The 65,197-nt window shown below is 38.9% G+C and overlaps 1 protein-coding gene across 3 annotated transcripts; it reads right to left on the reverse strand.

The window, feature by feature from the left end:
• Positions 1-41,822: 41,822 nt before the first annotated feature.
• On the reverse strand, positions 41,823-54,907 carry LOC111902539 (uncharacterized). Of its 3 annotated transcripts, none has more exons than XM_052768258.1 (9): positions 54,757-54,907; positions 51,342-54,069; positions 50,648-51,187; positions 49,417-50,067; positions 45,161-45,865; positions 43,405-44,175; positions 43,227-43,301; positions 42,375-42,589; positions 41,823-42,198 (listed from the first exon to the last, which is right to left on the reverse strand). In XM_052768258.1, the coding sequence occupies exons 2-7, from the start codon at positions 54,039-54,041 to the stop codon at positions 43,287-43,289; spliced, it is 5,382 nt and encodes a 1,793-aa protein (XP_052624218.1). In that variant the 5' UTR covers positions 54,042-54,069; positions 54,757-54,907; the 3' UTR covers positions 41,823-42,198; positions 42,375-42,589; positions 43,227-43,286. The 3 variants fall into 3 exon arrangements, with proteins under 3 accessions (XP_052624218.1, XP_052624217.1, XP_042754891.2); XM_052768257.1 differs by having other exon boundaries at positions 43,405-44,178; XM_042898957.2 differs by lacking the exon at positions 42,375-42,589 and having other exon boundaries at positions 43,405-44,178.
• Positions 54,908-65,197: the final 10,290 nt, after the last annotated feature.

Consider the following 65,197-nt stretch of genomic DNA (forward strand, 5'->3'; position numbering starts at 1 on the left):
ACTCCAAGGAGCCAACTATTTCTCGAAAATAGGCCTAAGATCAGGGTACCATCAGCTATGAGTCCATGAGGGTGATGTTCCTAAAACAACCTTTTAGACTCGATATGGTCAGTACGAGTTCGTAGTAATGCCCTTCGGTCTAACCAACGCACCGAATGTGTTCATGGACCTGATGAATCGGGTGTGTCGTCCTTTCCTAGACAAGTTCGTCATCGTATTCATTAACGATATACTTGTCTATTCTAGAAGCGAGGAAGATCACAAACAGCACATGAGATTGGTGCTGGAAACTCTAAGGGCGGAGAAGCTTTACGCAAAGTTCTCCAAGTGCGAATTTTGGATTCGTAAAGTAACCTTCCTAGGTCACGTGGTAAGCAAGGAAGGTATACACGTGGATCCCTCCAAAATCAAAGCGATAGAGAACTGGTCGGCACCGAAGACCCCCAAAGAAATTCGTCAATTCTTGGGTCTCAGTGGCTATTATCGGAGATTTATTCAGAACTTCTCCAGAATTGCCAAACCCTTAACCACTCTAACTCAGAAAGGTGTACCTTTTTGTTGGAGTGAAAAGCAAGACTCTGCATTCCGGACTTTGAAAAAGGCCCTATGCAGCGTACCCGTCCTGTCTCTGCCCGAAGGGACGGAGGATTTCGTTGTCTACTGCAATGCATCCAATCAGGGTCTGGGTTGTGTACTCATGTAGCGAAGGAAAGTTATTGCTTATGCCTCGAGACAGCTGAAAGCACACGAAGTCAACTACACAATGCACGACCTAGAGTTGGGAGCGGTGGTTTTCGCATTGAAGATATGGAGACATTATCTCTACGGAACCAAATGCACTATATTCACTGACCATAAAATCCTGCAGCACATCTTCGATCAGAAGGAGTTAAACATGCGACAACGACGTTAGGTTGAACTACTCAGTGATTACAAGTGCAAAATACGCTACCATACCGGCAAGGCCAATGTGGTGGCTGATGCTCTTAGTCGCAAAGAGTTCACAAGTCGCAGTGCGAAAGCACCATCTATGACTATCCATTCTTACTTACTCGCACAAATAAGAGAGGCTCAGCTGGAGGCCCTAAATCCAGAGAATGTCGTGGATGAGGCATTGAGGGGAATGGATAAGAACCTAGAGATCAAGGGAGATGGAGTCTATTATTTCATGGACTGGATCTGGACCCTGAAGTTCGGAGGTTACAGAGAGGTCGTCATGAATGAAGCTCATAAGACCAGATACTCCGTTCATCCAGGCTCGGATAATATGTACCTCGATCTCAAGAAACTGTATTGGTGGCCTAACATGAAAGCAGAGATCGCTATCTTCATGGGTAAGTGTCTGACTTGCGCCAAGGTGAAGGTCGAACATCAGAAGCCCTTAGGTCTACTCCACCAACCGGAGATACCTGAAAGGAAGTGGGAGAGGATTACTATGGATTTCATCACCAAATTACCCAAATCTCCGAATGGGTACGACGCCATCTGGGTGATAGTCGATCGACTGACTAAATCTGCTTACTTCCTGCCTATCAAGGAAACCTTCAAAATGAAGAGACTTACACGAATCTACATCCAAGAGATAGTCCGACTGCACAGTGTATTTGTATCCATTATCTCCGATTGAGATAGCAGGTTCACTTCGAGATTTTGGCAGTCACTGTAGAGGGCTATTGGAACTAAGTTGGATATGAGCACAACTTACCAACCTCAAACAGATGGACAGAGTGGGAGAACCATCCAAACCTTGGAAGAGATGTTGAGAGCATGTGTTATCAATTTCGGAAAGTCGTGGGACACCCATTTACCCTTGGTTGAGTTCTCCTACAACAACAGCTACCACACCAGTATTAAGGCTGCGCCTTTCGAAGCCCTCTATGGCCGTAAGTGCAGATCCCCTTTGTGCTAGGCTAAGGTGGGTGACACGCAGCTTGCTAAAGGACAAGTCCCCGACAACACTCTCACCGGCCAATAAATCATTCGCGAAACCACATAAAAGATTATGCAAATTTGAGAACGACTAAAATCCTCACGCGATAGACAAAAGAGCTACGCCGATAAACAACGAAAACCCTTGGAATTCCAGGTTGGAGACCATGTTCTGTTGAAGGTCTCACCCTGAAAAGGCATGATACGCTTTGGAAAGTGTGGAAAGCTGAATCCAAGATACATAGGACCATTCGAGATCCTCGCCAGGATCGGTCCCGTAGCCTACAAACTCCGGTTACCTCAAGAGCTTAGTAAGATTCATCCCGTCTTCCACGTCTCGAACCATAAGAAGTGCTTATCCGACGAGACTCTTGCTATCCCTCTCGATGAGATTGAAATCAACGAGAATCTAAACTTTTTGGAAGAACCAATCGAAATCATGGATAGGGAGGTCAAACGAACAAAACAAATTCGCATCCGGATAGTGAAGGTTCGTTGGAATGCCAAGCGGGGACCTGAATTCACTTGGGAGCGCAAAGACCAGATGAACAAGAAATATCCTCATCTCTTTCCTAATTCATGATTTGTATTCTATGTTCGAATTTTGGGATGAAATTCCCTCTAACGGGGGGATGATGTGACAACCCAAAACTTTTAACCAGTGCAATCAATCGTTATATCAATATTAAACTTGATTCCGTTACCTTTTAACGTCATTTAAGGGTCCATTTAAGCGTTCTAAGCTTGAGTACAGTTGGGACTGAGATTAGGAATGAGTTAACATGTCATTTAGAAACAAAATCGGTCCATACACCCTCATGAGAGGTGTGTACGGCCGCACACATGGGTGTGCGGCCGCACACCCATCCTCCAGCTGCACACTCGCCTATATATATATATATATATATATATATATATAAGGTGACTTCTTCACTCATTCCTTTACTTTGGCTTTCTCTCACTACTTTCTCCTTCATCCAAGAACACTCTAAAGGCCTTAAAAACGTGAACCACTTCATCATTCAGCTTGTTATCTTGGTAAGACACCTGAATCTAAGCCTAAAACAAAAATAGTGTTCTTCATGTTCTTCATCCTTTGTGTAACATCCTGATTCCCAGGTATCCTATTTTGTTCTTTTATTTTTGGGAATTGTGAGGAAACTCGGCGAGTTGGCGTCTTAACTCGCCGAGTATGGTCGTGATTTCGGATGCGAGTTCGCAGCTGGACTCGGCGAGTTCATGAGTGGACTCGGCGAGTCCACGTTGTTTAATGAAACCCTAATTTCCAGGGTTTGGGACCTATTTAAAGGCCCTTAGGGCCGTCATTTGCGGCCACCAGCCCCCAGAGAGAAACCCTAAGAGATCTAGAGCGTTTGTGAGGAAGGAGAGGCCATTCTTGATCCTTTTGTGGGTGTTTTTGCAAGAAGGAGGTGACCAAGGAAAGAGGAGGCTGAAGGAGGAGCGTTTGTGGTGATTTCTGAGTTCTTAGAGATCATATTGAGGTATTTTGCTCGGACCTTTTTCAATTTTGATGTTGATTCTTAATGTTAGGGTTTTCTAACCCTTTTAGAGGATGAATAAGTGAAGCATTTGGTCCCTTCTCGAGTTTGTGTCTTGGATCTGGACCCAAAGAGGTCCAGAGACCTTATCCCTTGGAGCTTTATGAGTCATTTTGGGAGCCATGAGCTTGGGATGTCATTTTTGGGGCTAAATCACCATGTTGGACCATTTAGATGTTATATGAGTGTCAAGGTCTGAACTTTACGTGATTATCATGCTTGGGAAGGCCAGATCTATGAATGTATGGAACAGATCTAACCTCAGGAGTTGTATGGAGTTTGTGCATGGCATGAACTCGCTGAGTCCGAAGAACAGACTCGGCGAGTAATATGAAGGTTTCCCGTAAATCACTCAGTGAGTGGACTTGCCGATTTGGGGAATAACTCGGTGAGTCAGGGATAGTTAGGGGGGACTGAGTTCAAGGTGGAACTCGCCGAGTTGTTCTTGAGACTCGGCGAGTTGAGTCGGGATGGCCCCGTGATTCATGCCAGGTGGAACTCGTCGAGTCAGGGGAAGTACTCGACGTGCCAATAGAGGGACTAAGAGAGTCAGTGGACACGTGTAGACTCGCTGAGTCGCCCTAGTGCGCTCGACAAGTCGGGTCAAAGTTTGACCGTTGACCTTGTTGACTTTTAGGATTGTGTTCAGTTGTATTTATGAGAGTATTTACTTTATGTGATTAGGCGGAGGCTAGATCACATTTCTACCGAGTCAGATACTTACCGAGACACCAAGGTGAGTCTTCTCACTATACGTTACCTAGAGTGGTATATTGTGTGGACCAGAGGGTCTTATGTGTTATGTATGAGATTATGTGCTATGTGTTATATGTATGTTGTATGATGTTATTGATGGGTTTAAGCCATATGAACATTCCTATGTGCACATACAAACCCTAATGCTTGAATATAGGTTTCTCTAATTAAACATGCATTGGATCCAAGACTTCTAATGGCTAATAGAGTATAAGAACAATACAAAATCAGAGTTAGAAGCTTACCTTAATACACTTGTTTGATCTTCTTGTTCTTGGAGCTTTAGAGTCACAAATGTCACTCCTCTAATGGCTTACAAACACCAACTAGCAAGAGGATGATTTGAGAGAGAGGAGAGGGAAGAAATCGACCAGGGTTTCTTTTCTTTTTCAGAGGTGCCGATTCCCCTTACCCCAAGGGTCTATTTATACTTGTAAGGCTCCTAGGGTTTCACCCTTAAACCCTAATTGGATAACTTTTACTCAAAGCAATCCAAATCCTTTCCAAGATAAGCCCTTGGACGATTTGTGGCTTATCCCAAGCCCTAGAAATCGTCCAACCCTATCCATGAAGGATTTACAGCCCAAAGGGTAACTATCAAACAATTGACAGTTTATACCCTCTTTGTTTAATTAATCTCTTTAAGTCACCAAATTAATTCCCAATTAATTTATGACTTATATTAATCAAACAACAATATTATTATTCCATATATTATTCACATAATATATTAATAATATTTATTTTCTCATAATAAATCATCCTGTCAAGTTGCTATGGTGAAGGCAACCCAAAAGGACCATGCACAGTCGGGTCATATACTTGCCTAATATAGTTGCAGCCTTAGACACTATTCCAACAGTCTCCCACTTGGATAAGTCTAGTAACTATATGCACAAGTACAATTCGATTTGCAATCGTAGCTCTCAAAGACGCTGTCAAACTCTGATCTAATCAATCTTGTCCTTTAGATAAGGGGTCGTACAGTCCTCTGTTAGATATCATGCTGACAATTCTATGGAACAATTTGTCTAGCATTTGGTTTCTCGATCTCCGATTTATTTGACATAGAACTTAATCGAACACATCAATTCAATTATGACCGGGCCCAACACATAAGTCAAATCAAATCATCGAGCGGCCGAGATATCGCTTTTAACCTCTTAGGATAAAAGTAACAGATAAAATTCGACTTATATGCATTTACTTATTCATTAACCAACTATACACGACAATGCGTTTTATAACATCAAGTTACTGATGCGGTTTCGCATTATCAATGTACAACCAATTAACAAATAACAAACCATATATCTAGGTTTTAAGACCATATGATATTATCGTCTTGCGATCATCCTTTTTATTATATTCCATAAGGTGATTCCAGCAAGAGTGGGTTTGTTCTAATGCTCAAAACTAGTTCATAAGCACTCATGAACGTTGCAACAACCTTTGCTATGTCTAATACCATTCAAACAATCTACATACCAATTCATGACAATCTTCATTCACATCTACTTCCAAAATATGAACGATTGTGGTTTATTTGAATAATTTGATTATTCTTAATAATATTCAATTATTCTGGAAGTCAACACATGCAAAGTGAAACAACAGTTAAATGATTAACATAAGACAGTAACATTACTCATAAATAATACTCTTTTATTTAATCATCAAATGTTAATTACATTTATCTATTACACGTTTCCAATACTATCTAATCTATACTAATATCATCCTTCAGCCCAATACTCCTAGCATGCTGCAAGTGCCTAGCCCTACTCAGTCCCTTCGTAAGCAGATATGCTGAGTTATCTTCTGATGATATCCTCTTCACTACGACTTGTCCTTCTTCTACACGATGTCTAATAAAGTGATATTTTATGTCGATATGTCGAGATCTGCCATGATCCCTTGGTTCCTTGGTCAAGGCAACCGCTCCTTCATTATCACAGAAAATCTCCATGGGCTCCTTTATGGCGGGTACAACTCCAAGATCATCAATGAAGTTCTTCAACCATATTGCCTCCTTCGATGCTTCGCTCGCTGCAATGTACTCTGATTCGCATGTTGAATCAGCTACGGTTTCCTGCTTGGAACTCTTCCAAGTCACTGCTCCTCCATTAAGGGTAAAGACCCAGCCCGAATGCGAACAGTAGTTGTCTCGGTCGGTTTGAAAGCTGGCGTCACTATACCCTCGCACCTTCAAGTCATCACTCCCTCCGAGAAATAAGAACCATTCCTTCGTCCTCCGAAGGTACTTAAGGATATTCTTCACCGCAATCCAATGAGCTCTACCAGGATTCCCTTGATACCTGCTAACCATGCTCAACGCAAAGGCTACATCAGGGCGAGTACAAGTCATAGCATACATAATTGAGTCAACTGCGGAAGCATATGGTACTCGGATCATTTCTGTTTTTTCAGCTTCGGTATTCGGACTTTGAGTCTTACTCAACTTGGCGTTACTTTGTATCGGTAATTCTCCCTTCTTCGAGTTTTCCATACTAAAACGTTTTAGTACCTTATCTAAGTAAGTGTTCTGACTAAGTCCTATTAGTCTCTTACTTCTCTCTCTTACTATCCTTATTCCCAAAATATAGGAAGCTTCTCCGAGGTCTTTCATAGCGAAGCACTTCCCGAGCCAGGACTTAACTTCCTGCAGAGTCGGGATGTCGTTTCCTATGAGTAGTATGTCATCAACATACAAAACGAGAAAGCTAACTATGCTCCCACTGGCTTTGACATATACACACGATTCATCTTCGCTTTGTACAAATCCAAACTCTTTGACTTTCTCATCGAAGCAAAGATTCCATCTGCGAGACGCTTGCTTAAGTCCATAAATGGACTTCTCAAGCTTACACACTCTATTCGGATGCTTCGGATCAACAAAACCCTCTGGCTGAGCCGTGTAAACATCCTCAGACAACTTCCCGTTAAGGAAAGCGGTTTTGACATCCATTTGCCAAATCTCATAATCATAAAATGCGGCAATAGCTAGCATCACTCTAATAGATTTTATCTTCACAACTGGTGAGAATGTCTCATCATAGTCAACTCCGGGAGTTTGAGTAAAGCCCTTCGCAACCAATCGCGCCTTATATGTGTGTACGTTTCAATCCACGTCGGTCTTCTTCTTGAAGATCCATTTGCACCCAACGGTCTTACGCCCGGGTACATTATCAACCAAATTCCAAACTTGGTTGTCATACATGGATTGGATCTCGCTATCCATTGCCTCTTTCCATTTTACAGACTTCGGGCCTGCCATGGCTTCCTTGTAGCTATTAGGTTCATCAAGATTTATTAGTGTACCATCACTAATATACGTGTCCCCTTCGGTAGTAATATGAAAACCATAAAACTGGGGTTGAACTCTAACTCTTTCGGAACGTCTAAGAGGTAAGGACTGGTCAATAGGCTCAACCGGAGTTTCCTCCTCGGGTTGAGTGCCAGCAGTGGAGGTTCCTTCATCTATCAATTCTTGAATCTCTTCAAGCTCGATTTGCCTCCCACTGTCCCCTTGGCTTATGAGTTCTCGTTCTCGGAAAACTCCTCTCCTCGCAATGAAGACTACATTGTCCTTCGGTATATAGAAGAGATATTCAAAGGATCTCTACGGGTAGCCGATGAAAATACATCGCTCACTACGAGGTTCGAGTTTGTCATGAGTATCTCGTATTACGAAAGCCTCACAACCCCAAACCTTGATATGTGCCAACGAGGGAGCTTTCCCTGTCCACATCTCGTGAGGTGTTTTGGCAACCTTCTTAGTAGAGATCGGTTAAGGATATAGGCGGAAGTCTCTAAGGCATACCCCCAAAAAGAGATAGGTAGTGAAGCACGACTCATCATAGAACGAACCATGTCCAACAAGGTTCGATTATGCCTTTCTGCTACACCATTCAATTGTGGTGTCCTAGGTGGCGTCAATGGTGAAACTATTCCACACTCCTGGAGATAGTCGTGGAATTCAAGAGTTAGGTACCCTCCTCCTCGATCGGATCGAAGCATCTTGATTTTCCTGCCCAATTGATTCTCCACTTCGTTCTTGAACTCTTTGAACTTTTCAAATGTTTCTGACTTTTGCTTGATTAAGTAGATATACCCATATCTACTATAGTCATCGGTAAAATTCACATAGAAGCGGTTCCCATCCTTCGTGGTTGATCTAAACGGTCCACATACGTCGGTATGTATTAAGTCCAATAGACCCTCACCCCTTTCACACGTACTTGTGAAAGGTGACTTAGTCATCTTTCCAAGCAAACAAGACTCGCATGTGTCATCTTCCTTAAGGTCGAATGACTCCAACACTCCATCCTTTTGGAGTTTAGCTATGCGCTTCTTGTTGACATGTCCAAGATGACAATGCCACAAGGATGCTCTATCCATACTATTAGAAAAATCCATGCATAAAACATCATTTCCTAAGTTATCAATAATCATAACGGTTTCATAAATTCCATTACATGGTATAGCTTCAAAATAAAAAACACCATTTAGATAAGCCAAAATAGAACCATTCTCATTATTAAAAGAAAATCTAAAACCTTGTCTAAACAAACCATGAAATGAAATGATGTTTCTAGCCATTTTAGGCGAATAGCAATAATTTTTCAAATCTAAAGATAAACCATTCCTAAGCACTAAAGAATACACTCCAATCTTGGTCACAAGAGACGATCTTCTGTTCCCCATGATTAGATTTATTCTTCCATGCTCCACGTCTCTATTTCTTCTTAGTCCCTGCACATTAGAACAAATGTGGTAACCACAACCGGTATCAAGAACCCAAGAAATATCATGAGATGAATCGTTAGATTTAATTGTGTATATACCTGCGAAAGACGGCTTGATCTTTCCTTCCTTGATGGCTTGCAGGTACTTTGGGCAGCTTCTCTTCCAATGTCCTATCTTGTGGCAGTGGTGGTACTCTGCCTCCTTTGGGTTAGGGTAGGGTTTAGCAAGATCAACTTTGGTCCCACTAGAAGAGGCACCATCTCGGGGCTTAACCTTGCGATGGTTCTTAGACGAAGCCTTCCTCTTCTTTCCCCTTCCTTGTCCAATAGCCAACATAGGAGCAACGGGTGGATTGGGAGTTGGTGCAACAGACTTGTCCTTGAAGTTGCTTTCAGCGACCCTCAAGAGACCTTGGAGCTTGCTTAGGGTGACCTCTTCTTTGTTCATGTGGTAGGTCATCCTAAATTGATTGTAACTTGGAGGCAAAGAGTGAAGCACCATGTCGATCGCCAAGTCTTCCCCAAAGTCAACATTCAACTTGCGAAGACGGTCGACATACCTTTGCATCTTTTGCAAGTGCACGGTAAGAGACTCTCCATGACCCATCTTAGCAGAAATCATGTTATTGAAAATCTCATAATGCTCTTGTCTCGCGTTTTGGTGGTATCTCTCCAACAAGTCTTGGTGCATCTCGTACGGGTACATGTCCTCATAGGACTTTTGGAATTTGGAGTTCATAGTGGCTATCATGATGCAATGTACCTTCGTTGCATCACGCTCGTGAGTTTCAAAAGCGGTCATTTCAGCCGGAGTAGCGATTTCAGGGTTGATTTTCTCGAGCTTCTCATCGAGGACATACTCCTTGTCCTTATAGCGAGCAATCGTGCGAATGTATCTTATCCATTCGCTAAAGTTCGTCCCATCGAAAGTGACCTTTTGACAAAGGCTCATCAATGTGAATGAACTAGCAGCAGCGTTGTTTGCGTTTGACATCTACAAATAGAAAGGACAAAGATAGATTAGAATATGAATCCCTAATTATTACCCAATAAGAAAAATTAGGGATAGGATCCAACAACAATATTTACACATTAGAAAAGGGATACCGTAATCTAACATGCAAACATTTTGAAGGTAAGTGAATGACGATTCACTAATTCTCCACCATAAAACATAACTTTAAGTCTAAATGTATTGAGAATTCCTAGGTTTAGATGAGATTCATTGAAACTTTTCAATGGCATGTTTAAATCTCGATATGCCCCTCTCGTTTGTGACTGGGATACCGAGGATCACAAAGTGGGTGTCAATTACCATGCAAATTCACATGGTGCCTTCATTGTAACAATCACCTATTCGACGTGCTGGTAAACCACACACGCTCCATCGAACTATGATAAACAATGAATCACCCTTTGCCACCTTTGCTTAGAACCAATTAGTGTGCCGGTAAACCACACACGCTCCACTAACTTCTTAGCAAGGGTGCAAAGTGTAATTTCATGGGATTACATCAATTCACTTTTCCTAAAGTAATTAAGATTGGGAAATTTTGAAAAACATGTAGTTACTTTGTATTTTATATTATAATTTTAATGAAGAGATGAGGTTGCCCTATCCTACCCGTTCGGCTAACGACCCTCCACCGATCAAGCAAGCGGTAGGTGTGAGTGTACACCCATTAAGCGCCATTTTATAGGCAGCAACCTTATACCCACCTTATAGACCGGCTTCGTGAATAAGGCCTACTAACAGTAAGACTAGCATTTTAATTATATATATATATATATATATATATATATATATATATATATTAATCTTGTAATATTATATTAGTATAGGGTTGGATTTTAAACTTGTAAAATTCTAGGGTTTTAAATTTAAATTGTCTAAATTAAACTTTTAATCGCAAAACATAAATTTCAAAACTTGAGGGCAAGTTTTAAACTATTCAAAACATAGAGGATCAAATAACAAATAATCTAAATTAACAATTAATCACATAATTATCCATATTTGATTTATTTATGATTTCTTGCTAAACAATTTACCAATTTAATCAAAATAATTAATTAATTATCATATAAGGAAATTAAATATTTTATTAATTGATAAATATCTTTAATTAGATCAAGATTACAGTCATATATATCAAAAAATCGGATTAGGCTTGATCTAATATTATAAAGGCAAGTTTCCATAAGATAAATATCAAAGAATCCTGATTTTTGCTCTTCCTGACGCTCGGACTCGCCGAGTCAGGCCAACTCGCCGAGTCAATGACTCAGAATCACAAAATTCGAATTTTTGCAAGCAAGAAACAAACAATCATGCATCAATTTAATAGAAACCAATCTAGGCTCTGATACCACTGATGGGTTTAAGCCATATGAACATCCCTATGTGCACATACAAACCCTAATGCATGGATCTAGGTTTCTCTAATTAAACATGAATTGGATCCAAGACTTCTAATGGCTAATAGAGTATAAGAGCAATACAAAATCAGAGTTAGAAGCTTACCTTAATATACTTGTTTGATCTTCTTGTTCTTGGAGCTTTAGAGTCACAAATGTCACTCCTCTAATGGCTTACAAACACCAACTAGCAAGAGGATGATTTGAGAGAGAGGAGAGGGAAGAAATCGGCCAGGTTTTCTTTGCTTTTTCAGAGGTGCCGATTCCCCTTACCCCAAGGGTCTATTTATACTTGTAAGGCTCCTAGGGTTTCACCCTTAAACCCTAATTGGATAACTTTTACTCAAAGCAATCCAAATCCTTTCCAAGATAAGCCCTTGGACGATTTGTGGCTTATCCCAAGCCCTAGAAATCGTCCAACCCTATCCATGAAGGATTTACAGCCCAAAGTGTAACTATCAAACAATTGACAGTTTATACCCTCTTTGTTTAATTAATCTCTTTAAGTCACCAAATTAATTCCCAATTAATTTATGACTTATATTAATCAAACAACAATATTATTATTCCATATATTATTCACATAATATATTAATAATATTTATTTTCTCATAATAAATCATCCTGTCAAGTTGCTATGGTGAAGGCAACCCAAAAGGACCATGCACAATCGGGTCATATACTTGCCTAATATAGTTACAGACTTAGACACTATTCCAACAGTTATAGACCATACCGAAGGGTCCAACGATACAGACTGGGCTAGAGGGCCCAACGAGCTATGACCGGACCAGAGGGTCCAATGAGCTACGGGACTGGAGGGTCCCGCTGAGACACATCAACCGGAAGGTCGTATTATAGCCTCGAGTGGCGTATGTGTTGTATGCGGTATTCTGGGGAACTCACTAAGCATTTATGCTTACAGTTGTTGTGTTATGTGTTTCAGGTACCAGTGATGCGCGCGGGAAGGCGTCGGCATGATTCGTACACACACTTGTGGAGTTTATGTTTGAGATTTTGGGGAGATGTTTTGTGATGATAACATTTGATACAATATGTTTTGACATTATTTTATGAGTAAATGTATGTTTTAAAAATGAAAAATTGTTTTGAAAATTTGCATTGTTACAAGTTGGTATCAGAGCCTTGGTTTGAGGGATTCAGATGCACCTTCGGGCGTATCTGAACTCAAACTGAGGATTTAAGGAAAATTTTTGATAATGAACTAAATTTTTTGAAAAGAGTAAAAAGAGTTTTGAGACAAACAGAGCAGAGCCGTGTGTACGATCAGCCAGCGCCCGAACGGTGAATCCCCAAAAGTACCCTTACATTATGTGTTATAAGATATGTTATGTTACATTATGCATGCTAGAGTAGGATAGGTATATATATTAGGACTAGAGTGGCCTGATTTGTGATGCCTTAGCCTAGGAGATTTCTGTTGCTGAGATGCTTTGAGAGCGAGTAGATAGCAGTTAGGAGCTCATGAGAATAGAGTACTTGTAATCCAAGATCCAAGGAGGAGGACTTGGAGTGAATGCTGATGCGGTGTGGTCAGTAGTATTGGGCCCGTACTACTGAAGACACTGAATCATTGGGAATTGCAAGTAAGAATCTTCTGGACAACGAAGGAGAAATAGGGTTGCGTCATCGGGCATGTGTATGTTCGATCGAGTCTCTGATAATTTTTGTTTGTATTTCAGAGGCATCATGGTTGGAACTCGACACACACCTGAGAGCAGTGGTGTTAGCGACGAGGAGATCCGTCGATTGATTCATGAGGAGGTGGCTGCGGCCATCCGGGCTGAGATTCCTGAGATGTTTGGGGACATCAAGACCACTTTGGTTGAGACTTTTGATGAGCGGTATGCAGCGCTGACTAAGGCTGCTGCAGTTGCAGCTACTGCTGCTGTTGTTGCTGCCAGACCTCAGGGAGGTGACTCGTTGTTGTTCCAGGAGTTCAGCAACACGAAGCCACCAGAGTTCGACGGGATGCAGGGCCCGATTGCCGCTATGAGTTGGATCTCTGACATCGAGGGATGTTTCTATACATGTTCTTTTCCAAAGCACTTGAGGGTTCGGTTCGCCCTGAACCAGCTCCTCCTGGGAGAGAAGGATTGGTGGAAGTTCGTGACGACGAACTTCACTTTGGCTGAGATTTATGAGGTGACCTGGGAGAGGTTCACCGCTATGTTCAGAGAGGAGTATGTTGCCCCGGTGGAGAGGGAACGGTTGATTCAGGAGTTCTTGACCCTCAAGCAGGGTACTGATTCTGTGGCAGTCATCACCAGTAAGTTTCATGAGAGGGCGATGTTTTGCCCTGAGCAGGTGTCCTCTGAGCAGGCTCGTATGAGCCGTTATCTGAGTGTTCTGAGGAGAGATATTCGGGAGTTCATGGTGAACTCGACTTACCGTACATTTGTTGAGCTTGAAGCAAGTTCCCTGAAGAGGGAGATCGAGTTGGAGACTCAGGCCAGGGAGGAGGCCGAGTCACAGAGGGCGGATCGGCGGTCGGCTCAGTCTCAGCCGGCAGCCAAGCGGGCTAGACCCGTTGATTCGAGATCTGGGGGCGCGAAGGGCCGCACTTGCGGGTGTAACAGCCCGAAATCTCAAGTATTGTTAAAATTACATTTTGGGGTGTGTTAAAGGAGGGACTCGGCGAGTTGGAGCCAGACTCGCCGAGTAGGATCGCAGACTTGGTCGCGGGTTCACGACTGGACTCGACGAGTCCAGGTAGGGACTCGGCGAGTCTGCGCTGTTTAGCGTAAACCCTAGCCGTTCAGGTTTGGGACGTATAAATGGGGATCATTGGCCGTCATTGTTCCCTTTTAGCTACTGAGAAGAACCCTAAATCGGTTGGGGGCATCTAGAGCAAGGATTGAAGGCTATTGGGACTTTGAAGAGATTGTTGGTCAAGAAGGAGAGGAGTTGTGGCTAAAGGAACAGCAAGGGATCCGAGCCCTGAGGTTTGGGGACACAAAGAGTGCGTTTTTCAGGTAATACTTCGGATCGTTTTTGTTGATTTGATGTGTGCACGGATTTAGGGTTTATGAAACCCATTTGGTGATTAGAGGGATTATTACCTTGTTACCCAAACGTTTATAACCCAGTAATAGGATGTTAGAGGTCCAGAAGGTCCCATGCTTGTATATCCGGGACCACACATATTTCAGGAAGCAGTTTGATCGACTGCATGGCATGGACTCGCCGAGTCCAATGAACAGACTCGGCGAGTAGCTTGAAGATTGACTGGGACTCGCCGAGTTGTTCTTCAGACTCGGCGAGTGGAGTCGGGGTGGCCCCGCATTCTTCCACGAGGATCTCGTCGAGTCAAGAGGGATACTCGACGAGTAGAAAGAGGAACAACAGGGAAAGTTGGGGGGGGAACGTCTAGACTCGCCGAGTCGCCTTTGCACTCGACGAGTCCGGTCAAGTTGACCGTTGACCGTTGACCTACATGTAATTTCTTAGGGTCAGTTGTCTTGAATGATAAGTGTATTAATAAGAGATATATGATGTTATAGGGAGCTTGTAGCTCGGCGGATCAAGTGCTAGTGATTTCAGGAGTTGCTAACTTCCAGTATCCACGAGGTGAGTCTTCTCACTATACTGTACCCGGAAGGGTTGGCTGAGTGACCGGAAGGTCGGACGTGATATGTGTTATGCGTGCCACAAATGTAAGGTAGTTGCTATGCGTGCTATGTATGATTATATGGGCCGGAAGGCAATATGTTATGTGATTGGAAGGTTGGACGTGGATTATGGTATATGTGCTATATGTGGTAAGTCAAAGGTATTATGTGTTTGTGTATGTTTATGGGCCGGAAGGCGATATGTTTTGGGCCGGAAGGCAATATGTTATGTGACCGTAGGGTCGGATATGTTATGTGTTTTATGTGTTATATGTGTAAGGTTAATTGTTATGCGTGCTGTGTATGTTTATATGGGCCGGAAGGCAATATGTTATGGGCTGGAAGGCAATGTGCTATGGGCCGGAAGGCGATACGTTATGGGCCGGAAGGCGATTATCTCATGGGCCGGAAGGCATTGTGCAGTGGACCGGAAGGTCAGGGCCTGGAAAGGCGTACGTGCGTAAGGTGTATATTGGGGAACTCACTAAGCTTCGTGCTTACAGTGTTTTATGTTATGTTGTTTCAGGTTCTTTCAGTAACGCGGGATGGCATCGGCTCGATTGTACACACCGAAGAAAGAATTGTATTTTGGAGGATCCTGGTTTTCTATTCAAATGAAAATGGAACTATGTTTTGTAATTCAAATATGAATAAGATTTTAAACAAGTGTTTTAATATTAAATTGATTATTTAAATGAAAATTTTGCCTTGAAAATCACGGTGTTACAAATTGGTATCAGAGCCTTGGTTTGAGGGATTCGGATACGCCTTCGGGTAAATCTGGAATCAAACTGAGGAAGTAAGAAAAAGTTTTCAAATAAATAGTTTCTAAAAGTGAATAAGAGTTCAAAGAGAAAGCAAGAAAGAGTAGTGTGTACAATCAGCCAGAGCCAAACGGTGATTTCCCAAAATACCCTTACTTTTGTGTTATGAAATATCTATTATGCACTTTATGAGATATTATTGCATGCTAGAGACAGGCTAGGTATTTCATATCTTAGGACTAGAATGACCTGATTTGTGATGCCTTAGCCTAGGGTTTGTTGTTATATGTGCGTTATGCTTTTGAGTATGTGATGAGTGAGAGTATCCAGTTAGAACGTACGAGGGGTAGAGCTACAGAGTTCAGTGGTATTTCCGAGGATGAGCCGAGAAGGTGGAGCTATCACAGATAGGGAGTCCTATGTGTTCTTCGATGCTCGAATGCTGCTTGCTTTGTGCTTTGTGGAATTCTCGATGATGGGAGTCAGCTACTAAGTGAGTATGACGATATTCAGGAGGTAGATGGCTGGCATCATTAGGAGCTCTTCAGCAGCTGATAGCAAAGAAGTGGGAGGACGGCGGAAGGGACTAGGGAGTAAACCTAGCTAGATGAGTGCGCTGGTAGAGTGGAGGATTTCGCTGGGGAGCGAGCACGCACGATGGGATTGGTGAAAAGAGCAGGTCGATCAGCTACTTAGGAACTCTGGGATGGTCCGTGTGGAAAGTATGGGTAGATGTGGCAGGTAGTATGGGCCCGTACTACTGAAAGCAGAGGACCCATACTTGATACAGGGAGCATTCTGAAGGTCCTAAGGAACGGAATGAGGAGTGATGTTATGGTTCGAGTACCATACATCGGAGCAGATTGCGGAGTGATGTTATGGTCCGGGTACCATACATCGGAGCAGATTGAGGAGTGATGTTATGGTCCGGGTACCATACATCGGAGCAGATTGAGGATAGATGTTGTGGTTCGAGTACCATACACCGGAGCAGATTGAGAAGGGATGTCATGGGATGAGTACCATGGTTCGTAGTGGATGATGCTTGTGACTATCTTGTTATCCGGTCATGATCGATGAGGTAGAGATCGGACGCTATGGGTTTTAGGCCTGTAGACCATGATTGAGTATCGAGAGGAATTCCTCGAGGGGAAAGGCGAGTGCCTATCAGAGTATTTTGGTAAGGAGTTAAAGACAGAGGAAAATTTTGGTTGAGTAGAGCAATCAGACGATAGAGGAGAGGTCACCTTCTAGGTGGGTGGTGCCATCTATGTTCGTGTGAAAGACACGAGAGGCCTTGTGTTTCAGTTTTGGATTTGGGAGTACACCCTGCAGGTAGTTATCGATAATGATTTCCCTCAGAGCATCAGGTAGTAGGTGTGCCGCGAGGCAGTGATTTATCGTGAGCAGACAGTCAGTTGGGACTGAGGTAGTCGAGAACCACACCACACCTAATTGAGAATAGTAGGTTGTGTTATAGTGGCAGCAGTGGGGAGTTCAGTCGAGTTTTGCAGTGCAGAGAGTTTTCGTCTATGTTGGGAGTGGGTCCCTGTCCTTGGGACAATTCCGGTGTTGGAACATGGGTTGATGAGTTGAGGTGAGAGGAACGATGATTTCGCGGTGCAGTCTATGAGCCAAGGATGTTATTGAGCAGTTGGGATGCTTAGTGTTAGATTGGTATGGGATTTGGAACGATTAGAGGCAGTCGTGATGAGAAGTTCTTGGAGAGTTAATCAGAGGTTCAGAGTATAGAGGGTTGATTGATTTCCTTAAAGGGAGGAATTATCGGGCGTTGCGTAGCACTTCCTCGGAGCAGGTGTGATTTCTCTGGTGAAAAAAATAGTTGTGGGTTGGGTGTGTGCTAATTGGTGATGGTTCGAACCCTAAGTGGGGGAGAACCGGGTGCAGTATGTAAGAAAGCAAGGATTGTCAAGAGTGGTTATAAGTGAAGTATGGAGATATGCTGTGAAAAATCATGAGGCCAGAGGTGTCAGTGATCGAGGAAAAGGGTCAAAGTGAGTTCATGCGGGAAGTACTTGGGGAGGAGAACGAATGTATCCATGACAGGTGCTTGTGTCGTTGCAAGTAGATAGAGAATGATTGGGTAGGTATGCGCATCCTTGTTTGGATTTTAAGTGTCGGTAAAAAGGGATTCGGAGAATTATCAGCATATTTCGTAACGTTAGCGTTTTCTCGTATTCCAATCGAGAAATTAGATGCACCGAAGTTGTAAAGTGGGAGAAAAGTGTAGATTTAATTATGGGGATTCAGAAGGAATGTATTTTGTGTCTACATGATGCTTGGGGCAGGAGATTAGTGGTGGTGGTAGTATTCGGGGATATTCGGGTATGATATCCTTATTTTGGAGTTATTCGGGAATCCTGAATTGAATCGACGTGTGGCATATCAAGTATCTGCGGATTTAGTGGGAGTCTTCGAGTATGGGCATTCAGGGAGATTATTTGAGAGAGTGGATTTTCGCAAGATGGGCGTTTGTTATGTTGATTGCCTCTATAGTCTGTGGTGGATATTCGAGTCGCAGTACTCACTAGATGGCAAGGGAATTTCGATGTTGGAATGTTATGAGGTGGAAGAGTTTTGAGTTTGGGTAGCCCTGGTATTGAGTCTTTGGAGCTTGGATGTTGAGTCGGGGGCGAGACGGAGGTCTCCGTCTCTGTCGGGAGATGCGGGGAGATACACAAGGAATATGCGCAGCAGAAACCAGAGATTTGAGTCGGGACGACCCTCGGTTGGATTATATTTTCTCGCATGAGGGAAAGAGGATTTTGTGACTTGCGTGTCACTGGGTCGGGATAGTGGTCACGGGGAGAAAATTAGTGGGATATTTGGATCATGATATGGGTGACCGTTGGGGGCTCAGATGTGGAGCCAAAAGCTGATCTAGTACTCAGTCTTGAGGAGGAATATGGGAAAGGAGCTTATCATGATGACATCTGAGGACACTTTAGAGAGAGTAAACGATCCAGACGCTCGAAGATATGCTTCGGGCATGTGCATTAGATTTCGGAGGAAGCCGCGGTACGTATTGATCCTTGGTTGTGTTTTCCTATATCGACAACCATCATTAGTGCATTAGTATGCCGCCCTTTGAGCTGTTGCATAGGAGGTGATGTCAGACCCTCACTTGCTGAGGAGAGGTAACGTGTGGACCTGAGAGTCCTTGCGAGCAGATCTAGAGCATGTGCGATACATGGAGTAGTGGCAAGGTCGTCATGCAGATTTCCCTAGGTAAGGGAAGAGGAAGGTATGTTGGGACTAGTGCAGCATATGTATGCGATTACAAGAGGAGAACTCGCGAGAGTTGCTCTGAGAGTGAGAACGGGTCTCTCAGTCGTTCCAAAATGGATAAAGGGGGCTTTGGATCGGGGATCCGGTGATTCATGGTTTTCTAACTCTTATGGGTCGAGTGATCATTGAGATTTGGAGCAGAGTTGCATCTTGGGTAATTCCCGGTTATAGAGAGTGGTGAGCAGTACAGAGATCGTGCTTTGGTCGACAGAGCAGATTCAGCAGGTTAAACAGAGGTTAGTGATCGTCTAGAGTTGACAGGAAAGTTATGCAGACAGACGCCGTTACGAGCATGTGTTTCAGGTCGGCGACTTCGTACTTCTAACGGTCTCTCCTTGGAAAGGGGTGATTCGATTCAGGAAGAGGGGCAAGTTGGGTCCCCGATATGTTGGGCCTTTTCGTGAAAATGCGAGGGTAGGACGGTTGGCCTACCGTTTGGAGCTGCCAACGGAATTGGGATGGATCCATGACACTTTTCATGTGTCGCAATTGAAGAAGTGTATGTTGGGTTATGAGCATTCTAACACTCCTAAGTGTACATGCAACCCTAAATACCTTGGATCTATGTTTTCTCTATTATACATGCAATAAGAATATCCAAGGTATTATCCTAATCTAGCATACAAAACAATGAGTGTAACAAGATAGAATACATACCTCTTTGATGTAGAAAGTCTTCATGAAGCTTGAGTGCCTAGCCCCAATAGTGTGGAAGCCTCAAATGGAATCACAATCATCAAAACACATAGAATAACTTGAGAGAGTTCTACACTTCATGAAATCGGCTAGCCCTTTTGTTACTCTCACTAGTGGCCAATTTTTGTCAAGAATAAGATCATTATATAGTGTTACAATTAGGGTAAATCCTTAATTGTCATGACTTTCCATTTCCTTGGATCCATGGGTTCAAATACACCATGGAGCATCCATGGACCATCCTATGGGTTTTAGCCCAACTTGATTATCCATGGAGCATTAGCCCACTATATAAGTATGGATGATTTACACAATCAACCCATATATTTAATTAGTCTTCTTTTGATCACTTAATTAATCCTAGATTAATTCTTGATCAATACTAATTAAATAATCTTATTATTCTTATTATTAATATACTAGAACTTATAATATATTAATAACCATAAGTGTCTTATTTCTCTCATTATAGTCTATCCAAGTGCATGATGGTATGCAACCCAAATGGACCATGTCGGGTCGGGTCAAGTCTTACCAATTATAGTTATGGACTTAGACATTAATCCAACAGTCTCCCACTTGGATAAGTCTAAAACTATTATTGCGTATGACTTCAGGAACCAACTAGCAATCGTAGCTCTCAAAAGCTTCTGTCGAACTCTGACCTTGTAGATGAACTCTGACCTTGTCAATGACTTGTCCATTAGATAAGGGATCATATAATCCTCTGTTCTCATGATATCAGCCGGACAAATACATGGAACAACATCGTACTTATTGTCCAGCAGTTTGTTTCCCGATTTTCGATTTGTTTGACAAAGAACTTAATCGAACACATCAATTCAGTTCTAACCGGCCGGTACATAGGTCACAACAAAATCATCGAAGGGCCCAGATATCGCTTCTATTTCTAGAAGGAACAGATAAACTTCGACTCATATGCTTGTTCTACTACTTGTTGAATTGTACACAAAGGCACGTTTTATAACATCAAGTTACTGATGCGTTTACGTGCAATCAATGCACAACCAACTCATAGGTAACAACTCATATCTCTAGGTTTGAAGATTTATATGATATTACCGTCTCACGATCACTCGAGATAAATTCCATGAAGTGATAAAAGTGAGTGTGGGTTTATTCCAATACTCATAACTTATGAGCACTCATGAATGTTGTAGCAACCATTGCCATGACTAAACCCATTTAGCCATCTACAAGCCCGATTCATGACAGTCTTGATTCATACCTACTTCCAACATATGAATGACTGTGGAGTGTTTAAATAACTTAGTCATTCGAAAAGAATAACCTAGCTATTTTGGAAGTCAAAACATGCAAAGTGAAACACAATAATAATCGAATCTAATATGGTCTCAGAACCCTTTTGAATATAAATAAAACCACTTTTTATTTATCACCATATTGATTACACATTATTCAATGTTTCAAATAATCAACTTAAGACTCGAATAAAACAACAGTCGTCCCATGCTCCTAGCATGTACACTTTGTTTTTCTAAACAATAGTTATGCCATACCCCAAGTATGCACACTATGTTTGTCTATGATCCTTACATTGTGATGTAAATCAATTGAACATGATTCCAATGATACTCATTTCACAATCCCAAATCCTTATTGTAAATGCAAGAATTCCAAATTCATGTCATTTACTGAAATCTGTTAGATTCTAAACTTATATGCATTGATCCTCTTGTAATGATTATGCACGAAGTCAGAAAGACTTGACAACAACCATTACAGAGCATTCCAAAGGAGATCAGCTCCTTGGGAACATCCTTCTTGCATTAAGTTTCCTAATCTTACATAGATTGAATAACTTCCACCTATGGAGACATTTCCATAGTCCCATTTGACTATCACTTCCGAACAAGAGTTACCTCTTTTCAGAAAATGTCAATATGGTCCTACCAAAATTAACACCAGACTTCCAAATGTCCCTGAGCAACCAATCTTTGGCGAACCTCAGATTGTCCTCGACAATTGCTTAATCACTTTAGTCATATCCAGTTCTAGACTTTTCCCTTCTAAATGCCTTAAGCATTTGGAAAATTTAGAAAAGATGAATATTATAGCACATGCAATCGATCCTATATTCGAAGCATATGGGACACGATTCATGATGTTTGACATAAAGACATGATACTAGACCAGTCTTTTGCTACAATATTTTTATTTGCCATGTTCTCAAAATTTAACTATGAATAGGGATGCCGTAATCATAATCGAATTTTGAAAATGCAATATATATAGAATTTCTTTAAGTTGAACCATTCCAACACAAAATTCATATATATTCTTGACTAAAGATGATTAAAATCTCAATCTAAGCTTTAGAATTGAAATGAAGTATAATTTCCTCTCCCTTAATTATAGCAAAACAACTTTTCAACCCCTGCAACTTCACGAATTGAAACTTTGTTTTCTATAATTAACATTGCTAGCTTGCAATACTAATCATAATAATCATGCTCCCACTAACATGATGATTATCAGCATAACACTTATGCTCCCACTAGCTCTGACATATTTTCAGAAATCTGCTGGACTTCTGAAATTTAGATTCATACACCCTTTCTTAGATAGCTCACATGTGTGTCTAAACAATTTTCAGAACTCTGAAAAGGGATGCCGTAATCATAGTCTCAATTGCTTAGGCATTTTCCATTTCTCACAAGTCCATGCTAGTGTGCCGGTTAACCACACGCGCTCCACCAACGACTTTTGAAAATGCAAATAACACAATTGCTATCTACGTAAAATCTACTTAGTGAAAGCGTTTCCTCACCATCATTTTCATGAATCGGAGAGAAACCTTATGACACTTATATTTTATAGTGTATGAGTTCCTATCCATGCGAATTTGTCAAAACCATAATCACAAGATAAGGTTAGCGACAAATTCAGCCCTACATGGATTAAACTTATTCAATCTTAGTTTCTTGTCACCTTGGTAACACAAGGCCCACTAATGCTTCCAAGTTGAACTCTGATAACTCACATGCAAATCCAACTTATTTGAAGTAGGTACAGAAATGAGAATTATGTCAACACGATAGGTTGCAAGCCTTAAGTCGTGTGCTAGTGATAAATTACAGGTTTCACTCTTGATTAAATCTTGAAACTCTTTCAGGATCTTTAAGGCTCCCACTGTCCCCTTGACATATAAGTTTTTCTAGTCAAGAACCATTCCTTGACAAAGCAAATATTCAAGGGATAGTGCGGATTCTTATCAAGACTAACACTTCACACAATTGGTCTTAGTTGGTTTTTGTCTCATCCAAGACATCACAACTTACCAATCTCAAATGTACAAGAGTAGAAACATTTCACACTACATTTGATAAGTGTTTTAAACCTTACTTTATGTCACTCAATGTTACAATCTTGGAGTATGACTCTAAGCATTGTTTTGGAACGAAGTATGACTCATCTTCTTGATTTTAACCAATCCAACAATTCATGACCTCTCTTCTTAGCCATAACAATGCACTAAGACGTCCTTAGAGTATGAATTTGTGATATGGTTTCTAAATCATTAAGATGATCATAAAACTGATACTAAAGTACTCTCCCATCTTTTCAGATTTGAGAAACTTTTATCTTTCTGCCTAATTTGATTCTTCTTATTCGCTCTGCCATACATTGGAACCTTTTCAATGTTACAGAATTATAGTTAACCTTATAAGTATAATCATATTTACTAATATTTAGTAAATCATGACAAATCAATCTTTGTGGTGGACCTTGACCAACGCACACCCAGTGTACCTAATTCCTTAGTCCTTCAATTGACTCACATATACATGTGATCAAAGAATTAGTCTTAATTTTCAAAGATGAAAATTCTCATTCATCATACAATACAACTTGTATGATTCCAATTTTCTGTCCAATTGAAACTTGAGTAATGAAAAACTTTCTTCATTTGGTAAATTCAGACACTACCACAAATGAAAGAATCAAATCCACTTTCCAATATTGCTATTACTGGAAACATATAAGCAACAATTTTCCACAGATGCCATTGTAAGGATATTTTTTTTTTAAAATAAACAAAATTAAAACCCCTTTTTTTCTTTTATTTTAAAACTTTGCGGAAAAACTTATCCTTACAATCCACATGAAAAACTTGTTGTTATCTATTCACAAACAATATATTATAACTCCTAAGAAGTAGCTCAAGAATCCGATCTTCAAACTACGCGATAGAAATCCATCTACGCGATCAGATTCAGCATATTCTTTCTTTAAGTTTCTTTACCTTTTCTTTGATTCTTAAAACATCACCATGTGACCCAGTCACATCATGTATCAAGAATCTCATAATAGAAACTTAATAGAGTTAGACAGTGGACTTTACCTGAAGTAGAGTCAATCTTATCGACTTTAACATCCTTAGGTAAATTATGGTAGCTTTGCAACCAATGCCCCTTCCTTTGGCAACAAAACACATGTAGACCCTTTGGTAATGGTACACGGGACTATCACAGACTTAGTTTTTCTCTTTACCATTTGGTCAACCGAGTTGACTATGGCCGGTCCCTTTCCATTGGGAAGAGAATGCTTTTCTGGATTTCCTGTGTCACTATTGTCAATGTCCATCAAGTTTTGAGGAAGTTGATCTTAACAAATAGATAAGATCATTAAGGGTCTTGTCATAGTCTGTTTCATAGGTGTTCCAAAAGAACTCACTATGTGACTTAGAAAGTGATTGAACCACCAACTTTCTCAAGACTTTGACACCCAACTCTCCCGGCTTGTCAATATGTGACTACATCTCCAAGATGTGACCACACCAAGACCTTTACTTGCCAATAGGGCTCGAGTGACCTTAAACTTTTTCAAGAACTTGTGGGTGAGGGAGAAAAATTGGAGGAGATAGAGGAAGTGAAGCATGATGTTGAGGAACATCATCTTCAAGAGATTTGGGAAGATCATAAATGTCTAAACCAGACATGTTTTGGGAGATATTCAAGATAGTTGATTTAAAGTCCTTAATATGACACCCAATATGAAATATTAAGGCTAGGACCCAACACAATATTTTATAACTTGGAAGAGGGATGCCGTAATCCAAGCCATAAAATATTTGAAGGTAGGCGAATGATGATTCACCAATTTCCACCATGAAAAACGAAATAATTTATTAGGTTTTAATTGGATTTGAAATTCCTAGATCTTTTGAGATTCATTGAAATTTTCAATGGCATGTTTCAATCTCGAGTGTGCCCTCTCAAATTTTGTGACTGGGATGTCGAGGATCACAAAACAAGGTGTGAATAACCATACCAATTCACTTGGTACCCTTAATATTATCACCTAATCAATGTGCCGGTTAACCACACACGCTCCATTGATCTAAGACAAACATTAAGTCACCCTTTGTGATCCTTACTAGTCCAAGTTAGTGTGCCGGTTAACCACACACGCTCCACCAACGACTTGGTAAGGTACAAAGTGTGAATTCCATGGGCTAGCACCAAATTCACATTTTTCCTAAAGTAACTAAGATTGGGAATTATTAAGATTTTAGTTACTTTAGTATTTATCATTAATACTTTTAATGAAGGGAGAATTTAAAGTCATTGTCCTACCCGTTCGGCTAACGACCCTCCACCAGTCAAGCAAGCGGTGGGTGAGAGTGGACACCCATTAAGTCACCATTTTATAGGCAACAACCTTATACCCACCTTATAGACCGGTTTCGTGAATGAGGCCTACTAACGGTAAAACGACTTGTTCTTATACATATATATAATAATTAACCATTAATGTTATCAATAGTATAAGTGTTGAATTTTAACTCTTTTAAAATTCTAAGGGCTAACTTGGAATTAAAGTATTCATAAGAGAAAACTTTTCAAATTCCAAAACTTGAGGGCAAGTTTTGAAACTATTCAAAACTAATTAATTCCATAACTTATGTGTTTAAAGTAGCTATAATCCAAAAACTCTTCAAGTTCCATAACTTATGGAAGACTTTAAACAAATAAAAGAATTAACTTTTCTTTATTTTTTTTATAACTTATGGAATTAATTAAGGTTACACTTTATTTATTTATTTATTTATTAATGAAGTGACTCTTGAATTTCCATAACTTGAGAACAAGTTATGGAGTCATAAAAAAAATATTCAATGACACAAGACTCTTCATTTTGTAACCATTACCAACTTTTATGAGTTTTATGAGTCTTTAATGTGACTCTTCATGTAACTTGAGGACAAGTTACACAAACACATTTTATACTCAACTTTTAGATTAAAATGGATTGAAAACAACTTTTTCACTCAACTTTTCTATTAATCTAAGCAACTCATAAGAACAAGATAATTCAAATCAAACTTTTCATGTAATTAGTCTAACCTTTAAACTAATACAAAACATGAATCTATTGACAATTATCTTTGAAAATGGATTAGCATGAACATTATCACATTAAAAAACAAATTTATAAGTTCAAAAACAACTTAGGGTAATGTTCCTAGTCCATTTCTAGCCAAAAACCTCGAAAATATGCTGTCTGGGGTCCAACTCGTCGAGTGCATGAACACAACTCGGCGAGTTGGATGCATTTTGCCTTGGACTCGTCGAGTCCCTTCATGGACTCGGCGAGTCTTCTGGACTGACAGTATCAAAACTCGATTTTTCAGCTTCTATTGCAGGTATAACAAGAAAACAAGCCTAGGCTCTGATACCACTGTTGGGTTATGAGCATTCTAACACTCCTAAGTGTACATGCAACCCTAAATACCTTGGATCTATGTTTTCTCTATTATACATGCAATAAGAATATCCAAGGTATTATCCTAATCTAGCATACAAAACAATGAGTGTAACAAGATAGAATACATACCTCTTTGATGTAGAAAGTCTTCATAAAGCTTGAGTGCCTAGCCCCAATAGTGTGGAAGCCTCAAATGGAATCACAATCATCAAAACACTTAGAATAACTTGAGAGAGTTCTACACTTCATGAAATCGGCTAGCCCTTTTGTTACTCTCACTAGTGGCCGATTTTTGTCAAGAATAAGATCATTATATAGTGTTACAATTAGGGTAAATCCTTAATTGTCATGACTTTCCATTTCCTTGGATCCATGGGTTCAAATACACCATGGAGCATCCATGGACCATCCTATGGGTTTTAGCCCAACTTGATTATCCATGGAGCATTAGCCCACTATATAAGTATGGATGATTTACACAATCAACCCATATATTTAATTAGTCTTCTTTTGATCACTTAATTAATCCTAGATTAATTCTTGATCAATACTAATTAAATAATCTTATTATTCTTATTATTAATATACTAGAACTTATAATATATTAATAACCATAAGTGTCTTATTTCTTTCATTATAGTCTATCCAAGTGCATGATGGTATGCAACCCAAATGGACCATGTCGGGTCGGGTCAAGTCTTACCAATTATAGTTATGGACTTAGACATTAATCCAACAGTGTATAGCCAATGAGTCATGCAGTGGTTCCACTAGGGAACAATTAGGTGGATGCGAGCCTGAGTTACGCTGAGAGGCCAGTGGCCATCAGGGATCGGAAGATCAAGGTTCTGAGGAACAAGGAGGTACCTCTGGTATTGGTTCAGTGGCAACCTCGGAAGGGATCGGAAGTGACTGGGGAGTCGAAACGTGAGATGCGGGAGCAGCATCCGGAACTATTTTCAGAGTGAGACTTCGAGGGCGAAGTCTGATTCTAGTGGGGGAGAATTGTAACAGCCCGAAATCTCAAGTATTGTTAAAATTACATTTTGGGGTGTTTTAAAGGGGGGACTCGGCGAGTTGGAGCCAGACTCGCCGAGTAGGATCGCAGACTTGGTCGCGGGTTCTTGTCTGGACTCGACGAGTCCAGGTAGGGACTCGGCGAGTCTGCGCTGTTTAGCGTAAACCCTAGCCATTCAGGTTTCGGACGTATAAATGGGGATCATTGGCCGTCATTGTTCCCTTTTAGGTACTGAGAAGAACCCTAAATCGGTTGGGGGCATCTAGAGCAAGGATTGAAGGCTATTGGGACTTTGAAGAGATTGTTGGTCAAGAAGGAGAGGAGTTGTGGCTAAAGGAACAGCAAGGGATCCGAGCCCTGAGGTTTGGGGACACAAAGAGTGCGTTTTTCAGGTAATACTTCGGATCGTTTCTGTTGATTTGATGTGTGCACGGATTTAGGGTTTATGAAACCCATTTGGTGATTAGAGGGATTATTACCTTGTTACCCAAACGTTTATAACCCAGTAATAGGATGTTAGAGGTCCAGAAGGTACCATGCTTGTATATCCGGGACCATACGTATTTCAGGAAGCAGTTTGATCGACTGCATGGCATGGACTCGCCGAGTCCAATGAACAGACTCGGCGAGTAGCTTGAAGATTGACTGGGACTCGCCGAGTTGTTCTTCAGACTCGGCGAGTGGAGTCGGGGTGGCCCCGCGATTCTTCCACGAGGATCTCGTCGAGTCAAGAGGGATACTCGACGAGTAGAAAGAGGAACAACAGGGAAAGTTGGGGGGGAACGTCTACTCGCCGAGTCGCCTTTGCACTCGACGAGTCCGGTCAAGTTGACCGTTGACCGTTGACCGTTGACCAGAGTTGACCTACATGTAATTTCTTAGGGTCAGTTGTCTTGAATGATAAGTGTATTAATAAGAGATATATGATGTTATAGGGAGCTTGTAGCTCGGCGGATCAAGTGCTAGTGATTTCAGGAGTTGCTAACTTCCAGTATCCACGAGGTGAGTCTTCTGACTATACTGTACCCGGAAGGGTTGGCTGAGTGACCGGAAGTTCGGACGTGATATGTGTTATGCGTGCCACAAATGTAAGGTAGTTGCTATGCGTGCTATGTATGATTATATGGGCCAGAAGGCAATATGTTATGTGATTGGAAGGTTGGACGTGGATTATGGTATATGTGCTATATGTGGTAAGTCAAAGGTATTATGTGTTTGTGTATGTTTATGGGCCGGAAGGCGATATGTTATGGGCCGGAAGGCAATATGTTATGTGACCGTAGGGTCGGATATGTTATGTGTTTTATGTGTTATATGTGTAAGGTTAATTGTTATGCGTGTTGTGTATGTTTATATGGGCCGGAAGGCAATATGTTATGGGCCGGAAGGCAATGTGCTATGGGCCGGAAGGCGATACGTTATGGGCCGGAAGGCGATTATCTCATGGGCCGGAAGGCATTGTGCAGTGGACCGGAAGGTTAGGGCCTGGAAAGGCGTACGTGCGTAAGGTGTATATTGGGGAACTCACTAAGCTTCGTGCTTACAGTGTTTTATGTTATGTTGTTTCAGGTTCTTTCAGTAACGCGGGATGGCATCGGCTCGATTGTACACACCGAAGAAAGAATTGTATTTTGGAGGATCCTGGTTTTCTATTCAAATGAAAATGGAACTATGTTTTGTAATTCAAATATGAATAAGATTTTAAACAAGTGTTTTAATATTAAATTGATTATTTAAATGAAAATTTTGCCTTGAAAATCACGGTGTTACAGCGGGAAGTGTGGTAAGAGTCACGAGGGGTCGTGCGGGGCTGGAGTATGTTACAAGTGTGGGAAGGTGGGGAATATCGCGAGGGATTGCCCCAAGGGATTTTCGGTTTGCTTTCATTGCAACTAGACCGGCCATCGGAAGGCCGAGTGCCCTCAGCTTCTTTAGGGGTCAACGCAGGGGTCTGCGCCTGCTGCTAGGGCTACCGAGGTTTGGCCGCGGTGAAGGCCGAGGCCCCGAAGGCTCGTGGGAGAGCATTTCAGTTGACTGCAGAGGAGGTCCGCACGGCGCCCGATGTTGTGGCTAGTATGTATTCTCTATTCATATTTTATTTGAGTTGAGTTTTATGCTTATATGATGATATGCGTAGGTACTTTTCTTGTGAGTTCTGTGCCTGCTTTGGTATTATTTGACTCGAAGGCGAGTCGGTCGTTTGTTTCCGTAGCATTTAGTCAGCATATTAGTATCCGTCGAGAGGCGTTGGATCGGCCTCTGCGAGTTTCCATAGCTGATGAGCGAGCAATGTATGCTTCGGATGTGATTCGAGGATGTTTCCTTGAGATGTGCGGAGTTTTCGATAGATCTGGTTCCGATCGCGATGGGGGGCGTGTGTGTTATAGTGGGTATGGATTGGTTGAGCCGATATGGAGCTGTGATAGACTGCGAGCGTCAATTGGTGACGATTCAAGACCCTAGTGGGGGAGTTCTTACGGTGTACGGTGAGGGTACACATACGGGGTCAGCATTTTTCTCGGTCGCCCGAGCGAGATAGAGTCTACATCAGGGCTGTAAGGGATTTGTGGCATATGTGATGGATGCGAGGGTTGATTCAGAGAGACCGAAGTTAGTTGATGAGGTCCCAATAGTGCGTGAGTTTCCGGATGTGTTTCCAGAGGAGTTGTCGGGTGTGCCTCCGGAGAGGCAGGTAGAGTTCGGTATTGAATTGGTTCCGGGAGCTGCGCCTATCGCCAAGGCGCCTTATCGCCTTGCGCCTCCGAAGACGCAGGAGTTATCCTCGCAGCTCCAGGAGCTGCTGGGGAAGGGGTTTATTAGGCCGAGCAGTTCGCCATGGGGTGCGCCTATTCTTTTTGTCAAGAAGAAGGATGGTTCGCACCGGATGTGCATTGATTTTTGTGAGTTGAATAAGCTAACGGTCAAGAACCATTACCCATTGTCGAGGATCGATGATTTGTTCGATCAGTTGCAGGGAGCATCTTGGTTCTCCAAGATCGATTTGAGGTCTGGGTATCATCAGGTGAGGGTGCGGGAGGAGGACGTCCAGAAGACAGCATTCCGAACTCGTTATGGGCATTACGAGTTCGTGGTGATGCCTTTTGGACACACCAACGCACCGGTGGTGTTTATAGATCTCATGAACAGGGTGTGCAGGCCGATGTTGGATCGCTCAGTGATCGTGTTCATCAACGACATATTGGTGTATTCGAGATCCAGAGAGCAGCATGAGGAGCATTTGAGGGAGATCCTCAGAGTATTGAGATCGGAGAGGCTTTATGCCGAATTCTCCAAATGTGAGTTTTGGCTACGAGAGGTTCAGTTTTGGGGGCATCTCGTTAACCAGAATGGGATATTGGTCGATCCGGCCAACCTTTAGGCGGTCATGAGGTGGGAGGTGCCGAGATCACCCACCGAGATCAGGAGCTTTCTGGGTTTGGCCAGCTATTATCAGAGGTTTATTAAGGATTTCTCCAAGATCGTCGTGCCACTCACCAAGTTGACCCGGAAGGGTGCTGCGTTTTCTTGGGGTCCGGAGCAGCAGACCTCACTCGAGACACTTCGCCAGAAATTATGCGAAGCCCCAGTGTTAGCCCTTCCAGAAGGGATGGAGGATTTCGTGGTTTATTGTGATGCATCGATATCTGGATTGGGAGCGGTGCTTATGCATAGGGGGCATGTGATAGCATATGCATCGAGGCAGATTAAGCCTCATGAGTCGAGGTATCCCACTCATGATTTGGAGCTGGGAGTGGTAGTGTTCACTCAAGATGTGGTGACATTATATGTATGGGGTTCGGTGTATGATATACACGGACCACAAGAGCTTGAAGTATTTGATGGATCAACCCAACCTGAATAAGCGCCAGAGGTGGTGGTTGGACGTGGTCAAGGATTATGATTGTGAGATCCTGTACCACCCGGGCAAGGCTAATGTTGTAGCTGATGCACTGAGTCGAAGGGCGGAGGGCCCCCCAATGCGAGATGTTTGTTTGAGATTGACAGTGATGACCCCGGTGTTGGATGCCATCCGTGGGGCCCAGGCTGAGGCTGTGAGGCCAGAAAGCCAGAAGAGAGAGCGACTTTTCGGGTTGGTATTGGAATTCGTTGCCGATAGCCGTGGGCTTATGACATTTCAGGGTCGGATATGGGTATCGTCCGTGGGCAGAACGCGTACCATTTTGATGGAAGAGGATCATCGATCGAAATTCTCGATCCATCCCGGGGCCACTAAGATGTATTTGGACCTGAAAAAGGAATATTGGTGGCACTGTATGAAGAGAGATGTCGCTTGGTTGGTAGAGAGATGCTTGACCTGTCGCAGGGTGAAGGCCGAGCACCAGCGTCCACATGGTAAGCTGCAGCCATTAGAGATTCCCAAGTGGAAATGGGAACATATTACCATGGATTTCATCACCAAATTGCCAAGGACCGCGAGGGGTGTCGATGCAATTTGGGTGATTGTGGACAGGTTGACGAAGAGTGCTCACTTCTTGGCCACCAGTGAGAGCTCTTCCGCGGAGAAGTTAGCAGAGATGTATGTGAGAGAGGCGGTATCGCGGCATGGAGTGCCGATCTTGATTGTCTCAGATCGAGATGTACGTTTCACTTCCAGATTCTGGAAGAAGTTTCATGAGGAATTGGGTATGAAATTGCATTTTAGTACCGCATACCACCCATAGACTGATGGGCAGAGTGAGTGGACGATTCAGACGCTCGAGGACATGCTCCGAGCATGTGTGTTGGATTTCGGCGGGAGTTGGGACACGTATTTGCCCTTGGCGGAGTTTTCTTATAACAACAGCCATCATTCGAGCATTGGCATGCCGCCCTTTGAGATGTTGTATGGGAGGAGGTGTCGAACCCCTATTTGCTGGGGAGAAGTAGGGCAGGGTGTGATGGGTAGCACCGAGATTGTGCTTCAGACAACAGAGCAGATTCAGCAGGTCAGAAAGAGGTTGTTGACCGCTCAAAGTCGTCAGAAGAGTTATGCGGACAGACGTCGGTCTGAGCTCGAGTTTTAGGTCGGCGACTTCGTGCTCCTGAAGATTTCTCCTTGGAAAGGATTGATCCGATTCAGGAAGAGGGGCAAGTTGGGACCCCGATATATTGGCCCTTTCAGGGTGATCGCGAGGGTAGGCAGGGTAGCCTACCGTTTGGAGTTGCCAGTAGAGTTGGGTCAGATTCATGACACTTTCCACGTGTCGCAGCTGCGAAAGTGTATAGCCGACGAGTCTGCAGTGGTGCCATTGGAAGATATTCAGGTGGATGCGAGCCTGAATTATGTTGAGAGACCGGTGGCAATTAGGGATCAGAAGATCAAGGTTTTGAGGAACAAGGAGGTGCCTCTGGTTTAGGTCCAGTGGCAGCATCGGAAAGGGTCAGAGTTGACTTGGGAACCGGAGCGTGAGATGCGGGAGCAGCATCTAGAGTTGTTAGCAGAGTGAGACTTCGAGGGCGAAGTCTGATTCTAGTGGGGGAGAATTGTAACATCCGGATTCCTAGGTATCCTATTTTGTTCTTTTATTTTTGGGAATTGTGAGGAGACTCGACGAGTTGGCATCTAAACTCGCCGAGTATGGTCGCGATTTCGGATGCGAGTTCACAGCTGGACTCGGCGAGTTCATGAGTGGACTCGGCAAGTCCACACTGTTTAATGAAACCCTAATTTCCAGGGTTTGGGACCTATTTAAAGGCCCTTAGGGCCGTCATTTGCGGCCACCAACCCCTAGAGAAAAACCCTAAGATATCTAGAGCGTTTGTGAGGAAGGAGAGGCCATTCTTGATCCTTTTATGGGTGTTTTTGCAAGAAGGAGGTGACCAAGGCAAGAGGAGGCTGAAGGAGGAGCGATTGTGGTGATTTCTGAGTTCTTAGAGATCGTATTGAGGTATTTTGCTCGGACCTTCTTCAGTTTTGATGTTGATTCTTAATGTTAGGGTTTTCTAACCATTTTAGAGGATGAATAAGTGGAGCATTTGGTCCCTTCTCGAGTTTGTGTCTTGGATCTGGACCCAAAGAGGTCCAGAGACCTTAACCCTTGGAGCTTTATGAGTCATTTTGGGAGCCATGAGCTTAGGATGTCATTTTTGGGGCTAAATCACCAAGTTGGACCATTTAGATGTTATATGAGTGTTAAGGTCTGAACTTTACGTAATTATCATGCTTGGGAAGGCCAGATCTATGAATGTATGGAACAGATCTGACCTCAGGAGTTGTATGGAGTTTGTGCATGGCATGAACTCGCTGAGTCCGAAGAACAGACTCGGCGAGTAGTATGAAGGTTTCCCGTAAATCACTCAGTGAGTGGACTTGCCGATTTGGGGAATAACTCGGTGAGTCAGGGATAGTCAGGGGGGACTGAGTTCAAGGTGGAACTCGCCGAGTTGTTCTTGAGACTCGGCGAGTTGAGTCGGGATGGCCCCGCGATTCATGCGAGGTGGAACTCGTCGAGTCAGGGGAAGTACTCGACGTGCCAAGAGAGGGACTAAGAGAGTCAGTGGACACGTGTAGACTCGCCGAGTCGCCCTAATGCGCTCGACGAGTCGGGTCAAAGTTTGACCGTTGACCTTGTTGACTTTTAGGATTGTGTTCAGTTGTATTTATGAGAGTATTTACTTTATGTGATTAGGCGGAGGGTAGATCACATTTCTACCGAGTCAGATACTTACCGAGACACCGAGGTGAGTCTTCTCACTATACGTTACCTAGAGTGGTATATTGTGTGGACCAGAGGGTCTTATGTGTTATGTATGAGATTATGTGCTATGTGTTATATGTATGTTGTATGATGTTATAGACCGGACCGAAGGGTCCAACGATACAGACCGGGCTGGAGGGCCCAACGAGCTATGACCGAACTAGAGGGTCCAATGAGCTACGGGACTGGAGGGTCCCGCTGAGACACATCGACCGGAAGGTCGTATTATAGCCTCGAGTGGCGTATGTGTTGTATGCGGTATTCTGGGGAACTCACTAAGCATTTATGCTTACAATTGTTGTGTTATGTGTTTCAGGTACCAGTGATGAGCGCGGGAAGGCGTCGGCATGATTCGTACACACACTTGTGGACTTTATGTTTGAGATTCTGCGGAGATGTTTTGTGATGATAACATTTGATACAATATGTTTTGACATTATTTTATGAGTAAATGTATGTTTAAAAATGAAAAATTGTTTTGAAAATTTGCGTTGTTACACTGTGAAGGTGTACAACCGCACACCTTCATAAGGTGGCCGCACACACACTAAACTCTCCAAAGTGAAGAGTTTTGGCCTTCATTTACTAATAGAACTTGGTATTAGCACAAGAACACCTCAAGAACACCTCAAAATTTACATTTCGGACACAAAGGAGGAGTGTACGGCCGCACACTCCTGTGTACGGACGCACACTCCTGTGTGCAGCCGCACACATAGCCTGGCCGCACACACATAAAAGTCGAGTTTGGTGGCCTTACACTCAAATCTAAAGCATTACACTCATTGGGGACTTCAATAGGTGTTTGTAACACCTAATTCTAAGTGTTTTCATGTCCCTAAGATGTGTCCATGTGTCTAATAGTGGCTATATATGTGTTATCACATGTTAATAGGATCCACTTGCGTACGAAACATCGATTGACTCTAAACACTCGTAACCAATTGTGCTTTTAGATCCTACGATAAATTGTGATTTCATACCCCTACGTACGCTTTTATAAGTTTTTATAACGTTTTCAGGGGGATACAAGCCAACATAAAGGTTTTCGTAACTTAAAAACTGATGCAATTTCAATGGTTTTATGCTAAAACATTTAGATACTTTATCCCTTCGGTAAAATGCAGAGCATAAGGGACGTTTTCTAAACATAATTGCAAAGTTTTTCGAATAGTACATGAACATAGCTTATCAATCAAACTATAATAGGTATAGTTTGGAGAAGTTCATTTCCGGTTTTTAAAATCAAACTCCATGCAAGTCAAATATATAAACTATGACGGATTTAGTTTATCCATACGAATAACGAGAGTATCTTACTTGATAATTATTTTGTATAATTATTATACTCCACATTGTTTATCAACGACTTCGAATTCGAGAACAACTGAACTACACGTAAACTAGTAATACAGGATTGTGAGATTAATTTTCGTTTTGCCCTTCGGGGTACCAATAAATCCTTTCCGGAAGTATAACTAGAGTCTCCTGGAGGGAGAGCGTGAAATTTGTGAATAGATCTATTCGGGACTGACAATTCTACACCTGCACTGTTAGTTACAGTGGGGCGGGCACGCCCGGGGTGACAAATTTTGAAATCGTACGACGTCTGAAGAAACGTCAAGAAGGTTTCGGGTCATATCAGCATGGTTATCCGACTCACAATATGTAAAACTAATATGTGTTTACGGGACTATTTCTTCAACGGTTTTATTCTATAAAACTACCTATCTACTTACTGGAGGGCATTCCAGCGATCTAACTCATGGTTTTATTTGAATAATAAAACTAAACGAAACGAATCTTACTTCTGGTGGTAACCAGGGTTTTCAAACGAAATACAGTTTTCATTCAGAATTCAAATAACATGTTAGAAAATATCGGATTTTCTTGGAAAGCATGCATATCTATTTCTAAAGTCAATAACGAATGTTTTTCATACCAAACGATATTTACTTATAGTACAAAGAAATAATTTGTACAAATTCAGTGACTAGTTTCCAATACAAAAACATGCTTATGAACTCACCAACTTTATGCTGACCCGTTTTCAAACCGCTTGTATTCTCAGCACATCGATAGACAGGTACCTCCGCTCATTTTTGAAGAAGATGGAGCATCTTGAAGTCCAGTCTTTATCTTTTGTTTCTTCTAAACGTAACGATATGTACAAATTATGTTTCCAAACAGATGTAAATATTCTTAAATTGATGTAATGGTTGTGTTTACTTTGATTACTATGATACGATTGTTGTGATACTATACATGATGTCCTCCGCCCCGGAGCGTTTCCGCCTTCGGCTCCGGGGTGTGACACAACATATGAATATGATTTCCCATGATTACTTAGATGGTATTGGATCTCTATGTGAGTTGTTATAAGCATGCATAATAATGACTAATTCGCCTTTCTTGGCATTTTTCCAAACGCCAGTTTTGATCAAGATTTTGTCACCTTAGACTAGCCGAGTCTAACGGTAGCGAACAACTTAGGTGTGGTGGAGTCACCCCCGTATAGATCTATACACAAACTCTCGCTCTCCCTCCAGGAGACTCTGGTTATAACTACAGACTACAACCTGGTTATAACTACAGACTAAAACCGACACTTATTTGTGTCACCCGTTATTTCCCACTCAATCAACCTGGAATTGAATAACCTTGTTTACTTGAATAAAAAGGGTAAGCCTAACAGACGAAGAGAAGAGGGCAATAGAGGCCCACTAATCATGTATGTTATTATAGGATGTCGAGTATGAGACGGACATGTTAGCACATCACACATATGTTTGATTTGGACCTTACTAGCAAAGCAAATTGGCCATTAAGGCCCAATAGCATGTAAAAGCCATTGAGGATCCATTAGGCATGTAATCGGGTCACCGGAGGCTCAATAAACATGTGTGATTATATCGGGCCCAATAATCATGATATTGGGCCACAAAGGCCCAATAGCACGTATAGAATGTATTTGAGGCCAACCTTTGAATCGCTTATGTTTTATCGAGTTTAAGTTCGTATTGTTGCTATTTGTGGTATGCTAAATGTTTATTTGTAATAACGAAATATTTTAACGTTTGATTTATAACGAAGTGTTCATTATACATACATACATATATATATATATATATATATATATATATATATATATATATATATATATATATATATATATATATATATATATATATATATATAGGGAGTGGTTCAAATGAGAACCTAAAAAGGTTAAGAACCGTAAGAACCTCTAACTTTAGATGTTTATAAAGGGTTTAGGGTAACCCTAAACCCTAAACCCTAAACCTTAAACCCTAAACCTTAAACCCTAAACCCTAACCCCTAAACCCTAAACCCTTTATAAACACCCTAAACCCTTTATAAACACCCTAAACCCTTAACCCTTAACCCTAACCCCTAAACCCTAAACCCTAAACCCTTTATAAACATCTAAAATTAGAGGTTGTTAAGGTTCTTAACCTTTTTTGGTTCTCATTTGAACCTTTACCTATATATATATATATATATATATATATATATATATATATATATATATATATATATATATATATATATATATATATATATATATATATATATATATATATATGGGAAAAGTGAATATACCCTTAAGGGTATATAAGCTTAGGTACCCAAACTCATTATAATACGTCATTTTGTTTAATATATTCATTATAATGTTCTTAAACTTCAACCCTTGACTTGATTTACTTTCAAAATTTTCGAAATTTCATTATTATCTTCCTATTACATCACATCTTTTTGTCGAACACCTACTAGGCTATATATATTATAGTTGAAAATGAAAATTATGTAAGATGAATATAAATGTGAAATTGATAAAAATCTTGGAAGTAAATCAAGTTAGAAGTTGAATTATAAGAACATTGGACAGTTACAATGTATATATATGATACAAAACGATGTAGTATAGTGAGTTTGGGTACCTAAGCTTATATACCCTTAAGGGTATATTCACTTTTCCCTATATATATATATATATATATATATATATATATATATATATATATATATATATATATATATATATATATATATATATATATATATATATATATATATATATATATATATATATATATATATATATATAACCATGCGTTATAAACTTGATATTTTTAACCCAAAAATTTATAATCGTATAGTTGGCCCAAAAACATTTAGATTGACCATTATGGCCCCCTTTTTTATAAAAATGGCAGTTTTAGTCCCTTGTTATGAAAAATGACATTTTTGGTCCTTAAACCATTTTTCTTTACATTTTCCACCCAAACTTTATTTAATAGTAATTTCAGTCCAAAACTATTGAATTTTTCATTTCCAGACTTTATTTGTAAAAAGTTACATTTTTGGCCCAATTTCCGTAAGTTTTACAATTTTGACCCCAAAATCAAAAACTTTGCATTTTTAGTCCAATTTGGTAAGAAATTCATTTTCAACCCCTGAAAAAGTTTATTTAAGTTTTATACTCATAGTCTGTTATGTTTTCCATTTCAGCCCCTCTAGACTTCATTTTTTCGCAACCTTGGGCCCAAAAACTCGTGAGGCCCAATTTAAAGCCCAATATGCTAAATTTTATGTTTTTGACCCTTTGAAAGGTATTGTTTTCATAAAAATTAGTTTTTATACTAATAATCAACTTATAACCCTCATAAAACCGAAAATTTACAAATTACACCCAGTCTTTGTTATTTTTGCAAAAATGACACTTGTAAGGTTCTTTGGTTTTGTTTTTCACTTTTTATACTTAAGGACCCTTAGATCTATGATGTATGTTGTTTATTATGTTTTTGTTTATGATTATTTCACCCTTTCTTTCTATAGATCTCAAAATATAACAAATATTACATATTATCACAACCAAAAAACAAAGAATCACATATAGCATGCAAACACACATAGGTCATCACATAATACTTGTATTCTCCCCCAAAAACAAGTAAAAACCAAAAACAAGAGGGTATGAACTCACCTTGAGGTTTGTGGGTTCGGTTTTGAGAAGAAATAGAAGAAGATGATATAGTTTTTGATCCTAGCAACACCTTGGAGTGGATCTCGAGCTTATGAAGCTTCAAAGGTGTGATCATGGAATAAAACTATGTAAGAAAGAGTTTTTCATGTTAAGAGGAAAGAAGATGCTTGAATTTTGACAAAAACTTACCAAATATTGGAATTACTTGATAAAGATCCTCAAGACTCTAGTAAAATTTTCTAGATTTTTGGAAGATAATGAAGGATGATCTTTGGGAAGGTGGGGAGAGAATTTTGGAAGAGTGTGTGTGTGTGTGTGTGTGTGTTTTTGAGGCTTACGACCGAGAAGAAGAAGGAGAAGGGAAGAGAAATATATGAAGTGATGGATGCATGGGGAGGAGAGAAATATAGCATGGATATCCAAGATGTAAAAATGATGTGTCTTCCTCCCATAATTCCACATTTTTCTTTTATTTATTTTTTTCTCATTGGGCCGAGTTGGGCTAAAAGAGAGGGAAAAAGAGTCATTTTGGGCCCATGCTCGAATTTATGAGGCTCAAATAAAAATTTTCGGCCCATTGGGTCTCTAGGGTGTCTCACGGCCCAATTGACTTAAAAGAATAGGTTTTATGGCCCATAATAATCAAATTAGGTTAGTTATGGCCCAATAAGGCCCATTAGGGTAAACCATTTCATGTTAGGCCCATTATGGCCTAAAATGTTAAGTTTATGAAAGTGGGTCCAATTAGGGCCCATTTAAGTGTCCTAAGCCCAAAATAGTAAAATTGGAAGCTTATCGGCCCATTAGGCCCAATAAGGAAATCCTAGTCCATAATGGACTTAAACCGGGGTTTTTAGGGTTTCCAATCTTTTGCTGACCATTTGAAGTGTTTGCATAGAGTGTTTGATGGAATTTTTTTGTCATTGAATAAACATCATGCATGTTTTCAAGTTTTAGTCACAAATGTCATCATTGTTAATGTTTACAAAAGCATTAGAATTCCTAGTAGTGACATGTAAATACTGAATACTGAAAACCATAAAATGGTCTAAGGTCTAAAATGTATTTTACTTTATATTGGTTATTTAATATTTTATTTAATGTATAAAATATAAAAATAATTTTTAATTAAGTAATTAGTTAATGCAATTCAAAATTTCGGTTTTAAGGATTTAAACTTTACTTGAGAAACCTCCAAACACTTAAAATTGCATACTGGAAAATTCTATTGTATAATATTTATGGTTTTTATATTATAGTATAATAGCTATGACCTATGATCATGTAGCAAATTCTGTAGCAACATAGCTACGGATTTTGACTCCGTAACAAATGTCGTAGCAAGCTAGCTATGGACTTAGATGCGGTAGCAAACTTTGTAGCAAAATGGCTACATATTTTGATTCTGTAACAATTTCTGTAGCAAAGTAACTACAAACTTTAATCTGTAGCAACAGTTGTAGCAAAATACCTAAGCCTTATAATTCTATAGTAAAGATCTGTTTGGACCACTCAAAAAATTGAGGATCCAAAGCAACTGGTGTATAGTGGTAACATGAGGATTGATCTTAATGAAAGGTGCAATAAACTATAGTGGATGAGATGTCTATAGGGTAGGACTATAAGAGTATGTCTAAAAGATTCCAAATAGTATGTTTTGCTATGGAGGACGTTGCTGCTATTTTTCCTTGTTAAGTAACAGTGGGCATTGAGATTTCCAATGTTTTTTCTATTTATAAAAAATCCCATTCATATTGGTCTAGACTGATTTGTAGCATAAGGTGAACAACAAAAATATCAGGAATAGAAGAATAGTAGGAAGCATAGTACGATGAAGGATTATTCTATATAATACTTTAAATTCAAATCGTAATGCCATAAGAATGAGCGAAAATGTTGCTCTTCTCTCCTAACAATGGAGGGTCAAGATGCCTTTAACTCAACAGATTTTGTAAGGGTCAACTGATCCCACAAATAAGACAAAAAAAACATAAACATCTTGGACACTCGTAGTATTATGTTCGAGTGATTGAATATATGACTCTAACTAGTACCACCTTTCAAAATTAGACTAAGTGTACATTATATTTAAGTTATTGCAAACTTCTTTAGTTGTTTCGTATTTCACCAACGCAATGCTAACAAATTCGATTATAAATTTTTTATCCAAGTTATAATTTTATGATGTATCAAACAAAGTTGCATAGTTAGCTGCTTTGCCATCATAAATTTACCTAATGTACAAGTAACACATCCATCTAGTTGAAGACTAATGCATTGCAAGAGGCATCCTTATGAGCCATACTGAGTTATTGACATTAACAGTAACCAAAATAAAAAAAAAATAAATAAATAAATACCAGTAGCAAATACATTTGAATAAGTATCAATCTTACTTTAACGGAAAAATATCATCAACAAAATACGAACTTTAGATATGTTTTTCTTCATTTCCTCTTTTAAATTTACAAAAGTATTGCACCAAAGATGATGAAGCCATACAAACAAATGTAGTTTTTGCTTGCTAAGTGTAATAACAAATTGAAGCATTGACTGAATGTTAACATTTGAGCTCACAAATTTACATAATATTAATGTGTAACCTCACTATGAGAAGCCTCCATCAACAAAAATTATGAACCCTAATGAAAAACGAAAAAAATAGGAAAAGAATAGAAAATAAAGAGTGATACAAAGATAAGATATTGCCTTCATCATTTCAACATCTGTCATTTCCGTATTCTCTTTTTCATAGTCCATACAGGTCCCATTGGTTTTCTTGATTGGTATTTCCTTCATACTGGGTGGCTCATAGTCAAGGGCATTATCGTAATTCTCAGGCTTTCATGAACAATGGTTTATTTGAAATCGTCATGAGATATATTCATTGAAGGCGACGATAAAAACCTGCACAGAACATAAGAAGATATCTATAACCAAATTTCATTCTTTTTATTTCAGAGATTGAAAACAAAACAGAGCTTTATGATCTTTGCTAATAAAGCATTTGCAGTTGAGACTCACTTCTTCAAGAATGAAGTGCTTTTATACACAAAAAAAAAACATTAATACACTCAACTTACACTATTTGTAATGTGGAGGTTGAGCAACGAGATCATTTGTTTGTTAAATGTGAGGTTGTTTCTAGGAGTTGGTTTGAGATTCTTAAATGGTTTGAGATTTCACAAATTCCTTTTGATTCCGTTCCTGATTTGTTTGTGTTGGTGGATCAGTTGCCTATCGCTTCGAAAAAGAAAGTTGTCTTGGATACTGTGGTCTGTACTTCTATTTCGTATATCTGGAGGTTTAGAAATAAAAAAGTGTTTGTTTGAGGAAAGATAAGGCAGAGTGAGATTGTGGACTCTATTATCCAATTTTCTTATCTTTGGTATAATAACAGGAACAGCAAATGTATCATAGATAGGATAAATTGCTAGTGAGGCTATTTCAGAAAAAAAATAAAAAATACACTCAACTTACAAGAGGTGCCATTGAAGAATTTTATCAAACACTTGGTGTTCATAAAAATAAAGAACACAGATCTGTTGAATTAAGGGCAGTTTTATGTTATAGCAAATTAGGTTCATTCTTTTTCTTTTCTTTCTTGTCTGGTATGAGCTAAGAAAGTTTCATCTATGGATTATCATTCTATGCACCTTCAACCCCTGAATTTATGCATTATTTAAAATAATTGAATATGTGCAAACCAACCAAAAAACACTTGTGTAATTATTGCTAAGTTAGTCACATCTTAATCAAATAGAAGAAATGGACACATCATACATGAGATTACATGAAACTAGAAATTCAATAATTCAAATTGAAATTTTAAGCAAGCAACTCTGATTACAAGTCAATTCAATGATCAGATAATTAAGGTAGAGAAACATGTACATGATTAGAAAGAAGGAATCAAGTGTACGATGTAATCATACCTATGCTATTTAGCTAACTTCAAAATGAGCCATACTGCACGTGTGAATTCAAATGTTCCTCTAGAACTGCCATCCCTGTAGGAGATTACAACAAGTTGTAAATTGGAGAGTAATGTAAGCTTTTTGTTGGATCAAACATATTAATCTGTTAATAATAACCAAAGGAGACACCACATACCTCTTGTTGATAGGTCTTTATAAAAGAGTTTGGGTCTTCTGTTACATGACACAATCCAAAAGTTGTATCTATTAACTTTAGCTCTGGAGTAGTTGATTGCCCATTTGTGAAAACTGTTATTTTTGGACAATTTTTGATTTCCAAAGTATCTAATAATGGCCATTCAAAAGCCTCCTTCCCCAGGCAAAATCCCTTGAGATTTGGAAGTTTGAAAAGTGTTATGGATTTCAGACAAGGGAACACAACCTCAGTAGTCGGTCTGGTTTCGGAATCTTCAACTTGCTTCACAATCACTTCCATACTCTTGCAGTCACTTATTTGTAGCTCTTGGAGCTGCAATAAGCTACCAAGCATGCAACTACTGAAAACGTGTCCAAGAAGGTTACAACTTCCAATTGAGACCTTTGTAAGGTTTGGAAAGTTCAACACTATCCACCAATTGCTCTTCCACATATGCTTCAGATTATTTAATCTACCCAAAGTCACCTCTTTCAGCTTCTCAAATACCACAACAGATTGCATTCCAATATCCACATCTTCATTTGTCCCTTCTGCTACTTCAAATACCTCCTCTGTTACAGATTCATATGCATTGGTAATAGAAAGCTTTTCAAGATTCTTCAAATTAAGCAACTCCTTGCATGGAAAAATTATGCAGCTTTTCAACAATTTGTCACTCAATTGTGCATCTACTTCAACTAAATTTGAAAAAGACCACGGGAACTGAAGCAGCTTTATCAAATCTGGAGTAGAGCACATAGGGTGTTGAGTCTGCTAAGAAAAATCAACCATAGATAGATCATCACAAACACGACAATTATTAAAGAAAAATACCTTTAATATTACAAACATATTAAAGGATTTCAAGTTCTGTTATGCTTCAATGAGCCAACATGTATTTCCAATCAACAACCTAGTTTATGACACTGCTTACATTATTTTTTGTGAAGATGAGCACTGTGAAGAAAATTTCTGATTTATATATTGCATTTGTTCAAATAATTTAGATTGTTATCGATTAAAAGTAAAAATTATAGTTTGTGTGTGTGTGTGTGTGTGGTGGGGGGGGGATAAAATAAAAAGTAAAAGTTAAGTGTTTGGTTACTTCAAAAAGGGTAATTTTTCATGTACTGAATATTTACATCCAATTTTTTAAGGAAAAAAATAATAATTATGTTATTGTGTTTTTTATTGCATTGTCAAATACAACAAATGATATGTTGATAATATACTTAATACTTTTACAATCATCTCAACTATACTATTTTCATCAATTTTAGGTAATAAACGCTTCATAAATGTTTCGCTTGTAAAAGATGAGAAAGAAAAGAACAACTTGATTAAGTAATAACTAACATCACAATATTTATAAAATATGTTAGATGATGGGATTAAATTGGATAAAAATGATATAAATGATATATTAGCTCATCTAACAGCTTGACTTAAAAAATACGTGGCTTAACTTATGAATGAGTGAATATAACATCTTTCCTAACATAAGAGACAACTTAATATCTTAGGAATGAAATATTAATTTATAATAAAAAATAAGATTGCATATTTTCATAGCTTTTCATGGATATAAAAAAGGGAAGTGGTTATATATGTATTTTCATTTGGTTTTGTTTTATGTTTCCTTCTGGTATACAAATATCAACCTGCCACCTAATTTTTGTAAGCAAATAATATGTTGAACATCATAAAACGACATGCTGATCATCTGTTTAAATGATGAAGTAAAGTAACAACATACCTCTTGTGTAGCATTGGTCAAATGGAAGTTGAGGCCACATTCAAGACTATGCTTGCCTAATCCTGTATGTATGTAGTTGAGCTTCGGAGTCATGGAGTGACCAGATGTGAAATTCATCATTTGTGGGCAGCCATAAATCTTAACCTTTTCCAATGCTTTCCACTTGAACTCATTCTTCCCCAAGAAGAAACCCTTGAGATCTGGTAAATCTGCAAGTGTAAGGGACTTGAGACGAGGGAAGACTATAATAGATTTAGATTTTTCTGTGTGCTCTGTGTCTTCTTTCACAATCACTTGCATTGCCTTGCATTCTGCTACAGTCAATTCTTTGAGTTGCTTTAGGCTTTCAAGTGTGGAACTTGTGAATATATATTCCAAACCTTCACATCTTTTTATTTTCAATATCGTTAGGTTGGGCAATTGAAGCAGAGTCATATTGGCTGACCTTGGGAGGGTGATTGCAGTACAAGTATCATCACTTCCATCACCAACATTCGTAGTACTATCAACACCATCTTTGTTTATTTCTTTACTTTCAAATATCTCCACCATTGACTTACATTCTAATATTCTCAACTCTTCAAGCTTATTCAGTTGTCCCACTACATTGGATGGAAACACTCTTGATAGGGCAGGGCAATTTCTTATATCAATCTTTTTGGAGTATTGGCATAAGAACCACGAAGCAACACCGACTTGAGAACACTACAACAACACATGAAAAATCAATGGAGCTGATTGAATTAACAAAGCTTAGCTGTTTGCTATGTACATGCACTCTACAATCTAAGGCGATATTTGTTTCTAGAAATGTGGTTACAAACAAAAGTGCTTCCCACAACTAAGGTAGTTTAGTAACATCGACAATGTAAGTTGAACTACAAAAAGGCAATATACAGAAAAATCACAATATTTCGGCCAATTTTTTGCAGTTTAACAACTCCATTTCAGTTTTAGCTCATCAAACCTACCCAAGTTTGAAATTTCTTTCTATATTGACAAATTTGACCTACTATAGCAGGTTAAAGTGGTCATAATTGAAAAGGTTGTCAAAGTTTAGTCCACTTAATTTCACTAAAGCCACTCAACTTTGACAAAATTTTCTATAGTGACCACTTTAACCTGCTATAGCAGGTCAAAGTGGTCAGCATAAGGCAAGCTGAAGTAGAGTGCCATGATTTATGAAGAGAAAATAAATGCCATTGGACTTTTCACAAATTCCAGGTCACCACTGGCATGACACCTCAGCAGAAACTTTTATGAGGTTCTGGTGGTGACAGACAGAATCAACAACATGAAGAGAGTGGAAGGATCATAAGAAGCATACTTCTGAAAGACACAGAATCAGCATAAACATAGAAGACCACCTAGGCCAAAAAATCTGGGCCTACATGTGAAAGATTCAAATGGTTTACAAGACAAAGTTCATGTTGGATTTTATGGTGAAAAAATGAATTAAGAGAAATCAGATCGTGGTGTTTGGACTCCACTCCGTTAAGGAAGAAGGTTTGTCAAATGACCAAAATACCCTTGTTATATATATAGCCAAATAACTAAAAACAAGAAATCAGTTGTATGCTATGCTTTATGTTGTTGGCAAGAGAGAACAAGTAGATGGTGGATGAAAGAAAAGGTATACTAAATCAATCATAAAAGTGGCCTTAATTATATAGGCTTACAGGAGATTTTGAACAGCTACAAAAAAGAAAATAGAAACAAGAAAAAACAAAACTGCCAGGGTGCTAATTAACACAATTAATTAGCATTTATTCAAATTAAAACTTGAAAATGAACAGACTTTGATTAGCAATTAATCAACATATATATTTCAGGCGTGTCTGCTGGAACACGTGTATAAACACATACAAGCATGATAAAAACCGTAAAATATACAGAATATTGTAACTCTGAACTTTACTTGTCTGTATTGAAGAATGGATAAATGCAAGAAATAGCAACGCATTTCCATTTATTATTTTATTAAAGCATCCTACTTTCATTTCTTTCTATTACAGCAACAGAAATCCTTTGTATTTAGATGACACTGCTATAATTGGGTGGGTTTCTTAAAGTAGAATGCTTTAATAGGAAAAAGTGAAAGTAAGATGATCTGATAAGCAAATCGATAAAAAAAAATTGCTACTTTCATATAGGTACTTTTAAAATCCACCCATTTATAGCATTTTACTTTCAACTTTTCTTTTCAGGCCATTGTAGCCACATATTATTAGGTATATTTTTCAAAGTATGATGCTATAACTGGAATAAATGAAAGTAGGATTTTATAATAAGAAAATAAAGGAAAGTATGTTGAACAAAAAAAATGACTAAAATATACCCAATTCAAAATTAGTATAGTGCCATGATTTATGAAGAGAAAACAAATATCATTGGACTCTATATATAACCCATTACCCCCTCAATGTGAGAAAACGAAAACATAACATTACTTCTAAATTTATTATTCAGAAATGAGTTTGCAATCAATATGCTTATATTTCCGTACTTCCACTGATTACATGCATCATCTTCTTCATGTTAATTTATTATACATCTATGAATTTTCATTATTTGTATAGTGTAAAATCTATCTTAATTCTAATATTCTAAATAGATCGAAAGCATGCTTAGAACAAAGATTTTTTCAAGGGAGTCCTTTTCAGTAAAGACCTGGTTAATTATACTTGATAAATTAAGATCTAGAGATATTTCCAAAATTGACACTCTTGACATTTGACTCTGATAGTTCAATGTCATAAAGTTAGTTAATATTTTAAATATGACACTTTTCTGGTACAATAGAAGTTGTAAACAGGAGCCTTTTGCCACATATTGTATTTATATATTTTCAGTTGGCACACGAGATACAGTTATGTAAAGTTTCATATTCTTTTGTTTGATGTCAGCAAAAAAAATATTTCTTTTAAACAGCAAACCAAATTTTATTAAGCCAAACTAGCGCATGCTAGGAAACAAAAAAAAATGCATCAATAAAATCATTTTTGTTCTATTTTTCATGACTTATATACATCAATCAATCAATTTTTTTCTCTTCCTCACAATCCGGTCTTATCATAAATCAATTTAATGACCTACGCAAATGAAAAAACTATTAAATATTATGCATGTAGTTATTCATTTTTGTCTTTCCAGCTTCAGAAGTATTAGCTAATGGAATTATATCACACAACTAATGGAGAAGAGAATATTAAAAAAAGAAATAAAACAAATAATTGAATACATAAAGGTGCTAATTAACACAACTAATTAGCATTCATTCAAATTAAAACTTGAAAATGAACAGACTTTGATTAGCAATTAATCAAGATATATTTCTGGTGCAGAATCAAAGTATGACACAGGAAGTGGACATGGTGGTCATTATAATGGTTAGTCTCAACTTCAAAACTAAAAAAGACAATGAATATGAGATATAAACAAATGCAAGCATGATATAAACCATAAAATATACAAATATTTCACCTAGATTTATAGCTATGAAATTTACTTGTCTGTACAAAAGAAGGGCTAAATGCAAGAAATAGAAACACATTTCCATTTATTCGTTTGTTATAGCATCCTACTTTCATTTCTTTCTATTGCAGAAATAGAAATCCTTTGTATTTGGATGACATTGCTAGAATTGGGTGGGTTTCTGAAAGTACAATGCTTTAATAGGAAAAAATGAAAGTAGGATGCTCTTAGTTATAAGCAAATAAATGAAAGTAAATTGCTATTTCTATCATTTTAGCCTTTAATAAATGACACAAGACCACCATATTGGTGCTATAATTGGTATATTTTTCAAAAAAAAAAAATGCATCAACAAAAAAGACATCAATAAAATCATTTTTGTTCCATTTTTCAAATTACCTAATAAAAAATCAAGAATAATGTTGATATGGCTTATATGCATCTATCAATTAATTTTTTTTCTCTCCCTCACAATCCGGTTTGAGTCCACCATCCATTTTAGTTAATTTAACTAAATTAAACTGGATACAAAACATTTTAAATGATTTATAACCATGCTTATCATAAATAACTTTGTGACCTATGCAACCGAATAAAATTTAAAAAAAAAAAAAAAAACAAAAAAAAAATAGGTATGTAGTTATTTATTTTGTGTTTCTAGCTTCAGAAGAATTAGCTTAGGGAGTTATATAAAGCAGCTAAAGGAGAATAGAATATTAAAAAAACAAATAAAACAAATAACTGAATATGTAAAGGATTTGCTTAAAAGAAATCAAATATACCTGGAACTGATTATGGATGGAAGTAGTTGTGATCCTAGTACCGCCATCGATACTCTTTAGGCTTGGCAGATCTTCAAGGTAGAGTTGTTCAAGAAGAGGGAAGGAGGAGAAGGTGTTTGTGTGAGTAGAAGATATTATTTCTTCATTTTCATCATTAATATCTCTATTTGAAACAACTTCGTCAATACCATGACACTCAACTATCCAGACCTCCTTTAAGTTGGGAAGAAGTTTGCCCATGACAGGTGAAAATAAGTACTTTATGCTATGACAGTTTCTCATGTATATGGTTGTGAGGTTGTGGAATGAGTAGGATTGTGATTGGTTTTGAGGAATTACAAGTTTCTTCCAATTGCACTTCCACACATCACTCATCCTCTCCATATTATATAAATATAATTCCTTGAGGTGGGGAAGTAGTAGTGGTGGTGGTTGATGATTATATTTATGCAGAGTTGTTGTGAAATCTGTGCTGCTGCTGCTGTTACTGGAACTCTCTATCTCAAACACCACTTCAACATCCTTACAGCCCCTTACATCAAGTATTTGAAGGTGATTAACGTGAAAAGGTTTGGGATGAATTGAGGATTCAACGTCAGGAATATTACCATACACCTCTGAAATGATCTCTGCCTTGGATATAACATTAATCTGCACATATCTCAACAACAAATATAATTACAAATCTCCTACAAATAAATATGTAAAATACACGCACTTACACAAATACGTAAAAATGATATTTTTCACAAGAAATTACAAAATTGGTCCCTGTGTTTATCTCTTCTCTCTCTTTTTTTTTTTTTTGGTTTAGGTCCATCAAATTGTTTAGGAATTTTGGTCCCCATTAACTTGCTTATAAATATGCAAATAATAATATGAAGGTTAAAACAGATCCACACTTTTAGCAATGTGGGAAATATAGAATACTTCTCCAAACTTAAAAGTGTTGTAGTGACATAGGTAATTTGTCCATGTTTTTAAATTTGGAGTTTTAACTTTTTCTTTATCACATACTGAAGTGTAAAGATTTAGAAATAATTTGTCAGGATACATCTCTTCACGCAAATTAATAATCTTATTGCACTTTAAAGTGTGAACACATCCAAAGAATTGTGTAGAATTGTAGTGTGATATGTATATACGTGTATGTACGTACAGAGACACATATACATAAGTGCTCTAGCATCAAAATAGAAATAAAAATAGAAAGCTCAATGACATCACATACCTCTTGGTTGTTCTGAACCAATTCAATGTTTCCCCTGGTTTCTTCCCAAGTTCTCCTACCATCTATACTCACTTTCATAACTGTTCTCACATCAGAATTGGTCACGGTAGGTGTGAATACGTTTACAAACCTCTCACAACTACTTATTTCTATCCATTTAACAGCTTGAAAGCTACGGATGAGGATATCAGAGCTACTTTCACCTTTCATCCTCCACAACTCTCTTAGCTTCCCCAAATTAGATACTTCAATTTGTCTCAAGTTGCTGCTGAATTCTTCAATTTCACCAACACAACTCATGTCGATGTTAAATAACACTTCAATGCTTCCACATTCTTCAACAACAAGCTCTTCCAGACGACCCAGCAAAGACATGGGATTGGTTGGAAACAGATTCACAAGATTATCACATTCCTTCACTTCAATCTTTGTCAACATGCAGGCATTAACTTCGTCACTACTACTAAATTGATAAGGCCATATCTCTTTCAGCTTATCCATACTCCAAATCCCCAATTTCTCCAACTTAGGAATCAGCATCTACACAATAATTAAGACATGTTGATAATCAGTAGTGAAATCAAACTTAAAATAGTTTGTTTGGGGGATCACAAATTCACAATCTAATCAATACAGATTTTCATTACAAAGAAAATCTATGAAACTGTCAACATAAATCCTAATATAGAGGTACCTGTTTGTTAAAGAATGGTTGAATTGCAGAGGCATTACTGGACATAGAAGATGTTGCAGATGTTTTCTCTGGATAAATGCTACTGAAATTAGGAAGGCCATCAAGTTCCAACTCCACCAACTGTGGTAGCTCAATTACATTAGCAGTGTTGCAAAGACCTATCAACTCTGGTAGCATCTTCAATGATAGAAACTTTAGCCCTTGAAACTTGATTACCCCATCTCCACCATTTTCACTATGTGCAAGTACTTCCAGAACAGGGCACTCTGAAACTGTGAGGCGCTCAAGCTTCATTAAACAATTTGCAATAGGGACTGTGAAGAGGTATCTTATGTTTTCACACTTGATAACATCAAGGACTCTTAGATTATTAAATGACTGTTGGGGAAGATGAACTGATTCCACTAAAACTTCTTCAATATCATTCATACCATCCACCTCCAAATAAAGCATCGAAGTTTTCTCAAACAACTCATTGATGCTAGATTCCAATAGCTCATTTTTGTTAGTGACCAACCTCAATGTGTTTTCAAATGAGTGCATATTTTTGTCAGTATTCTCTACTAAACCACATCCCATAGAGATCCTGAACCTTTTAAGTTCAGTAAACAGCATATTCTTCGGCATACCGTTGTTGTCAAAGAACTCAACTTCTAATGCAGAAAGATGATTTGAAAGCTCTGCTAATTCAACACGATTGCTGTCTGTGAACCTAATTGCCTCTTCATCAGCAACTCTCATATAAAGCTCTTCAAGCTCGACCAAATTTATCAAGACACCATCATCAATATGAAGATTTACACACCCTGTCAAATCCAGTAGCTTTAGCTTCTTCAAATTTCCGATTGTGGATTGCAACTTTCTGATCCCGCAATGAGCAAAACTGAGCACTTCCAGATTCAAGAGTTCACCAATAGCAGAGCAATCAAACATCAATAGGCACTGGTGGAGAATGAGTGTTCGTAGCTTGGTGGAGCATTCAAGTGATCGGGGAAGCAACGGATACTGCATTTTTTCATAGGCTACAACTTCAAGATCTTCCATTTTTTTATAAAAATCTTCAGGAAACGTAAGCGACTTATCTCCATGCATAAGTCTCAAAAGTGCAAGGTTTGGGTATTTAAAGTCTCTAGGAAACTCAAACATACCCCTGCAAGTAATAGAAATTTTGTTACAAGATTCACTCATTCCAGCACTACACCACTTTGAATTATCACCATGGTTGATTATCCATGGATGGTCACCCTTAGAAACTCTTCCTAAAACAAAATCGAGCACAAGATCATGCATTTTGACACACCCATCATCATCATCATCGCCATCCATCAACAAATTTGCTTTTTTGAGACTGTGCACATGCGTCTCTGTCCCGTCCCTAGCCTCTCCCAAAGTAGAAACTCCATTCAACAACCGTAGGCCCCATGCATATCTTGTGAGTTCCTCTATTGGAATATTAAAGTCATCAGGAAACAAGCCACACAGAAGAAAAATTGCTTTTTCCTCCTCTTCTTGTATATATTCGTAGCTTATCTTAATACTTTCTTGCACATAATCAAGATTTTTATTCTCCAAACGGCGAAGTGTATCCCTCCATGCAACCTTTTCTTCAAACTTAAGACGAATGGCAATGAGATTAATGGCAAGGGGCAAAAACCCACATCTTCTCACGATCTTTGTTCCTATTTTATTCAGCTCCTTATCATGTTGTTTTAAAGCACCTGTAATTTTCCAAAAGAAATTTTGTGCTTCAGGCTCCTCCATCACTTCCACTCTAACTATTTTCAAATCTGGATCAGCTTCTACAGCAATTTGTTTGCAAATATTTTCATATCGTGATGTCAGCAACAGCTTGAAGCCGTTAGGCAAAGGACTCAATCCAATATCTTTGAGTTCAATTGTCTCCCATACATCATCTAATATCAGCAAAACCTTTCTTTTACCTTCTAGAAGTTTCTCAAATGTTATACGAAGACGATCTGCTCTTGCTTCTTTACTCATTTCAGTTAGAGATGAGCCCATGTAATCTGCTACAGCTTGCTGAATAGAAAACATGTTAATTTGTTGCCCAATAACCACCTTCACAACATAATCAAACATCTTCTTATCTTCTGCAGTCTTTTTCACTTGTTCCATCATAGTGGTTTTTCCCACACCTCCCATTCCACATAGGGCTATCACTTTGCTCTTGTGATCTTGTTGAAGGAAATCGAGTATCTCCTTAAAACTTTTCTCTCTCGATCTGAAGTGATTTTGGGCACCAGCATCCGAAGGTGAAGAACTAGATGCGATTTTCGAGTTCACTTTCCCAAGAGGTCTTTGAGCATCACTCCAAGTTATCTTACTATTTTCATCAATAAAACTTTCCATCTCCTCCATAGTCTTGAATGCCTTCCTTCCAGCTCGATACCTCATTTTCATGTTAAAACATCCATTCCCGGTACCTGGAATGCTTTGAGCTTTTTCTTTAGTCTTTTCAACTTCTTCCAACCAACTAGGTATACGAGCAGGTATCTCCAGATTACTTATATTGTTTCTTTCCATGTGCTTTTTGACATCAAGGATTGTACCATCCAGTTGCTTCATTTTGGCATTCATGTTCCTAACAAGTTTTGTGGAGGAAAAGATATATCCGAGCTGTTTTTTAACAGGATCCATTAATGATTGAACAAAAGGACTAATGATTGCAGATATAAACTCCATCTTTCAGTATTCTAGCTTTTACAAAGACCTGCAAACCATGTAATAGACAAAAAAGGCAATGAAATTGTTAAAAGTTGTTAATTATTAACTTGCTTAGCTATCTTTATTCAAATATAATATACAATCCATAGATAATTAGTGTTATAAAAGTTTCCTTCAGGATTTAGGACACATAACAAGTTTGGCTAGAATAGAGTTGATAGTTGGTAAATTAATGTGTATGTAAATTCATAGTTAATTTTGCTGTTTGTCTTCCCTTGTCAACTTAACCTTGGTTATCTTTGAAATGATTGAAAGTGGGAATAGATTGTTAATTTCAACATCTTCATCATCGTGTGAACTTGTGAGAGATGAGGAACAAAATATCGTGCCTTTTAATTGGGATTTATTAGTTGTAAACAGAGTCCTACAGTGATACAATTAGGGGATTTATTAGGGCTAGAACTGATCTCTACGTGGAAGCATCTGTCCTAAGAAAACCATTCCTCCAAAACATTGTTCAATAATCAAAAGAGGGAAAATGAGGAGGCACTGTCATTCATTTAAACATTTACTTGATTTTATATGTGGAGCATACACGAACAATCCACAACAAGTAACAAAGCAAACATTTTTTTTTCAGATAATTTCGTCAAAGGATCGATAGATTCAAAACAGAAAACAACTACGAAAAGTTATTCATAAACAAAGAGAAAAACTTTCAACAAAAACATACCTCTTCTACTATATGCGCCTGTGCTAATGCTTGCTGTTATTGCTGCTGTGTACAACTGGTTTGAATTGTGAAGAAGAAGGCCAATATATGAAGTATGAAGAAGCCTCAATTATTGCTGTTGCGCTGCAAATACTATGGATTTGGATGAATGGAAGTAATGCAGTCAACAGTCATAATCTAGGTACTAAGAGCATTGCCTAACGTACTACAGAGTATAGCTCAAATAATACAGTCAACAGTCAACGGTCCCACATATTGCTATTGAAGCACGATACAATGTTGGACCTACCCCACAGACCCATGAAGATGTGATATTTCTTTACACCACATTTATAATACCCTAATTTTTGGGCATCTCTTTTGTGAAAACTAGGATTTGTTAAAAAGGTTTCAAAATTATGGTAATAATTTAATTTAACAACAAAAAAATGTGTTTTTAAAAAAAAAAACATATCATATTAAATCAGAGGGTTTAAAATTATGAGAAAAAATATTTTGAACTTTTAATAACAAAATTAACATTGTAACAAAAAGGTGGAGAACATTATCACTCGTTATAATTTCATATAAAGAGATATTTACATGTAAATGATCAAACGGTATCCTATAATGGGTATGTTTAATAGCAAGATTTTAATAACTTTTTTTTGTTTTTCTTTTAAAAAACTTGAGTTAGAGAAAAAAAAAGTTCATTTAATAGTACGAGTTTAAGTTTCTACTCCAAAAGTTATTTCAAGTAAATTTTAGTATCTTTTAGTTTTTTGAAATTTTACACCTTTAAATGTTAACTACTTTTAATGGACTAATTAAACACAAGTAATCACCATAAAGAATTTCTTAAACCAAGTACAAAGAACTTTTTTGAGACCATATATACCGGAATTTTCGAAGCCAACAAACTTCACCCGGTTGGTGGGCAACACTTAGGGGAGGAGTCATATAAACCTCCTCATGAAAATCATCATTCAAGAACACACTCTTAACATCCATTTGGAATATCTTCACTAACTAACGAATGGATGCAACTGTGTTATTAGAGTACAACATTCATCACTTTTGTCGTCAAATTTTGTGTGAGTGAAACTAACCCTTCCTATGAATCCAGTGAAGAGTTGTAAGTTTCTCAACCATAGCACTCTACTAAAGGAGATCATAAACAACCTCTCTATAGGATTGGTTTCTGGCATTATGTATATTAGCAATAAATGAAACAAACAAAGTCAAATAAGATGAATAAGAAAACTAATTTCGACTAATGTGGTGGAAGATTTAGTCACAGTTAGGGGTGCGTGTTTGGACCGAAAACTCGAACCGAATTAGGCCTAAATAAGTAATTCAGTTCGGGTTTCGGGTATCTATATTAGGCTTATTCGTTTATCGAGTTTTTCGGTCTGGGTTTCCCAAATAAGAGCTTATTCGGTTCTAAATACTCGGCACAGAATTTTAGCATGGTTGCATAAATTTAGGCAACTTTGAACTGTAATGGCATCTTCGTTATTTGCCCGATTTGCCAAGGTTTTTTTTTCCATCTTGTAGCTCACAATTTAAAATACTGTTTACATAGTTTATATGCTTTTTTTTTGTTATATCAATGAGATACATGCCCCTAAACACGGGTATTGAAGTTGAGTTTTCTGTTTCAACATGTTTACAGAAATTTATGCAACTTTGAATTGTCATAGCGTTTTCGCTATTTGTCTGATTTGCCTAATTTTGGTGTTTGAATTTTACATTCTTATATCTCAAAAATAGTTAATTCGTGTTAACAATAAATTTAAAGAAAAAATGAAATCTTTTTTAGTGTATATCGAATATTTTGTCCATTAATTTGGAAACAAAAACATACCAAATATATAATTCGTGTTTACATGTAAGTCTACAATTATATGTTTGTCCTTGTTGTGTATGTTTATTACACAACTTCTATATTTTTTGCATCTTTAAAACATGTATATTTTCATTATTTTTAATCAACGAATTTGTTTCTTTGAAAGTTTTATTATGAAATCATAAGCTACAAAAGTAATAAAAAATACAGTATTTATAATCATATTGTAAATGTTATTCAGGTTATGGAATATATTAGATCGTTAATCATATTGTAAATGTTATTTGGGTTATTCGAGTAATAACCGACCTTGACCGATTAATACATGAACCAAACTAAACTCGTATTAGGTCAATCGATCTGGGTTTCAGTTCCTCCAATTAGCCTTATTCGGCTTTCGGATTATTCGGATTTGGGTGGGTTCGGTCCTGTTCCGACCCAAATAACATCCCTAGTCATAGTAGGTGGTACAAAATAGGAGGAACAAGAGCAATGTATGATATTGTGGGCATCGTATAAATTGGGTCATCGGAATCAATGTTATCTCTTTATTTCAAATGTACTAAAGTTGATTATCTAACACATCCGGTGGATGAAAACAACATTATAATCAATAGCTAGTTATAAAGAATGTTACAGCTACATTAGGCACATTTTATTGGTCCTACACCATGTGCATCACCAAGTTAACAATAAGCATAGATCCTAGTTTGAAACCAATTTAACAGAACTTTATAATTTACATGTAATGTTAGGCCTCATTATTTAGTAGTTGATACTTGGACTTTCTTTGGTAATCTCATCCGCAACAAACACAATTTAACTTTAACTAACATATAAAATAGGTTTAATTAGTCTACAAATAATAGAATATTAGAGAATTTTGACCTTAGATTTTGTGGTTCTCCATCGTATTGAGTTAGTTTCCAGAGAGATGTATAGGAAAATTTCTCAAACAGATTTTATGACACGCCTTTACTCAAACTTGTAACACTAGAAGGTAAGACTTCCTACAATTAAAATCTCGTTTGCTACAAATGTCAATATGTGACAAAACAAGTTGTATTGCATTTGGTACGTATTGACAACGTGACTGATTTCAATAGGGAAAATAACATAAAAGCCCTTAAGTTTTCAAGAAATGTTCAGATTTACCCTTTGATGATGTTTGGGTTCATTAAATCCAGATATTTTGTTTAATTTGTTCACATATACCCTTTTAAGGGGTTTCAAGTCACCTCTAGTTACTAGTGGTGGTCTTGGTGATTGTAACACCATGAGGTTAAGAGGATGTATAAATGTTTTTATGTTAGCATTGGATTATGTGGTAGCTATGATGGCCATAATATCATCGGTGTAAATTGACAACTGTGGTAGCATTGTGGTCGTAATACCATAGGTTGAAACCTTATCGGTCAATAGCAACTTTGGTGGCCGTAATATTATATTGTGTATTGTGATTGGAGAATTGCAAGTTAATAGTAGCTTTGGAAATCAACATATTATATTTGCGAAAGAATATATTGTAGTGAAAATTTGTATGGTTGTAATGTCAGTAAGAGTAATGTTAAGAGTAATGTTGATTGAATAAATTGGTAGTTTGTGTAGTATTGATACTACTCAGGAGAGATTATGTGAAACTGATAATAGCTTGTGTGGTTGTAAGTCTATTAAGGATAGTTAATGGTTTAAAAAGCAGCTTAGAGAGATGTAAATCTGATTATTGGAGAATTATATACTAACATTTTATTCGAGTGTACGTTGGTTGATTGAATATCACTAATGATATATATATTTAGTTGTGTAACTAATTTATGTCTTGTTTATATGGTTACTCACTAATCTAGTTGTACCTTACCATTTTGTTATGTCACACCCCCGAACCAGACGGCGGAAACGTCCGTCGTGACTTAATTGAATACCATAACATTGAATATATATGAAACATAACAACATTCGTCACCATGCATTAATATAGTACAACCGATAAAGTTTACATGAAGTACATTGTTTAAACATTACATTCCCAAAAATAAATTGTTCGATTCGTTAATAAGTAAACTGCAAGCCATCACTGAGTACATTTTCCTTTGATTCACTGGTTACCTGAGAATACAAGTATTTTGAAAAACGTCAACATGTGAAATGTTGGTGAGTTCATAAGCGGTATTTGAAAAACAATGTTTTGTATCATTTTGAAAACCACCAGAAAATCCGATATTTTCTGAAAAGAGCTTTTGAAAATATTTGTGAAGATCCATAAGTATGCTTGTTTGTTTCTATAGTTGTAAGAAAAATGCTCGTCAAAATTGTGTACATTTTGAAAACCGCGTGTATTGAAAAACCCTAGGAAAACCCGATGTTTTCCTAATTCTTTGGATTCCATGAAGTTAAAAATAAAACCATTGCAGCGCATGAAGTCATTAATTCCAGGCGACGTCGGATTATTTTTGCGCATGATTAATTGCTATAAACACGCGTTACACAAACGACTCGTTTATAACTATACTAACGATCCCGTAGGCGTCGTCCGTACTAATCACGTTATCCAACCGCCCTGACTTCGAGTAATCCCACATCCGAAGAGAAAGAGGACACGAAGACCCCGATGACTACATTAACCGGTTGGGGATAAAAAAAAAGGTACGAGGGGCCCTTGACCCGCCTCACATGAAATACCGACTTTACTAGCAATACCATAGGACCCTTGGGGACCAATAGTATAAAAGCCATTGAAAGTCCTTTTACGCTGTGTTAGATCATGTAAGACCCAACAACTCGTAAGGTAGAAGTCTTCGGGCCTTAAGATCAGGTCATTGGGCTAGCTAGGCCCAACAAACAAGATTTTACACTTTGGGGCCCAAAGATGGTGTGTAGACGTCTGCGCACTCTCACGTGTGTATTAAATTCCCAAATGTTACTTGTGTGAATCGAGGTATCGTCGCGTTAGTAGTTTCGGATTTTTATTGGTTCGAGACCGAACCAATTCGTTTAACAACGATTTTTGGTATTGTTGTGTATTGTATTTCGTCGGTAGTCGCGGTGCCAATATTTGATCAAGTTGCGTGTATTGAATTAGCCTTGAAAGTTTTCTGTTTTCAGCCCCTCATTGTTTGTAAATTTTACTTTTTCAACCCTCTAATTAAATAACTTTCCGGTTTGATCCTTAAATCATTTTTCTTGACATTTTAACACCAAAAATTATTGAAATTAATATTTTTCAGCATATTTTTCATTGAAAACAGTTTAAGTCCCTGAAAATGCAGTTTTCTCGGTTATAACCCCTCTTTTTCGCAGTTTTTACAATTTTGGCCCAAATTGGAAAATTTTTGCAACTTTGGTCCCTTTTAAATTTGAAAAGCATTTTAAACCTTTGAAAAGTACTTGGAACACTAGTAGTCCACTTTTTTACAGAAAAACACAGTTTTGGCCCTCCAAAACAGAAAATTTCGCATAATGGGCCCTATTGGGCCGAAATTGTCATTTTTAGCCCATTAAGCTTGAAATTTATATTTTTAATCCTCCAAATGAGTATATTTCCAGAAAATAATTTATTGAAACTGTTTTGACACTCCTCATCCATCAGAATTCGTGATATGTCATTTTGGGCCCTTTAACTTTATATTTTTAACATTTTATGTCCAAAAATTGAGTTTTTAGCCCAAATAAAATGTTATTAAGCCATTTAGCTATTTTTCTTGGAACACTTTGTATGTAGAAATATATTTGATGCTAGTATCATTTAACATAAAGTATATCTCGATTTTTAGGGGTTTATGGCTAGATTCAACATTATAAACACACAAAAACACCCACATAAGCATAGAATCATACAAGGCATACAAAACACATATAGATCTACACTTTCACTTGTATTCCCCCCCCCCCCCAAAAAAAACTCATAAAAACAGAAAATAGGGGGTATGAAGCTCACCTTAGGGTGTGATTTCGGTTTTTGAAGAAAAGATGGAAGAAAACTTGGTGATTTTTGGCCTTAGCACCCTTTTCTTGAAGATCTCGAGTTTGATGTGCTTCTAGGATGTAAGATCACGATTTTGGCATGAATTAGGAAAAGATTTTGATGAAAAAAAGAATCTAAGTCATAGATCCAAGCATAATCTTACCTTAGATGAAGAATTTGTGGAAATATCCTCTTGAAAGCCTCCTAAATTTCGAGATCTTTGAGTGGAGAGGGAGGAAGTGTTCTTGAGTGTTCTTGAGAGAGTTTGTGAGGTGTGTGTGTGTTTGCAATGGCCGAGAGTGAGGGAGAGAGAGGGAGAAATAGACCCTTGAGGTGATATGCATGGAGATATGGAATAAGTTGCATGGATATCCAAAAGACAATAATGAGGTGTCAATTGCAAGTCAACTCTCTTCATCTCTCCTTGGGTTTAGGCCTTGGGCCGAGAGTTTTGAAGGGAAAAGGAAAAGTTTGGGCTTTTTGCCCCTAAGCCCAATATTAGAGTTTGTTTGGGTGAGTTTTAACCTAAAAGAGATATAACATGATTTTTACATTTTGTTGGACTATTTTAGGTTATTCATTGATCAAAGCTTTTAATTCATTTCATTCTAGGCCCAATATGGCCCAAAATGTTAAAATAAATGATTGTGGGTCCAATTAGAGCCCAATTAGGGTTCTAAGCCCATGATAGTCAAATTGGAAGCTTATTTGTCCATTTGGGCCCAATAAGGAAGTCCTAGTCCAAAGTGGACCTAAACAAGAACTTCTAGGGTTTCCAATTGTTTGATGACTATTTGTAGCACTTGTATGATGTATTTGATTGAAGTTTTTGATGTCATAATAGTAGCTGTCACACATGCTCTTAAGTTTTTGATTCACATTAACTTGAGTGTATAGATTACATGACACAAAATTTCCAGTTGTGACATCATCCCCCCGTTAGACGGAATTTCGTCCCGAAATTCTGTTTGAAAGCTAGATTTGAGAATTCTAGAATAGGTGAGGGTACTTTTGCTTCATTTGGTCTTCGCGTTCCCACGTGAATTCTGGCCCACGCTTTGCGTTCCACCGTACTTTCACGATCGGGATGCGACTTTGCTTAGTACGCTTCACCTCCCTGTCCATGATTTCGATTGGTTCTTCAACGAACAGGAGATTCTCATTGATTTCGATTTCTTCAAGAGGAATGACAAGGGTTTCATCTGATAGGCACTTCTTTAGATTAGAGACATGAAACATGGGGTGTACACCATTTAGCTCTGCGGGTAGTTGCAGTTTGTAGGCTACCGGGCCTATTCGGGCGACGATTTCGAAAGGTCCAATGTATCACGGGTTCAGCTTTCCCCGTTTTCCGAAACGTATAACCCCTTTCCAGGGTGAGACTTTCAACAGTACTCGATCACCGACCTGGAATTCTAAGGGCTTTCGCCGTTTGTCGGCGTAGCTCTTTTGTCGGTCACGCGATGCTTGCAATCGAGCTCTGATTTGAACGATCTTTTCCGTGGTTTTGCGAATGATCTCCGGTCCCGTTAGTGCCTTGTCCGACGTATGTGTTCTTGCTAGCTGGGTATCACCTACTTCAGCCCAACATAACAGTGATCTACATTTACGCCCGTACAGTGCTTTGAAAGGGGTCACCTTAATGCTCGAATGATAACTGTTGTTATATGAGAACTCGATCAAAGGTAGGTGGGTATCCCAAGACTTCCCAAAGTCTATTACACATGCACGAAGCATGTCTTCAAGCGTTTGAATGGTTCTCTCACTTTGGTCGTCCGTTTGTGGGTGATACGCGGTGCTCATGTCGAGATGAGTTCCCATTGCCTTGTGGAGTGATTGCCAAAAGCGCGATGTGAACCTACTGTCCCTATCCGAGATAATAGATTTTGGCACTCCATGGAGTCTCACGATTTCTCATAGGTACAAACGCGTCAATCTCTCCATCTTGTAGGATTCCTTGATTGGCAGGAAATGGGCAGATTTCGTCAGTCGGTCGATTATTACCCATATGGTGTCCAGTCCGTCCGACGTCTTGGGTAGCTTGGTCACGAAATCCATAGAAATCCCCTCCCATTTCCACTCAGGGATTGCCAGTTGCTGTAACAATCCTGAGGGTTTCTGGTATTCCACCTTTACTTTGGCGCACGTAAGGCACTTACTAACGTAGGTCGCGATTTCCGCCTTCATGTTAGGCCACCAATAGTGTTGTTTAATATCCAAATACATCTTGTCTGAACCGGGATGAATGGAGTATCGTGTCTTGTGGGCTTCCTTCATAACGGCCTCCCTAAATCCTCCGATTTTTGGGACCCAAATACGGTTCATGAAGTAGTATACCCCATTCTCCCTTGCTTCTAGGTTCTTCTCCATCCCGCGCAATGCCTCGCTAGCTCTATTTTCCGTTTTCATAGCCTCCGACTGGACTGATGCAATTTGAGTGGCCAGATGAGATTGAATGCTTATCGAGAGACTTTTCGTACGGCGATTAGAGTACTCCTTCTGACTTAATGCATCAGCTACCACGTTAGCCTTGCTTGGGTGGTACTTGATCTCACATTCGTAGTCGTTTAGCAATTCCACCCATCTTCGTTGTCTCATGTTCAGCTCCTTCTGGTTCAAGATGTGCTGGAGACTCTTGTGGTCCGTGAAGATGGTGCACTTTGTACCGTACAGGTAGTGCCTCCAAATTTTCAGAGCGAAGACCACGGCTCCCAATTCTAGGTCATGGGTCGTGTAATTTACTTCGTGCGTCTTTAGTTGGCGGGACGCGTATGCTATCACTCTTCCACGTTGCATGAGAACGCAACCTAAGCCCTGATTCGACGCGTCACAGTAGACTACAAAATCTTTCGTTCCTTCAGGTAGAGATAGTACGGGAGCGCTACAGAGAGCTTGCTTCAAGGTTCGAAACGCAATCTCTTGTTTGTCTGTCCATTTGAATGGTACGCCTTTTTGCGTAAGCGAGGTAAGTAGCTTGGCGATCTTGGAGAAGTTTTGAATGAATCTCCTATAGTAGCCTGCTAGACCCAAAAATTGACGAATTTCAGTGGGCGTGGTCGGAGTTGCCCATCCTTCCACGGCTTTGACTTTAGAGGGATCCACATGAATTCCGTCTTGGCTAACTATGTGGCCTAGGAAGTTCACATTCCGGAGCCAAAACTCACACTTGGAGAATTTGGCGTAAAGCTTTTCCGATCGCAGAGTTTCTAGGACTTGTCGGAGATGTTGGCCATGCTCTTCTTTGCTTCAAGAATAGACGAGGATGTCATCGATAAACACAATGACGAAGTTGTCAAGGAACGGTCGGCAGATTCGATTCATTAGGTCCATAAATGCGGCAGGTGCATTTGTTAGACCGAAGGGCATTACGACGAATTCATAATGTCCGTAGCGGGTTCGGAAAGCGGTTTTAGGAATATCCTCTTCCCGGACTTTGAGTTGGTGGTATCCGGACCGTAGATCTATTTTAGAAAAATAACTGGCTCCTTGGAGCTGGTCGAATAGATCATCGATTCGTGGGAGTGGGTAGCGGTTTTTAACAGTGAGTTTATTTAACTCTCTGTAATCGATGCACATTCTGAAAGATCCGTCCTTCTTTTTGACAAAGAGCACTGGAGCTCCCCATGGCGAGTAGCTAGGTCGGATAAATCCCTTGTCCAGAAGCTCACTGAGTTGGCTGGACAATTCCTGCATTTCGGCAGGAGCCAACCGATAGGGTGATTTAGCGAGAGGAGTTGCTCCTGGAACGAGGTCGATTCGAAACTCAATCTGTCTCTCTGGGGGTACTCCCGGAAGATCTTCAGGAAACACATCTGAAAATTCACACGCTACCGGAATATCTCGGATGTTAGTTTCTTCCTTGGTCTTATCCACTATGTGAGCCAAGAACGCCAAGTTGTTCTTTAGCAGATGTTTTTGTGCCTTGATGCACGAGATGAGACGAAGATTCATGCTGGGTTTGTCTCCGTAAATTACTAGGGTTTCGTGATTTGGGAGACGAAGGCGCACGGCCTTCTCGTGGCACATAATCTCAGCATGGTGGGGGCTTAACCAATCCATGCCGACAATCACATCGAAACTCCTAATTGACACTGACATTAGGTCTATTCGAAAGACGTGTTGGTTAAGGGTTAGAATACATCCGATGTAGATTTCCCCAGTGGATTCGGTTTTCCCATTGGCCATTTCTACCGTATAGGTTTCATTTAGCTTCTGGGGTTGTTGTTTTAATAAATGTTTAAACTTCTCGCTTACGAAACTTTGCTCTGCTCCGGTGTCAAATAAGATGCATGCATAAGTGTGGTTTAGGAGAAACGTACCGGTCACAACTGCGGGGTCCTGAACTGCCTCACCCTGACCCATAGTCAACATCCTTCCTGCTCCTCTGTTTCCTGAATTGTTGTTGTTAGGGCAATCTCGGCGGAAATGCCCCGTCCTTCCACACCCGAAGCAGGTGTGGCTAGGCCCTACGTTATGGCCGCCGGCATTGGTGTTGTTGTTATTGCGGTGGTTGTTGTTGTTGTTGTTGTTGTGGTTGTTTCCCTGACTTTGATTATGGGGAGGATAAGTCCTGCAGTATCTTACAGTGTGTCCCCTTCGGTTGCAACTGGTGCAATGGAATTCTCTGCATTCACCGTGATGATGGAGACCGC

This window comes from Lactuca sativa, chromosome 2 (assembly GCF_002870075.4).
Source record: "Lactuca sativa cultivar Salinas chromosome 2, Lsat_Salinas_v11, whole genome shotgun sequence".
Lineage (NCBI taxonomy): Eukaryota > Viridiplantae > Streptophyta > Magnoliopsida > Asterales > Asteraceae > Lactuca > Lactuca sativa.

Coding starts and splice junctions, on each gene's coding strand:
- LOC111902539 (XM_042898957.2), bottom strand. CDS start 54,041: ATGGAGTTTATATCTGCAATCATTAGTCCTTTTGTTCAATCATTAATG. Junction 45,866..49,416: donor CCATCCATAATCAGTTCCAG/GTATATTTGATT, acceptor GTGTTGTTGTAG/TGTTCTCAAGTCGGTGTTGC. Junction 44,179..45,160: donor TGACCAATGCTACACAAGAG/GTATGTTGTTAC, acceptor GATTTTTCTTAG/CAGACTCAACACCCTATGTG.